The 66838-nt window shown below is 38.1% G+C and overlaps 1 protein-coding gene across 1 annotated transcript; it reads right to left on the minus strand.

Annotated features, from left to right (window-relative positions):
• Positions 1-28595: 28595 nt before the first annotated feature.
• On the minus strand, positions 28596-49582 carry RAB38 (RAB38, member RAS oncogene family; the record flags this gene model as incomplete). The annotated part of the gene is made up of 3 exons (XM_084296936.1): positions 49327-49582; positions 41082-41362; positions 28596-28748 (listed from the first exon to the last, which is right to left on the minus strand). The coding sequence occupies exons 1-3, from the start codon at positions 49529-49531 to the stop codon at positions 28596-28598; spliced, it is 639 nt and encodes a 212-aa protein (XP_084153062.1). The 5' UTR covers positions 49532-49582.
• Positions 49583-66838: the final 17256 nt, after the last annotated feature.

A 66838-nucleotide genomic window follows, 5' to 3' on the forward strand; every position in this document is an offset into this window, starting at 1 on the left:
GTTTATGCTGGCAGTAATATAACAGGGGCTGCAGCAAACATTCAAAGAGTAACTTTATTTTATAAATGTAAAAATGTAGTGGTGCCACTCAGTGTGACAGACTGAAGGATTTGAAAATGTCATAAGATTGAAAATATTTTCACTTTATCAGCAATGTTCACTCTAAATTTTTCTCTGGTATTTGGGGAATCACACTACAGTCATTTGCAATGAGATCAAGCATAGCCCTTACTGCTCAGAGACAGGGCAGAAGAGCGATTGGACTTGTTACACTGAATCATGTAGATTGAGCAGAACAAATCTTCCAGAGGAAAATGGAATCTCAAATTGAGACCACTTCCAAAGGCTCAAAGGAAAATATTTTTTGACCACAGAATTTTTTGTAGGAAGTAAGGAAGTATCATTGCTATTCAGGCTTCAATTGCTTTGGCTTTTCAGGAATCATATTAGAATTTATTAAAATTGTTTTTTATTTAGCATACAAAAAGGTTTACATTTCACAGTTTTTTCTCATGTACGGCATGTGGAGAGACTCATATCTACCAATTTATCTTTATCGATGATCTGGATGAGGGTATCAAGTGCATCCTCAGTAGGTTTGCAGATGACACCAAGTTAGGTGCGTGTGTTGATTAGCTTGAGGGTAGGAAGGCTCTGCAGGAGGATCTGGATAGGCTGCACCGATGGGCTGAGGTCAACTGTATGAAGTTCAACAAGGCCAAGTGCTAGGTCCTGCACCTGGGATGCAACAACCCCAAGCAGAGCTACAGGCTGGGAGATGAGTGGTTGGAAAGCTTCCAGGTGGAGAAGGACCTGGGAGTATTGGTTGATAGTCGGCTGAATATGAGCCAGCAGTGTGCTCAGGTGGCCAAGAAGGCCAACAGCATCCTGGCTTGTAAAAGAAACAGTGTGGCCAGCAGGTCTAGGGAAGTGATTGTCCCCCTGTACTCTGCTCTGGTGAGGCTGCACCTCGAGTACTGTGTTCAGTTTTGGGCCCCTCGCTACAAGAAAGACATTGAGGTGCTCGAGCGAGTCCAGAGAAGGGCAACAAAGCTGGTGAGGGGTCTGGAGAACAAGTCTTATGAGGAGCTGGGCTGGGAGAGCTGGGTTTGTTCAGCCTGGAGAAAAGGAGGCTCAGGGGTGACCTTATCGCTCTCTACAGGTACATAAAAGGAGGCTGTAGCGAGGTGGGGGTTAGTCTATTCTTCCATGTGCCGGGGGAGTTTTAGGTTGGATATTAGGAAGAACTTCTTTACTGAAAGGGGTGTTAGGCATTGAAATGGGCTGCCCAGGGAGGTGGTGGAGTCACCATCCCTGGAGGTCTTTAAAAGACATTTAGATGTTGAACTTAGTGATATGGTTTAGTGCGGGACTTGTTAGTGTTAGGTCAGGACTCTTCAGGATGATCTTGAGGTCTCTTCCAACTTAGACAATTCTGTGATTCTGTGATATTGTCTAACATTCTTTTTCTCCTTTCATTTCCACCAAGCCCTATTCTCATTGTCCTTAAACATGTTTACTTTGAAATCCTTGCTCAAAACAGTGATATTAAGAAGATCCAGAGCAGACATTTTTTTCGGAGTTGTCCCCAGACATGGTATGCCCAACCATTCTGTTGAATCATGTCTATCAGACTGGGGCTAAGTTAATCTTTAAAGGTACTGTGCACTCACAGTTCCTGATGAGGCATTTCTTTCTGAGTGCGTGCACAGACATTTTTAACATCTGGCTGATTTTGCCCGTACTGCATAGCTGAATGCATGACAGCCTCTCAGAGCTAGAAACTTACCATTTCTGCATTACCATACTGTATTTTTGCTGTGCTGTGAGAAAGAATTTTACTTATCACATTAAAAATGCAAGAAACAATTAAACAATTAAACAACAAGTAGTTCTCCCATCAATTTTAATCAATGAATACTGCAAAGTCCTTTTCAAGCATGTTAGATTGGTATTCATCACTCTGTTTTCAAGGACAGAGGCTCCTGCTGTTATGTGCTAGCTCCTGACACTTGCAGAATCTGCACTGAGCCTGAGTGTTGGGTGGCTGTCAGGTGTAATTAATGTCAGTCTCAGTCAGGAATTCTACCTTTAAGTCACAGTCCTCAGCCAGACACACCTATGTGCTTTTCTAGGTTTAATGTAGAGTATATTCATGGAATATACTTAATATAGGATATGTCAGCTTACAAAACAAAATAAAATTGAGAATTTTCTATTTTAAAATGTGAAACAAATGAAATCATATAAGGATTGGAGACTTTCGGGAAAAAAAGTCTTCATCTGTAGAAGATAATGAAAATGAGATAAAATCCAAACGGGCATTGGAGAAAATACAACACTCATTGCTGAAGTTGTGCAAATCAGTTGGCAATATGCCACAATTCATTATTGTGAACTCTCTAAATGGAGCTAGTACAAGTGTTTAAGTGACAGAAATAAAGCATGTTTCAATTTTTTTAAGCAAGAGGAGAAATGTGAAACCAGGATCTTTAGCAAAGAGTTAATAGCTGGCTAATGCATGTTCATGAAGAACTAAACTAGAGAAAGAGTTTCAGTAGCACTTCAAAGTAACGAACCTCATACCTTGTGGGAATGGGTGTCTGCAGTTGCTATTAAACAGAATTTCATTCCTACTAACTGCAACCCTGTTTAATTCCTATTCTAATCAAACCATACATTTAAATTTGTGACTGCATACTATATGTTTAAAACCTTCCACAGTATTTCAGTTTGGACAGTATTGCAGGAAAGGAACAGAATATTGTAACAATTAAATCTACTTAACTTTATGACATCAAATGAGCAGAACAGAGGTTTTGGCAATCTTCTGTACAGTAGTTGTGTGCTAATGCTGAGAGCATGCACAGAGGCCTCTCAGACTGGAAGGTATCTGCAGGCCTATGAAATCAACAAGAAAACTGGGCCAATATGGAGAGGCTTTGGATGCTTCATTCCTGTAGGTGTTCTACAGCAGGTTAGATGAGTCTCTGAGCAGCCTGATCTAGTGGGTGGCATCCTTATCTATGGCAGGGGAGTTGGAACTAGATGATCTTTAAAGTCCCCTCCAACCCAAGCCATTCCATGATCTATGATCCATTTTCTATGACCAAAGCAAACATTTTCATTGCATCAGGCTTCAGGTTCCCACTTAGCTGCATAGAAACATGGCATAATATAGGTGGGAAGTGACTTCTGCATCTCATTTAGTCCTGCTGCCTCCCCAAATCAGGTTTAATTTCAAAACTGGAGGAGCATGCTCATGGTCTTATCTAGAAAAATTTTGAAAATCTTTAAGATTGATAATTCCACTGTCTCACTGAAATTTTCCTTGTTGGAAGTGGTGTCTGTTGCTCCTTGTCTTTCATTGTGCACTTGGGAGAAAATTCTAGTTCCATCTTCTTTATTACGTACCTTAAGTCCATTTAGGATACATTCAGGAATCATCTCCTGAATTATTCCACAGAGTAATGCTCTCTCTAGTTATGCAAAAAAAATGTATCTCATCTTGAATCAAACATGGAGTGAAAATAATTAAGGGTGGTTCTCACTTCCAGATCCAATGAAAACTACTTTAGGTTTAGGAAATGTCACATAAGATGATAATTGTTAAAGTAGTTAAATATGCTTTTATTGCTGGGGCTCTCTTGCTCAAATGGGAATACATCCAAAACCCAAAGTTGTGGTGTGCTTCTGTTTTACAGGAAACTCCTCCAGCTGGAGGATATGTATAACTAGAGTGATTGTTTTCTACAAATTCACCATAATAAACCATTTATTTGTCACATATATTAAACCTCCATACTATGAGGACAACCAGAATGTTTCCTAAGTTCAGGCCAAATTTACTAGATGGTTACAGCTAAAATACAATATACAGAGTATTAGTCAGAATGCATTGCCTCGATTTTCCAGCAGAGCTTGTGTATGTGTGTGACACTTGTAATAAAATTCAAGAAAATATGGGGACAGATTGGTGCATTGCTCACTTTTATTTTTATCCAGATATCAGTACAGAAAAAGTACAAGAAACTCATGCTCAAATCTCCAATCATGCTAAGGAAAACTGAACACTTCTCTCCCATTTACCAGAAGACAACTCCAAATGGAAATATCGGAAAACCAGACACCTACGTTACTCCCCACTTGACAAATTTTTGTCATTAATATGTCTAATTATTTTTTTATTATTATTTATTTATTTATTTTCCCTAGGAGAATATCTATGGACCTGGATGCCCATGGATTTTCCAGGATTACTATCATTTGTACCAGAGCTCAAGTCTGAGCTTGAATTGAGAATATTGCACCTCATCCCAGTGAGCCATCCTGAACTCCTTATTGGTAAAGATGCTCATTAATGATATGGCTTGCAGGGAAATGAAACATGCAGGGGACAAAAAACTTTCTACCGTAGCACCGTAGGAAAAAAACATGAAGAGATAAGCCTCGCCAATCTCAAAGAGTTTTAAAACTCTTTTAAGAAACCCAGACAACTTCATTTGCAGGTATTGTCTAGTAACATCTCAGTCATTGTTAATCCCTTCAGGTTTAGTGACTTATTGGGGCTTCAGACAGATTACATGGATTTTATTAACTGTTCAGTCCAAACTACAACAGAAATAACAAGGTGGAATGTTATATTCAAAAAAATTCACCCAGTTATTCACAAAGCTGCTGTTAAACAGATGTAATTAACAGTCATGGCATCATATTCAGAAAGTATTTAGAACTCGTATATGATATGTATGTGCGCAGGCACATCTATATATAATTGCTTTATACTTTAAAATAATATTACAAGTAATGCATTTTCTTACCTTGTGAATAGCATCAGAACCTTTTTCCAACCTTGACTGTAAGTTTTTCCTGTACTTTTTCTCTAATGATTTTCCACAGGTCTCCATGCCTGCAGAAGACTAATGTGAGTCTCCCACTAAGCTGCATCATGACTGTGGGGTTTACTGAACTCCTGATTATTGGTGCCCTTCTCTCAGGCAATAATGTCTCCAATATTTTGTGTCATTCCCAGAATTACAGAATGGACGAGGTTGGAAGGAACCTCTGAAGATCACCTACTCCAATCCCCATACCAAGCAGGATCACCTAGAGCACATTGTGCAGGATGGCATCCAGGAGGGTTTTGAATATCTTCAGAGGAGAAGACTCCACAACATCTCTGGGCAGCTCTATCATCCTTATAGTAAAGTAGTCCCTCATATTGAGCCAGAACCTCCTGTGCTTCAGTTTGTGCCAGTTGCCTCTGGTCCTCTTGCTGGGCACAACTGAAAAGAGATCAGCTCCATCGTCTTGACATCCTCCCCTCAGATATTTATACACATTGATGAGGTCTCCCTTCAGCCTTCTCTTTTCCAGGCTAAACAGGCCTAGGATACCGTTGGCCTTCTTGGCCACCGGGGCACATTGCTTGCTCATGGTAATCCTGCTGTCCACCAGGATTCCCAGGTCTCTCTCTACAGAGCTGCTCTCCAGCAGGTCAGCCCCAACTCCGCAGATTTCTATAAAATATGCTCATAAAGCATGAGCAACAATCTCAAAGATCTATATTTCCCACTCCTATTAAAGGTTACCTAGAAACATCTGCAGCACAATAGCAGTAAACTTTCATATATCCAAGAACACTAGCCATAAAGCGCTCCATTGTGCCAATTAAATGCAGTAAGAATTCTGCACAGGGGAACACTTTATTGCTTCATTATTGGTTTTATATCATGTTAAATCCTGCTCACTGCAGAAACAAACATCCAAACAAATATTTAAAAAGCTACATGGGGAAGTGTAGCAGCAGTCAATCTGCTGCTGGAACCTTTAATGTGTGTGACACCACATATGGCATATCTGTGTTCAGGGTACAATAAAATATTTTCAAAATCACAAAGAAAACAGTATATATGCCTTTTTAATAAATGCTGTTATACATAACAGGAAGTGATTTGACTGATAGAGTGGGCTAACTGAAGGAGTAGTAACGTGCTGGTGATACACATATTGCAGTGATAATTTAGGAGCATAATAAACATAGAAAAACACAATTCATTGTTATAAAAACAAAACAAAATAAAAACAGTTATGTGGGGGGATTAAAGATTATCTAATCTCTAGTTAGATAAAGATGATCTATAGTTGAATAAGTAATTTTGCCAGCATTGTCTTTCTTCACCATCCCTTCAGACTGAAAAATCTAGGTAGCAGTTTCTTTTGGTATTAAGAAGATCTGGTATTTGAGAAAAAGTGTAAATGTTTCAAATCTTAATCTTCCTTTACCAGTCTACCATGAAAGCAACCATAAGAGACATAGTTTTAATTCAAACTCATAAAGTGCTACAAAGAACTTTTAGTGTTTCTAGAGTAATTTATACCTAAGAGTTATGTGCTCTTAAGCTATTTTTTACTTTTTTGATGACACTACTTTCAGTCTCAGGAAAGATATATCATTTTGCTCCCCTCTATCTTTTCTACCTTTCAGGTCTCTTTTTGCAATAGACTGTAATGTATTCAAATTACTCAACTGAGACATGAATAACAATAAGAGATGGTGAAGAATACAGAGGTGGATAGAACAGGTAACCTTCCTTTATAAGAGCTTCTCTTCATTAACTGTTACAAGAGAAAAGACACTAACAGGAAAGAAACCTATGTCAGATGTTCCAACATGTTATTCATCCTGAACTGTTCTTTTCTAGGTAAGTTTAGCCCACAAGTGGGACAAGCTACAGCTCAAAAGAGCAGCTTCCTATTCTTGGCAGCAAGGATGTGACAATACCCCATCTTTCCTAATTATCCCTATCAACTTTGTTGAATGGATGAAATTCAGTTCAAGAGGGAAAAGCAGGTGGAAAAATGCAATTAAGATATTAACAATGCGTGGTGGAAAGCAACCAAATTGTCTGTCTCTGTATAACATCTCTATGCTTTCTGCTTCGTAATAAAAGTAATTTATTCAGAAATACGTAAAGGCACTTCATTAAAAGAATATCTATTTTAGAATTATATCACTGATTTCTGGAGGTATTCAAAAGACATGTAGAAGTGGTATTTAGGGACACGGTTTAGTGGTACCTCTGGCAATGCTAGGTTAACAGTTGTTTTTATGATCTTGGGGGCCTTTTCCAACCTAAACGATTCAGTGATTTCAGAATACGGTGGCCACTTGAAGGCTATTGCCAACTAGCTGTGGTATAATATCTAGCAAACCTAGACAAATTCTTGATGATGATAAGCTCATAATAACATGTGATACCATGAAGTAGTGCATAATCTTATTGAGCTATGTTTCATCATGCTTATTTTACTATTTCTTTCCCACAGCTAAATCTAAACTAGCAAAGTTTTATGAGTCCATTTATTACTAGTTGCAACAGCCACTTTTTAGAGACATGCTTAAAAAGAATTGGAATCATAGAATCATAGTATTATAGAATGGTTTAGGTTGGAAGAGACCTTAAAGATCATTTAATTACAACCTCCCTGCCATGGGCAGGGACACCTCCCACCAGACCAGGTTGCCCAAAGCCCCATCCAGCCTTGAACACCAAGGATACAGCATCCACAGCTTCTGTGGGCAGCCTGTGCCAGTGCCTCACCTCTTTCACAATAAAGAGTATCCTCCTAATATCTAATCTAAACTTTTTAAACTCTTTTAGTTTAAAGCCAATCCCTCTTGTCCTATCACTGTACCCCCTGACAAAGAGTCCGTCCCCAGCTTTCCTGTAGCCCCCTTTAGGTACTGGAAGGCCACTGTGAGGTCTCCCCCTGAGCCTTCTCTTCTCCAGGCTGAACATCCCCAGGTCCCTCAGCCTGCCTTTGTAGGAGAGGTTCAATGACTTTGATCATTCTCATCGCCCTCCTCTAGACTTGTTCTAATACTTCCATGTCCTCCTTGTGCTGGGGTCCCAAAGCTGAATACAGGGCTCCATGTGGGGTCTCATGAGAACAAAGAAGAGGGAAACAGTCCCCTCCCTCATCCTGCTGGCCACACTGCTTTTGATATAACTCAGGATACATCTGACTTTCTGGGCTGCAAGCGGACACTGCCGGCTCATTGAGCTTCTCGTCAGCCAACAAAACCAAGTCCTTCTCCTCTTGTCAAAAACTTATAGTGTTAAAAGATCCCAAAGGATTATAAGAGAGAACAAGAAATGGAACAAACACCAGAAGTATACACTGAGAAATGAAGAGTCTCAAAGTAGAAATCCAAAAGAGTATTCCATTTCAGGTCAGGATAGGGGGCAGAAGGATGAGCAGCATCAGCAAACATCCTGTATAGCAGTCCTGATCTAGAAACACAGATTCAACCATGTATTTCCATTTACTAAACAAGCAGAATACGTATCATACCACTAGAGCATTTGGAGGTGATCCATTGCAGAATTAGAAGAGAAGGGGCAAGAAGGAAAAATATGTTATAACAAAGCAATAAGACAGCAAGCAGTTCTTGCTCCTGATCATTTAGCATTTAATCCTTGCTTAATCCTTCCACTCACAACTGTAAGATAAAAACAGATCTCCTCTTCTGGATTTGTAACCTTAACTTAGTGGACAGGTTTCAGTATTCCCTTCCTCTTGGAAGGGTTTCAGTGTTCCTTTTCCTCTTGGAGGAAAATTTCTGTACGGCCTCTGAATCCCAGTTATCTCTTGATAATTACAGAATCATAGAATTGTCTAAGTTGGAAGAGACCTCAAGATCATCCTGAAGAGTCCTGACCTAACACTAACAAGTCCCGCACTAAACCATATCACTAAGTTCAACATCTAAATGTCTTTTAAAGACCTCCAGGGATGGTGACTCCACCACCTCCCTGGGCAGCCCATTTCAATGCCTAACACCCCTTTCAGTAAAGAAGTTCTTCCTAATATCCAACCTAAAACTCCCCCGGCACATGGAAGAATAGACTAACCCCCACCTCGCTACAGCCTCCTTTTATGTACCTGTAGAGAGCGATAAGGTCACCCCTGAGCCTCCTTTTCTCCAGGCTGAACAAACCCAGCTCTCCCAGCCCAGCTCCTCATAAGACTTGTTCTCCAGACCCCTCACCAGCTTTGTTGCCCTTCTCTGGACTCGCTCGAGCACCTCAATGTCTTTCTTGTAGCGAGGGGCCCAAAACTGAACACAGTACTCGAGGTGCAGCCTCACCAGAGCAGAGTACAGGGGGACAATCACTTCCCTAGACCTGCTGGCCACACTGTTTCTTTTACAAGCCAGGATGCTGTTGGCCTTCTTGGCCACCTGAGCACACTGCTGGCTCATATTCAGCCGACTATCAACCAATACTCCCAGGTCCTTCTCCACCTGGAAGCTTTCCAACCACTCATCTCCCAGCCTGTAGCTCTGCTTGGGGTTGTTGCATCCCAGGTGCAGGACCTAGCACTTGGCCTTGTTGAACTTCATACAGTTGACCTCAGCCCATCGGTGCAGCCTATCCAGATCCTCCTGCAGAGCTAATCAACACACGCACCTAACTTGGTGTCATCTGCAAACCTACTGAGGATGCACTTGATACCCTCATCCAGATCATCGATAAAGATAAATTGGTAGATATGAGTCTCTCCACATGCCGTACATGAGAAAAAACTGTGAAATGTAAACCTTTTTGTATGCTAAATAAAAAACAATTTTAATAAATGGTAATATGATTGTTGCCTACAACAATCACCCTTCTTTCTTTCTTGTTGGAGGCAGTTCTGAGGCATGGAGTTGACTTCCTCGCCCTAGGCATCCTCCTGGGTAGACTTTCTATCTAATCCTCACCTACCGGTCTCTCAAGCTCCAGGGCCTCAAATCTGTTGTGAACTGAATGTTACTACAACATTTCACTCAAGACTGCTGTGAGAAATCTTTTTGCTTATTTGTGGAGGTAAGTACCTGATTTAAAGTGTGGTGTGTTGTTACATTCTAGAGATGAAGCCCCTTGCCAAGTCTCTACTACCTGTTATGGTAGGAATGACCATATAATTATCCTCCAGTCTAGGCAGTTATTTTTTTCCTCACAAAGCTCATCTCCAACCATTTATTTTTTTTTGTCCTGAAAGCTTATTTTCCCCAGTATCCACCCAAACTCAAATATAATATGCCCACAAGAAGGTTCTTGGAACAGTGTCAGAACCCAGAGATAGATCTCAAAACAATTGTGTTTCTTGCAATCCTTTCTCTTGCAACTCTGAGGAAAATACAGTAAAGGAGCAAAGCATATTCATTTAATATTGTCTGGGTAAAACTTGCAGTGAGCATAGGTGTGAGCCAAACTCAATGAAGTTGTGTGTCCTAGAAAAAAAAAAAGTTGTGTGTTCTTGGATGCCAAAATATCCCTTCCTTGGAGAAAAAGGTGTGAAAACAGAAAGAGATTCCTCTAAGACCTTATCCTAAACAGACATGGACATTATTATGTCATATAAAGAGATTTCTCTTCTAGCTCAGTTGTCTGCTATTCATGACCTGGTGGGAGCTGGACACAGAAAGATGTAGGTGGGTGGATCTAGCCCCAGAGGCAGACAATGAGACAGCCACACATTTTCCAGTTTAACAAGGACAGAAAAAAAAATGTTATGAAAAAAATCTTATGAAATAATCAATGTGATGGATGTAATGAAAAAGCCTTAAAAAAAAAAAAAAAAAAAATCCACAATATTTCTTGCTGCTATGACACAATGGGAGTTAAAAATCAGCATCTTTATTTAGCTTGGTAGATTGTTTATAGTGTCAGCATTTCAAGATGCTTCTGCCACCACGACTTTTACTTTACTAAGAAAACCATTACTTTTTACATCAGTAAGTTAGATTGTTCACTTACCTAGGTGCAGATTTTCTTCTAGAAAGATATTTCATAATCTTTCTGCTTCACTGCAAGCAAGAAACATGCATAAAAAAGATACTTTATTATCAGAAAATGCATGGAACTAACATTTAATGCCATTCTTAGGATTTTGTAGGAAGAATAATAAAGCTAGATAATTTTAGAGTATAATTAATCACCTGCAAAACCAGTCAGAAGTCTCAAAGACCATTTTAGTTAATGTGCTGCATTATTCCTTTTCTTTCAGATTCATCTGTGAGAATAGCTCCAATACTTTTTGAAACCTTCACTACACCAAGCAAGAAGAATTCTTTATCTTAAAAGACACATATAATTGAGATAAGGACCAAGAATAAAGTAATGTGTAAGATTACTTCAGTCACACTTGTGTGGCCTCATACTTCATGTACAGTCTGTAATTATATTGAAAACCCTTTGATGCAAAATGTGTAACTTTTAATTAACAACTTTTAGCATTACTTCCATTACATGTAGTAAAATAATAAGGCTGATTTTATCCCAATATAGCAGGCTGTTGGTCCACCTACAGAATAATTCTGTTGTGTTAGTGTAAAAGGAAGTCTGGGGGCACTGAAATATTAACAGATCCATGAGCTTTGAAGTTATGCTGAGAGAGAAATTCTTGAAATTATTCTAAAGAAAACAGTACTTTTGCTATATCTTTCTAATTCAGTTACACAACACATTGTCTAAAAAGTCTATACACTGTGTTTCAATACAAAACAAACATTTTCATGATGCAGTGTGGTGAAAGAGGGGTGATTTTCACTAGTTATAACACAACACTTTATAAATCCCCTCTTAAAGAGAGTTTTTGTTTGTTCATTTGTTTGTTTGTTTGTTTGTTTGTTTGTTTTTGTGGACATCTTGGTAGGCAGAATGCTTAATATTGGAGAAGCCACAAAGCAGGAAAATGCTAAGTATGAGTCAAGAAGTGGTATTGAAAAAGTGGGATAAACTGTGTGAAGTTCAATATTATGCTAACTTGACTTCATTTCTATCAAGTACATGAAATATTAGGAAGATCACACCTATTCAGACCATAACTCATGCACCTAATCTGATATTTATTCATGTAGTGACATGACAACATATGGACAATATAAGGACAACATATGACTTTTAAGTCAATTATGAGATTAAATGTTGCTGAGATTTTGTGTTGCTCCCAAGGAAAAGGGTGCTTCCCAACTCAGATTTCCAAATTCACTTATCTTTTTTGTCCATGTAAGTCTGGCAACCATAATGCAGATATATGTATCTGCCATCTACCTATGTAAATAAACATTTATTATATCAAATTGTGGCATCACTATGTAGAAACTATCACAAAGTTAAGACATAAAAATAGTAATGTTATCTACAGAACGTTCCATTAACAAAAAGTTCAACCCAAAACAGTATGAATTGCTTCATATGTCCTCAATGAAGACATTCCTTTCTTGTTTCTTCTATATAGAATGAGATAATGAGGCAAAAAGATTTCCCAGGGCAAGGTGAAAATTGAGCATGCTTCATTCATCTTGGTAAATATTCCAAGTCATTTTCAGAAGACAGGAAAGAGGAAAAACAAAAAAGCTCTTCAAACCTTCAGTTTGTTGCTATATACTTAAAAACTGGAAAATTTACAATTCACATCTTTTGCTGTCTATGATATTCATTCTATTTGCCTGTGCTAAAATTAATATTCTTTGGACATTTAATATACACAAAATTTGGTTTTAATGTTGTGGAAAAAAAAAAAAAAAAAAGAAGAATATTAAATCACTAGAAATTATGAGACTGATTTCTAAACAAAATAAATGGATTTTTTTGTGGCTAAAACTTTAGTTTGAACTGATTGTTCAAAAGAGCTTAATAGCTTAATGTGTGGACATAATATTCTGAAGGATTTCCCAGCAGGCTAATATGGTAAAACAAGTCAGATGTGCTACAAGATTAATACAGCTGCTTTGTAATTGTAATTCAAACAGTCATCAATTAGAACAGTGTAATGGGGTCAACTGTAAACTGTCAAAACTGTACAGAGTACAAAGGGGACAACCACAGAGATAAAGAGGGGAAAAATAAAATGCAACAAATGGAAAACATACATCATTTTGTGGGCTGATAGGATATATCTTACTATAGGTTGACTATCCAAAACCTCACAAATGGGTTTTGACAAGTTTAATAAACTTACAGTCATTTGGAAGTGGTAGTACACCTTATATAAATGACCTGGAGGGGAAAATTTACTGCAGCATAAATATTGGTTAGAATTGGCTAAAATCTTGGGTTGGAAAATATGTATATATTCTTCACCTATTACTGTTTTTGACAAAAGATAAAAGACTGCCAGGCAAGGTGCAACCATGAAAGAGCCAATTTACAAGAAAGGAAGAAATGAAGAAAGGAATAAAGGGGGAAAAAAAAAAAAAAGAAAAAAAAAAAAGGAAGAAAGGAAAAGGCAGGCAGGCAGAAAGAAAAAAAGAAAGGAAGGAAGGAAGGAAGGAAGGAAGGAAGGAAGGAAGGAAGGAAGGAAGGAAGGAAGGAAGGAAGGAAGGAAGGAAGGAAGGAAGGAAGGAAGGAAGGAAAGGGAAAATGCACCAGTAACCTGACATCTTCACAGAATCACAGAATCACAGAATTTTCTAGGTTGGAAGAGACCTCAAGGTCATCGAGTCCAACCTCCAACCCAACGCTAACAGTCCCCACTAAACCATATCCCTAAGCTCCACATCTAAACGTCCCTTGAAGACTTCCAGGGATGGTGACTCCACCACTTCCCTGGGCAGCCTGTTCCAGTGCCTCACAACCCTTTCAGTGAAGAAGTTCTTCCTAACATCTAACCTAAAACTCCCCTGGCTCAACTTAAGCCCATTCCCCCTCGTCCTGTCACCAGGCACGTGGGAGAACAGGCCAACCCCCACCTCGCTACAGCCTCCCTTGAGGTACCTAAAAAGAGCGATAAGGTCACCCCTGAGCCTCCTCTTCTCCAGGCTGAACAAGCCCAGCTCCCTCAGCCGCTCCTCGTAGGACTTGTTCTCAAGTCCTACGAGGACTTGTTTTTGTAAACAGGCTCAAAAGCAGATTCAGATATGACAAGCAATTTCAAATACCAAAGAAAACTACAAACAAATGGATAAGAAAATAGAAATCTGAAGTCATTTGCCTTGTAGAAGATCTGTAGTTCTTTGGAAAAAAAAAAACAAAAGCATTCTCAATATATTAAAAAAATTTAAAAAAGGCCTATACAGGATGTTAATCTAAGATTATTAGAAGGGACAGGATTTTTTATATGTTATCTACTTTTCCACATTTATGCTGTACTTCTTACATTTTAGTACATTTGGAGATTATTATTTTTTTAGGCCTCATTTTCCATAATTGTAGTCAGTACATCATGTGATAATGCACCTCCCTTAAAATTCAACTAGTTATTCTGGTAATGTATGCTTCTGTGACAGCCAATGTCAAATCATACTTAAGGATCCTATCAAAATAGAAACCTCAACAAGTGTGATCCCTTGATGTTTTTTTTTCCTCTCCAGAGCCAAATGGGAGAAAAGGAAATGACCTTAGGTTAGACGTTGACTTCTTAGGAACCAGAAGCCTGTTGTGATAAGTCCAACCACTGACTATATGAGTAAAAGAAAATCTAGGATAAGCCATTTGTCATTATGCAAGGTGACATTTTATGTGCTGTTAAGAATATGAATATAATTACTTAGGATATCAAATAGCTTGGCTTCCAGCCGCTATTGCAGAACTGTTATCTTATTATATATATAATTCTGCTTTTTGAGAATACAGGCCAGAAAATTTTTACCCAAATACCCTGACTTTCTACTGGAAGAAGGCTTTTAGTAGTCCCCAGATAAGACTTCAACTGACTTCGTTCCCTGTCCTGTATAAAAAGAATCATTCTGGGTTAGAGCAAAGGGGCAGTGCCTCGTTTCCACTAGTCACCAAAAGCAGTGAAGGGAGAATAAGCAGAGCATAACTACCTGATATTGTCTCAGATACCTTCTGTTCTCAGCTCATGAACTTCGTAAGCTATATGTCATTCCTCAGTAGACTCCTCATCCACTAATTTGTTTAGTCTTTGAGTACATTTAAAGTCCTCCCTGGCTCTGCAATAGTTCTGCTACCCTGAGATTCCTGCTGTGTTAGGGAAATGATCTGAGAAAAAGCTAGAACAATTATCTGAGAAACGCTTATCTTGTTGTCATAGTTATAAACAAATTAAAAGATTTCTTATTAATGGCTGCAATCTTGAGAGCTTAATGACCCAATTGATTGTGCTGATTTCTGTGGCTGAGGCTAGCCCTGGTTTTAGTGAAGATTTCTCTGAGCCCAGTAATTCACTCGTGGCAAAACAAAAATGGACACAAGAAAAAGACAAAAAGGAATCTAGATGTTCCAGTGAGGTGGGGGATCATAAAGGAGATCTCACAGGGAATTGGTCCATGTGCTGAATGAAAGGTATGGTTCAGTGGCTCAGCTACTGAATCTTTCTCCTTTCTGTTTCTAACTTTCTAACTTGTAAAAGAAAGATGCACAAAAGTCTTAATCTAAGAGGGTGATTTCCCTTGTTATTCACCCTGTTAGAGGTATGGCTTTTGCATAGCAGTCATCAAGAGACAGGAGGGTAAATTTTACATCAGCCTTTCAACCTGTACATCAATGTGCTGAGACTGATAAATCCCAAGAGACTACAATGAATTGTCCTTTTGTGAAGGTACTTTAATCAGCATTCTGTAATGTAAAATATTCTACCTTCCATTTACCTGTCGTAATATCTGCTTTTAATTTTCTAGGTTGCTCTTAGTTATCTGCCTTTAGAGGTTGGTCTGATTGACTTCAGTATGTGCAAGGTCTTGCTAGGGATTTTTAAAACTGTCACAGCAATTGTGCTGCTAGGGGAAGCAAAGGAAGGGCAAAGCTTGGCTGCCTTCTGCAGCTAGTGAAAATGATGGTCTGCAGCAAGAGTGAAGAACTGGAGGCCAGGTCCGTGGATGTGGATCCAGGTCTGTGGATGAGAGGAGACTTGATGGCTCTGGATTGTAAGGGAGAGGAGGATATTGATACTGGTGTGAAGAAACAGTCACGTGAATTTCAGCAGCACTGGGCTATCGATAACGTGAAAGGTCCTAGGGCAGGAAGAGTGTTGTGTGCATGGCGTATCTATCAAAGATCCTTATTTAGGTGAGAGGACACCTACACAGGACTGCACCTCACCTCTGTCACAACTCTTACCCATTCCTTTCACTGGACATTATTTTTCCCTTTGGAAATTTAGCAGCCCTACACAACTACACACATCTCTAACATCAGTTATATAGTATTGATATATATATATAATATTACATATGCATATCCATATACATATGCACATACATTATACTTACTATGCTTATGTATAGTACTCTTTCTATATATAGCACTATACATATACCAGGCTATGTATACTGTACCAAAGCCAATATTTTCAGCAACTGACTATGAATTTGGACCGCTTCTTAACACAAGTTAGTGGTGATCCCAGATTCTGGAATCCCATAGGTCTGTAGGAATTTTGTCTTTCATTATCTTTTCTAGAAAAAAACGGTGATTCCAAATCTTGTCTGATGAGAAAAAATGGGAGAAAAAATGCTCAGAAATCAGAACATAAGGTTTTATTTTTAAAGGAATCTTATATCTCTGAAACCAACATGTCATTATTTGGGAATGGTTTTCCTTGTGACTTTTGAATACTTCAAAAGCGATGTTGTTAGCGTCATATTTCCTGTGTCTCTCATACAACAGTAACATGTCCACCTACAGCTCAGCAGGAACTGCAGGGCTCACTTAGTTCCAGTATTCAGACTATTTTTATTGAATTCTTTTTTCTAGATACTTCACTGAGGCTATTCAGTGGACAATAAATATATAAAAATCTGAGACCTGATGTAAATCTATGTGATTTTTGGTGCCATTTGCAATCCTGATTTCCCCTTTTGTAAGTACCATATTCCTGCAGTAATTTGATATGCTTTCTGTTGCTGATACAGCTTTACTCAATGTGCTACAAGAACTACAATACCTTATTGTTTCTTTTGTGATTTTGAAATGTTGTCTTTATTTCCTGTTTAAATTGAAATAATGTTATCATGTTATTTCCTACTTCCTTGTTCTTTTCTTTAATCATTTCAACACATTGCTCCGCCATATTCGTAGTGGCAATCCCATCTATTTGACAAATGCATTTATTCTGATTTGCAATTGTTTACTTAACGAGAATACCCTTTTATGAATCTCCATTGTAAGATTATCTCTTATTTCTTCCTCAACACTTAAAAGACATTTTGCAACGAATTTCTCCCTGTTTGCATTTTTTAATTTGTATTTTTTATTTTACCCCTTAATTTCTTTATTAGGTGGTAAATCACATCATAAATGCACTTATTGTTATCAGAGCAGAAGACCAAATTACATCCAGATCTATTTATAGCTTTTGTAGCTCTTAAATCAAACATGGCTTTGCATGAATACAAAGCTGTTTCTAGCAGCCATTTCATTCATATGCACAAAGTTTACCATAAACACATAGAGGCTATATATAAAAATGAGAAGAGACAGCTGTTATAGAGCTGGATATTTTATAGATTTTATAGAAGTTGCACCTGTAAATATTAGACTTGGTTCTCATCTGTACTTCTACAGCAGTCCCCAGATCACCAGGATATGAGGTGTGTGAGTACAGGTGTAAGGCTTCTAAACAGTGTGATGAAGATCATTCAACCTCCATCAAGCAATTCAGAATTTCCTGAGGAAAATTAAGCCCATGACCATGTGGCTTTTTACCATGTTGGTTATTGCATCCAGCCATGGAGGAGAGAGGTAAGAGTTCTGCTTTCTTTCCTATAATAAGTAATAAAATAAAATAAAATAAAATAAAATAAAATAAAATAAAATAAAATAAAATAAAATAAAATAAAAACGAGTTATTTTGCCACCAGGTTAGATAATCTTTTGACTAATTCAAGTCTAAACCCTGCTCCCAATATGGTTATTCTAGAAAGGCAATATTTCCATTGATTGCTCCACCTCAGGGCAGCATGAGGTAGGACTTTGAAGCCCACCAGGAAGGAAAAGTTGAACACTTTAACTAGTGGGCAATTACATAGATAAGAAGGTGGCAGTAAGACTTTGAAATCGTTATTTAAAAATTAATTAATGAAGGCTGTGTGGTAGAGGAATACTGAAAATTAATTGGATACAGAACTACTCAGAATAATCACCAGAGAAGCATCCATCAGCATGCCAGAAGGCAAAGCAGAGGCACCTGGAGAACTGCTGCTGCCAGGAACTGAGGCAATGCAGAGCTGGGTGTCGTGGGGCTTGCAGCTGCCCTGGTGTTTTGAGGACTGCAGTTTTGGATTTCAAGCAACCCCACTCAGCAATGTCCCTGCAATTTCCTTGATGGTTGGATTAATTTCTAGCTGAACTACCTGAATTGAAGAGCTCTTGTAATCCATTTGAGCTAACAGTCTCTGGAAACTGGTCCCCTTCCTCCTTGCATCTTGGTTTCTTTTTGAACTTCAACAGCAAGATCACAGAATCACAGAATTGAAGGATTTGGAAGGGACCTTGAAAGATCATCGGAACCAATGCTCCTGCCAAAACAGGTTCCTTAGAGCAGACTGCTCAGGTAGGTGTCCAGACAGGCCCTGAATGTCTCCAGAGAAGGAGACTCCACAACCTCCCTGGGCAGCCTGTTCCAGTGCTCTGTCACCCTTACCATGAAGAAGTTCTTTTGCATGTTGGTGCGGAACTTCCTATGCTCTATCTTGTGACCATTACCCCTTGTCCTGTCCCCGAAAACCACTGAAAAGAGGTTGACCAAATCTCTCTGTCTCCCACACTTCAGGTATTTATAGACATTGATGAGATCCCCTCTTAGTCTTCTGTTCTCCAGGCTGAACAGACCCAGGTCTCTCAGCCTTTCTTCATAGGGAAGATGCTCCAGGCCCTGTATCATCTTTGTGGCCCTCCACTGGACTCTTTCCAGGAGATCCCTGTCTTTTTTGTACTGGGGAGCCCAGAACTGGACACAGTACTCCAGGCGAGGCCTGACCAGGGCAGAGTAGAGGGGGAGAATCACCTCCCTTGACCTGCTGGCCACGCTCCTTTTTATGGATGCCAGGATCCCGTTGGCCTTCTTAGCCAAGAGGGCACATTGTTGGCTCATGGTCAACCTGTCGTCCACCAGGACCCCCACGTCCTCCTCACAGTTCCTCTCCAGCAGGTCATCCCCCATCCTGTACTGATACATCCGGTTGTTCCTTCCCAGGTGCAGGACTCTATACTTGCTCTTATTAAACCCCATTTGGTTTCTTCCTGCCCATCTTTCCAGCCTGTCCAGGTCTTGCTGAATGGCAGTACAGCCTTCTGGCGTGTCAACCATTCCTCCCAGCTTTGTGTCATCAGCGTACTTGTTGAGGGCAGACACTATTCCCTCAACAAGGTCGTTGATGAAGATGTTGAACAAGACCAGACCCAGCACTGACCCCTGGGGAACACCACTAGTCACAGATCTCCAGCTGGACCCTGCGCCACCAATCACCACCCTCTGAGCTCAGCCAGTCAGCCAGTTCTCCACCCACCTTTGAAGTCATTATTTAAAAATTAATAGATAGCTAGGGAAACTTCCTCCTGTTTCCCTTCCTGAGGGTATCCTGATTTTATCACTTCTCCCAGACAGTGGTTTTCCAGAGTGAATTTGTTCTGATTGATTGAAATAGAAACAAGAAGCAGAGGCATAATCACAGGTCACTGTTAGCACTGAGAAGTTACCCAGACCCATTGGTTCAAACTCAAAAATTTGATAAGACACTGAATTTATCTATTAGTGCATGCACACAAAGAAATGCAAATGTAAAAAATTCTCTTTGTGTGAATAAGTATTCAGCAAAAAGTCTGAGGTTACTGTTATGTAAATGTTTTTGTTGTTGTTGTTGTTTGTTTGTTTTTAAGTATGTTACATATTCTTTCTTTTATTGACCTTTTTTTTTTTTTTTTTTTTTTTCCTCCCTAACTGATTTGTGCCTTCAGATTGTCCCTATCTCTCCTTTCTTTCTATGTGTTGGTTCTCTCTTATAGAATTGTAGAATAATTCGAGTCAAAAAGGACCTCAAGAAGTCAGCTAGTCTAGCATATTTTACCTATTCTCATTAAGTGTCTGCTCAGGTAGTCTCATTTCTGTTGTCCCTGGGGGTCCATATCACCCCTGAGCTCCCACCTCCTGCTCCTGTAATGCCATCTCCTCTCCAACTGCCTGCATCCCACCTTCAGCAGTGTTCATACAGAAGAAAGGAGCTGAATGGCCTGAAGAATCCCGACTCACATGCTGTTTAAAGTATCAGTGTCAGCATGTCATTTTCTAGCCCTGAAAAAGATGCTTAAGAAATGCATCATCACTGGGCTTTTTGAGGTCTGTTAACTCAATATTGGTCCAGTAAAGCAGAAGTTATGGAGGAGATGAGATTTCATGAGACACATCTGTTGTTGGTGTTTTTTTGTTTTGTTTTGTTTTGTTTTGTTTGTTTGTTTGTTTTTATCTGGGCAATACATCTTTTGAGTTGCTAGTGGCCCCCCAAGTTAAAATAAAACCAGACTTGGAACTTAGAGTAGAAAAAAACTGGGGTTTCATTCCTGGAAGGGGGAGAAAACATCAACCAGAAGAGCTGTGCTCTGTAAATCCCTGTGCCCCTTTGCCCTGGGATTAGTTGATTCCAAAGAAGAGTTTCTGCCGGTGCTGGTGCATCCAGACACCAAGGGTTTCCCTGTATCATCTCCTCTGCTTAAAAACAACCCAGCCAGTACCAGGATGCTCATCCACTCCAGTCTGGAGGAACAATGAACCTCAATATCAAGGCACTGTGAGGAATATAGCCTAGTACAAACGATTGCTTTTGCCTATCAGAATGCTGCTGGACAAGGACAGTCCTGCTACACCTTGACAGAACTGCTGCACTCCTGGGAGATGCTCAGACCAATAAAGTGACCTGGGATACAGCTGGAGGTGCCATCCTTTACCATCCCTCACCCTGGCAGATGGCTGACCTGACAGTCTGTCCCCAGATTTGAATCAAAACTCTTTCTATGCAGCCTGTGCAGGATGTCTGTGCAGCATGTGCCTTGCACACACGTTTCCTATCTGCCTAGTAGTAACGGCCAGCCAAGCAGAGTTACAAAACTTCTTTTGACCTGTTAATTTCTCTTCCTTTCATCATTCACTTTCATTTGTTTTTCATTTAAATCCCCCCTTCATTCCAATCAGAGTTAATTCTGTTAACTTCTTACTTCTAAATATGTGATGTACTGTCATATCCTCCAAAAGCACCTTGATAAGTTATCTTATTTTAAAATCATGTAGAGCTTAACAATGCCTGCCTAGTCTACAGGTGGTCTTTACATGGATGGAAACCACACTATACTAATTTCACATTTTCAAGATGGTTAAAAAATTATAGATCTTTGATGTTTTTATGATGGGAGATTCATATTCTCGCATATTACTGGAACAGGTTCATTACCTTAAAAGTCTATTTTTGATGTTGACTACATGTACACTCCAGGTCTTAGGATTTCATCTGCCTATGATGCCTGGATCTACCCCACTTGGCTTATAGAATATAAACATCCTATTTATAACAAGTCCAAATGGTGTGGGAAGATCTTGTTATTAATTAACCCCTCTTCCCATTGCAATACTTGACAGTTGGAAGATACCTTTTCTCCTGGCCCATTTCACCAATTCTGACTACTCTTTAGGAAGAGAAATACATTGATCTTAGCTAAAGGAATGAGAATTTTATGCTTTATAAAAAGCTGTGCTTAAAAAGTGAATTAACCAAACTTTTATTATGTTTACTTAATGGGAAAGGTAATAAGTTTGTAACACCTTTTTTCTTGTAGCAGATCCGGTTAAAGTAAAGACATTTGGGCTTCACAATTTGAAGACACAACCCAGCTAAATAGCTGCAGAGGTGTCATGTGCAGAGCCTCCGACTGCATAGCAAATATAATCATCAGCAAACAGGGAAATAAGGCTCTCTTTAGCAATCAGATAGTAGTCCAACAGGCCTTTCCAGATTTCATAACACATTATAGCTGTCCTCTCAGAGATTTACTTCCATCTGGAAATAAAAGTTTTGTGCACACATGTCCCAGTGGAGATACAGAGTCCTGTCACATAGTCCACTTTGTCAATATATTGCTTCTGTCAGGGAAAATCAAAGAAATTCATAAAGTAATGCAGAATATTTAATACTGTTGCTTCTTCCCACGTGCTATCTGTGTGCTATTTTCCAGCCTCTGTCTCACTCACAGGTTCCTCTTCATAAAACCAGAGGAAACAAGATTTTCCTCTGGAATTTACACCCCTAGGATGGGTTTGACCTGCTAGCAGGAACAGATGAAGCCTAAGATATCCATTACCTGTAAATTGCCCAACAGTATACATAGATTTCAAGAGGCAGATGCCTTTGGTAACCTTTTTTTTTTTATTATTATTATTTTATTTTTTTTTCTTCTTTTAGGTTTCTAACTCTCTTAGCCTATTTAAACATCAGCTACACTCAGACAAGGCACTGACATTAGCACACTGCCTGAAGATGGGTTAAAGGACAGTTTAAAGATTTTTTCTTGTTTTATCATACATATGTTGCAGCAATATTGACTGTCAGTGGTGATCAGAAATGCTAATGCAGGATGACAAGAGGCTCTTGAAGGTACAATCTGGATGCAAGAAGCATAGACACTGCAGCATGATCCTCAATGCTAATGACTGATAAAAGCTCCTCACTGAAGCATCAAGACAAGGAGATGAGATGGCACCAAAGACCAAAGAGAGAAATCCTGAAAGAAACCAGGAAGCTTCACCAAGGTAGCCAATGAAGAAGTGAATTTCGAGGCACACAAGACAGAACCATAGCTCTTTGTGCCCTGGAAAATTCACAGACCTCTAAGTGATAAAAGCTAAACAGAGTCAGATTATCACTAAGTAATTTCTGCAGTTCTAAGGAACTTCTTAAGCATCTTTTCTACCTTTTCTTCTTTTCTAACTTTTCTGCATCTTTTCTTCTTTTTTTAAGCAACATCTCTACCCTGACTCTGGGGTATCCAAACCGTTCTATGATTCTACGATATTCCCTTCACTATGTTCATCTCCCTTGTAGGACTTTGTTGTGGTTGAAATGTCTCTGCTAAAGGAGCATCTTATAGTTGCCCTTTCCTTGCATGTTTTGTGAAAGCCAAAGGCATGAATTCAAAAAACAGGAGATGTGGATAGATTAGTTTAGGAAACTGGATACCCAAATGATCTTTTTTGTGCCTGATAAAACATTTAGGCACCACTGACATTTAAACTTTTAACAATGATGCCATTTCTGAATGAAATAGTGGCTGGTCTTTTAAAACTACATAAACTCCAGATGCCAGGTGCGAATACTGCCAGCAACACTTTTTTTTTGCTTCTGTAGAATTCAGATACTAAAGTTTAAATGAAAGCTCATTTCCTGGAATCTGATATTTCCAGGCAAATATCAGACTGGAGAAACTTTCTCCTGTTTCTAACATGCAGAGAAGTCTGCCAGGACATGTTCATTAGCTTAGCTTCCACTCCAGGGAGTTGCATGCTGTGCCTTTGCTCAGTTTAATATCTTATCTTTGTAAACTATTATTACTGCATTTGAAACATAAAACATGCAGATTTCAGTCTTAATTAGGCAGCTGATGCACTGCAACTGTAAAGGGAGATGATTTTCAGGAAATGAATATTCCCAAATTGTTCAGTTAAAGACATTTCTTCATTATAAGGTGATTGTTCAGTGTAGCGGAAGCAGTATCACTAAATTCCAGGGATTTTATTATGGGTCTTGAAGCATCTCCAGCCACAGGGTGAGAGAATGTCAGTTTTCATTACCAAAAAATCTGCCAAACAACCAAACAAAAATTGATTATTTTTTTTTTTGGTAGTTGCAGAAAAACTAAAAACTGTAAAATAAACACTAGACTCACATTGTAAGGAAGCTGTTTTTTTATTATTATTTTTAAAACTTTACTTATTAAAACAATATAATAGTTGTAGGGACAAGAAAGGAATCATGAAAGGTCAAGTGTGTAACACTGTTGCAGGTACAAGTCTGCCCTGACAGCTGAAGACGAATACAGTTTCTACATCCTAGATATACAACTGCCTGAATTACAGATGTAGCCCATTTATTACCCAGCCAGATTTCCAAGAATGGAGCTTGTGGTTAATAATGAGCCCCTAAACTGATGATGCCTCTATTTGTGAGCCAAAAATTCTGCCTGTAAAATCAGACTTTGAACTGTGGTTCTTTCAAGAGCTGGAGCCATAAAAGCTGCATCTGGAATTGCATATTAAATAGGATGATAAAGGGAGAAAGGGTGGAAAGTTTCTGTCTCTTATAAGTAAGCCTTTAATCAATGTCCAACACTAACCTGGATAGTTTACGAGAGAGGGTGTACAGAAAGTAAACAGTCCAAATGAAACTGTTCTGGGGAAAATGACAAATATATATATCATGGATTGACTATGGATGAGAACAGTTGACTTAGCTTGTGATACTTATATCTGCTTACTTTTTTTTTTTTTTTTTTTTTTTTTAACGAATTAATTTTACAAAACGCACATATTCCACGTTTTGTCAGAAATACCTTTTATTACAATGAAACCTGCAGTCACATGCATAAATACTAGTGAAGTAAATATTTTTTCATTGACCGTTTGCTGGCAATTGACATTAAATTGCATTTCCTGCATATATTTAACAAGTTCACTTCATTCAGCTAGACAAACTGTTTTATGAAGTAAAACAAAACTGCTATTTAAATATGCCCCTTCTCCTTCCATCCCTCCTTTATTCCCTACTTCTCTTCCTCCTTCCCTCCCTCACCCTTTAATATGGTCAGGCATACTAAAATAGAATAAAATAGAAGAAGAAAAAAAAAAAAAGAAAAAAGAAAAAAAAAAGTCTGAAGACAAAATATTGACATACAACAATCCAGGCTGCATACCTAGGGTACTGTCCGAAACAACTATTTCTAAATAGAAAAGTTCAATGAAAATACATAATCTTGAAAATAGTGTATAAGAAGAACAAAGTCTGGTTTTCAGAGTCCAAATGGCTCTTTATTGAAAACCCAACCTGGTCAAATAAATTATGGTCTTTCTGGAATAACAGAGCATAATTTACATTTCACTCTATCAGTTTTCCTATCTGAGTAATACGTATGTGCTCCAAGGTATATAGGATCACCATTGTATTTAGGATTGTCAGATACTGATTTTATGGAGCTTCAGAAATGGAAAATGGAAGACAACCCATCATTGCTGGTGGTGTGGTGGTGTTGGAAAATGAAGCTTTGAGTGGAGATGCTCAACCACCATTTTTCATGGGTGTGTGGAGCTAAGTCTTCATGCCTGGCAATTCACTTGTGCATCAGCCCGTAGTCCTAGGAGCTGGGATACGCAGAGGTGGTTTTATGGAGAACTAGAATGAAAATGAATTTTAAATCCATTTTGTAGTATCTTTACCCACTTGGAAGGCAATAGAGACTCATGCATTTTATTATTTATTGCAAAATGGGAAATTGTTTCATTTTGAAATGGTCATCTAATTAAGACAACTCATCTCTAATGACCAGCAAAGAGGACAATATAGAACATATAATTTTATTTATTTTTTTTTTTTTAAAAAAAAGGAAAGAAAGAAATGTTAGGGATTGAATCAATATAATTAAATTTTACATTTGCTTCTGAAAGGGTATCAGAACAAAGTGAGCTCATTAATTCCAAACTAAATCTTTCATTCTGGCCTGCCTATGACAACCCCTTCAGAAAAGGCTCTGTTCACTTGATATCCAGGTGACATTCACACATTTATTGCATTATAGAAAGAGACTTGACAGTTTCTTATCACTTCAGTACAAATAAAACATTTTGAATTATGTAACCACCTAAACAGGTGGTCTATGCCTTATTCTTCATGATATTGTTTTAATTCTTACATTATAAATATGTTCTGTCCTCCTGCTATCAAAAGCAAAATATAAGGTCCAAAACTGTGACTGCATTGAAACTTGATGCAACAGAAGCAGGGGGAACAGATGGTAAGATCAGAGTTTAAAGCAGGTTTGTAAAATATATTAAAAATTAAAAAAAAAAAAAAAAAAAAAAAAGAAAGGAAGGAAGGAAGGAAGGAAGGAAGGAAGGAAGGAAGGAAGGAAAAGAAAGAAAGAACAAACGAACACCAAATGAGCAAATAACTATATATCCTCTAAGTGTTTGTTGTTGTTGTTGTTATTTTTAATTATTATTGTTAATTGCTATTATCCCAGATTTTAAGTCATAGCTCTCATAAATATTTGTGAGAGGAAGTTGTCATTATGCTTTCTGAATGTTGACTGTAAGCCACCAAAGACAAGCAATCAGTAGAGACCTAAAACACATCAGCAACTGCTAAGTTGGTTGCAAGTTGAGTACATAATTATTTTTGGAAGAAGCAAGAACTTCCTTTGCTTCACCTGAGGCACCTAGATTGTTAAGTAAATCATGGGATTCAGCTCATGAAGCTTAGCCTTTTAGAAGCCATCTAAATGTTTAGGTGCTTGCGTTCACCTGAGTGCTGATTGAAGGTATGAATTAAGTGTTATCCTTAATAAGGCATCCATACAACTTGACTTAAATAATGCTTTAAATTTGAAATAGCTGACCTGGCACTGGGTCTAAATTACAGCCTAGCTGCTGAGATTATTAAACCAGTAGCATGACATCCGTGTAGCCAGTTTCCATTTGCAACACATCTGCAGCTAATCAAATCATCCCATGCAGTCGCATGCTGCTTTATAACCTCAACTGGGTTAACTGAGGTGGAATAATTGAAGCTAATTGTTGCAGCTCAGGCAAGCCCTGGATAGATTTAAAACATTAAGGCATTACAGCACCATGTATTTATGCTAGAGGGCACTCATAATTCATATAATTGAGGCACTGTGCCAACAGTAACTTTCAAGGAGTGCTGTGAGGTAGGTGTGTACATCAATCCCTATTTTACAGATGAGGAAACTGAGGCAGAAAGATATTTGACCCAGATCACAGCAGGAATCTGTGCTGAAGGAGTCTTGATCTGTGCTGAGATCAAGACAACTGGAAGTTATTCTCCTAGATAAAAAAAGCCAGCTTATTCATATATGTATATACATATATATATGTTTGAGTCCTTATGTCTATGTGTGTGCACAGGTTAATTCTGGATATGTATTTTTATTTTTAAAATTATAGACCTTATTTTCTTGTATGAAAATTCTGTGACAAAATGTATCAGTCCTCCCATCCATGGCGCTACACACCTCTAAGGACAGAAACCCATCTCAGAAGACAGCACTTGCCACTGAAAGTTCACAGCTTAGGAAGGAAAGAACTGAGTGGGAGCAAGAAAATGGAAGAAGTATGTCTGTGGCAGGAGACAGGTAAAACTTGTCTTGCAGGCTTGCAGCCAAGTGTCAAGATTTCTTGTCTAGACACACTTGTCTGAATGACTCCACCAACCTGCATATTTTGTGATATTCTGAAAATCAGCCACTTCATTTCCACAGTATAGCTCAACAATTTCTGCAAATAAATATTCCAGGAGTGTTTACTCTCAAGACTGTTTCATTTTGCTTCCTATGGTCATTCACACAATTTTTTATTTTTATTTTTTATAAGAATGCTCTTCGAAAACAAATACCCTGCTGTTCAACAAAGATGTATTCCTGAAAGGTTTATGTGTTATGTTATTGTATATTTTCCCATGAGAATCAACATAATGGGGAGGTTGCATTCAGGGGCTCTTGGAGTACATACAGTTTAAACACATGGGGACAACATACATGGATGGAGGGGCAAGAACAAAATCATGGAGTTCTTTTTTTAAGGAGATGCTGGCTTTCTGAAATAGATAACCTTTCTGAAAACTGTCAGTCACTTCACTTGTGAGACTATACCCCTGATTCCCTATTTGGTCACCTCTCACCCTTGACTTGTTTCATTTTGCTTCATCTGAAGATAATGATAACAACTATGAGAATGTAACTCCTCTGGAAGGGACAGCAAAAACTACCTCATGTTCAGTTTCATAAGCTGAGACCTTCTGGGGAACTGACTGACATGGAAGGTTGTTTTATGTTCAACCTTACCACTTCATCCAGGAGACTGATCTTGGCAATATTTCACTGTGAGAGTTGTTGCCCCTTCCTGAACAGCTATATTGTCATCATCACCTTCCTTATATGAAACAAGATTATTCAACTGTAATGTGGGAACAAAACAGTGTAATGATGATGGTTGTCTGGTCAGAGAATTCAGAAGATGGGCTGGAGGACCAAGGGATAAGTAGGGTGTTGCTGCAGTCACATAACAAATATGAGATTTCAGAAACCACACTGCAAGGAAATAGATTTTGATATCAGTGGTGGTGCTACCCAACCAGGAAAACACAGCCATAGCTATGAGACTTATTTGACTAGTAGTCAGATAGTTTTGAGTAGTTGCTATCAATGAACAGTTCACAACAAATTTTAGCTGTTAAAAATTTCTGGAAAATTTTAAGTATACTTTTGAGATAACTGAAATTTGCTTATGGACAATCTGTGCAGGCTGGATACATTTGGATACAGTATACATTGCGAGTCATAGTTGCTCAGATCTTGTAATAGTCTGGAAGTCTCTTAGGATTTAAAGCAAGCTGAACAACTGACAATCTTGCTGGAACTCAAGTGTGGTTTTATAATATCTGGTTCAATAGGCTGAACTGGATCACTCTCACTAGCAATTATGTGTTTCACCAGGCATCTGGAAGCTTCATTGATGTTTATATTTTCCTGCAAGTGAAAGAGAGAGGTTGATTAGTCAATATTAATTACATTATGCTGCATATTGCCTGTGTAGAGTTAAACTTTTCCCTGGGTTACATCAAAAGTTTACTTTCCTTAATAAACAGCTTTTAAAAATTGATTTTGACATTTTAAAAATGTTTACTTTCATTTTTTTAATTAGTTACATTTTATGTATATTAAGATTCACATCTCCTTTAAATTATACATAGAACTCACTTTAAATTACCTCAGTCTTGGTGATATGATTACTTCATTAAACTATACAAACACTAAAGAGATATTAAAGACAAATGGCTGAAGTAAAGCTCCAGAATCCACATTTCACTGCTTGATTAATGGTTACTCTGATTTTTAAATTATTAATTATCTGTCAGCAACTACAGGCATAAATAGCTCTTGTTTTTTAAGAACTTTTTCCATGGTTTCAGGAGGGTTTCTTTATACCATGCTCACAATGAAACTTGTGATGAACAGATTCATTGAAAAAATAATACAATCTCAAATTATTCACAAAACAGAAAAAAAAAAAAAAAGTCCTATATCATTAAGGTTCCTTATTTATTATTTATTTATTTTTTATTTTTTATTGAGACAGTATCTCTAATGTACTGCTTCAGAAGATGTATATCACCATTGTTTTCATTTTCAAGACAGAAATCCTCACTCTAGATGCTTAGAACGAAATGAACAGCTCATCTTTTTCTACATGGATCTTTCTTCCATAGCATGATTAACTTGCTACAACTCTTACTTAGAATAAACAAAACAGCCTGTTCAGTGAGACACAGCTCAGCACAGCATATAAAATAAGCAGGAATACTGAGCAAGGATTTTTTTAATGACAGCAACCGGTATGGCTGGAATGAGAAGCCAGGCTTTCTAGCATAAAATACACTCTCCTACTCTAACTACTGGCACTGATCACTTATTTCATATGACAAGAGATAGAAACTCACTGCACTTTCAGTCTTACAGGAAATTATATCACACCTACACGCACACACACACACACATATATATATAAAAATATAAGTATGTATTTATGTGTATGCACATACTTCTCTTGCTCCATCAAAATTATGTATTACTTGCATCTTAAGACTGACCCAGGTTTCCAAGCCGAATCTGAGGCCTACTGTACTGAGACCACACCCACCCACCCACCCACCCAATGCAAGTCTACCTTCAGCAAATGCTCAGCATCAGTGCAGCATCACAAACAACCTGTAAAATTCAATGTAAAACCCTTTTTTATGCATGTTCAAAATTGTCAGATGAGATGTTTAAGAATGTAGTTCAGTTATAAAAAAGAAAACAAAGCACATGTGTGTGTTTCAGTAGAAATGGTACAATTATATGAAAGATCAAAAGCCAAAGCAATGGATTCTGTGAGGCTGATTTCTAATCCTCTTGCAGTCAATTGCAAACTCCACAAACTCCACTGGCCATAACTTTGCACCACAACAAAGAGTTGAAATCTGGAGATTTAACTGGAAATGTTAATTCGTGCCAACATCACAGGATTCTTCAACTACACAAGTGAATTGAAATATTTCAACTTTGACCTGTAAAGAATATAGTCTGGTTTTAACAAATCAGAACTTTAGACAAGCCATTTACATACTAACCCCTGGAAAGAAATAAAGATCTTGGAATCAGGTCTGTAATGAGCTGTCAAAATGCAACTTTATCACATGATTTTCCTGAACCAGACAAGCAAATTCCTCAACTGTGTATGAAATTTTTTTTTCAGGACACTGTGAAATTTTCTTAGAAAAAATAGACATTGAAAAATATTTCAGTTCTGCTGACAATAAAAGAAGGTTACCAAACAGAGAATAAAAAAAAAAAGAGAGAGAGAGAAAAAAAAATCCATCCCTCTGCCCCCCCAAAAAAAGTCTTTTCCATTATGTATTCTGTTGTTAATGGACAGATAATCATTTCATTTACCCGTGTGCCACTTCTCTTCTGAGATGGGAGCATTTAGTTTTTTTTCAAGAATGTCTTAATGACTATCTCAGTTTGTGCCTAAATACATTAATATTCACATGCATTAACATGCAAAGGCACTTCATCAGAGACTTAAGATCATCATCTTATAGGAGTGGGAAAGAGGGAATGAACCCAAGCCCACAAAAGCATAAAATGGGTATAGGTGAATGGTCCTTATCCGCACTGGTGCTAGATTCCAGGTGGCTGAGACTAAAAATTCAGACAAAAAAATACCACCACCATCACCACCAACAAAACAAAATGTTGTTCTATTTCATCTTGAACTGAAGCTGAAGCAAAACTAGGTTATTAAATCCTCTATAGATTTTTTGGGGAAGTAAGCCAAACTTGAACAGGCGAATACTGTTTTGACATAAAAAAAATCAAAATATTTAGTTCTGGAAATATCAAAATGAAATGTTTTTCTTTTTCTGTATTGCTCTTTCTCCTTTTTAATTTTTTTTTTTTTTTTCCAAATTTGACCCATATTGCTGATTTCTTTGATAGTTGCATCTTGGATTGAGTCCACTGTTTCACTGGGAGGTGTCTGCCCACATCCAGTGATTCTCTGTAAAGCAGGATTAAATAAATCTAAGTTTTATGCTCAGGCCTGGCCATTCCACCTGAATAAGCTTCTGCTTTCAGTCCATGCCCACCTTCCTCTCTGCCAGAGCACCATCCCTTCAGATGTGCCTACAGAAGTTTACGTGACTGAGCTCTTGCTTCTTCAGGCAAAATGTGCTGGTTTGCAAGGTTTCACTATTTAAAGTATTTGCAGCCAAGCAGTTAAAATTCTTCTATTTGTTCTGTATAAGAGGTAAGGAATAAAAATAAGAGGTATGTAAGAGGTAAGGAATAAAAAGTCCTGTCCGTAGTGTGTGCTGGATCAGACATATTCTCATCCTGCTTGTGTTCCAGTCATTCCAGAACATTTATGTGTATGGTCTAGATGTGGCGATTAAAATTTCTGCCAGGGGACAAGGGAGCAAGAGTTGGCCTTTACAGCCAGCACAGCTGTTTTTAAGCTTTTGTCCAACTCCACCCTTCTCCCATGGTTCAAGTGACAACAGGTACATGGTACAAATAAGAAGCAGTGCCTTAAGTCTCTCACTACAAGGAGGTTCTTCTGCCACCAAAGCAACTCCAGCAGTCCCAGCTCCATGCCTGGACCACCTCTGATGCTGTTGTTGCCTTTTATTCTAAACCTAATCCTTGTCCCAGATCTGTTGATCAGACATTGCTATGTTCTGGTCTGCCTAATGAAATATTGATTTCTGCACCTCTCATCCTAGAGTGTGTTTTGGAAAAAAAAAAAAAAAAAAAAGAAAAGAAAAGAAAAAAAAGATCAATATTCTTTTAGGCAGCATAGCAGCAGCTGCAAACAGTAGAAGGTGATCTGCTATCCAAACAGACACCCAGAGACCTGGCAATTTTAGAGAATAGGAGGTGTTGAAAAGCAGTCTAGGCAATGACAGAGAAAAAGAAGCAGGTGAAAAGCCATCCAACAAATACAAAGAAACTAACAATCAGGATGTAAGACTGGATAGAGAGGACTAATCACAGACAACTTACTAATTGTACTGAAACAAGGAAACTGACCCCATTATGCCTAAGAATAAAATTAACCATTTGAAAAATAGGAAAGAAAATAAAAGTGAAAGAACAGAGTGAAATGGTGTCTGTCTATCTGTCTCTAGGTAGAAATCCTTTAACTGTCATCTCTCTTATGACTATTGTTCTACACAAAACACCTCAGAAATTGTGATAGTACTTCAGATCACCTTTCTTTTCCTTTCTTTTTCATTTTCACTCGGTTTCTTTCATGTTCAGAGCAAATTCTTTAGGCCATCCTGAAGAATGTACCCTGCCTTAATGGTGGAGGAAATTCTGAATATCAGGATGGGAATACAGGTTCATTTAGTCTTTGACATGTTACTAGATGCACTACTGTTTCTGCAGCTTATTTTCTGCAGCTTATTTAAATTATATTCTATTTCCTAACTTTGGATAGTTATCTAAATACTAGGGAAGGACTGTTTACTTACACTATTTTAAGGCTGTTAATACTCAACATGGCATCTTTTATTTGTTTTTCTCCACAGCATCTTTCTGAGTTAGGGAAGTGCTGCTAGAACCATTTACCAAATGAAGAAAATTAAGAGCCCCAGACAAAGCAAACTGCAAGAATCCTGGTCCAGTTCATGGTGGCTAGCTGGGAAGTTGGTGAAGGCACAGTTTGAAGTGTTTAAGTGTTGTTTGTTTGCTTGTTTATTTCCTCCAAGGCTTGTGGAAGGTTTATACTACAAGACCAAAAATGAAGGATCTTGCCACTAACATGGTGCCTTTATTGCTTTGGGTCCTCTCCCCTCGCTTTTCCACTACCTCTCACATACACTTCCTGCATGATAGCTCTTATAAAAACTTTTCCTGGACATCTTGAACAGGAGTTGTCTAACCTATTTCTGTGACTCTTGTGCCTTAATAAGCCCCAGCACATGAAAGATGCTGTCACAGTCAGTGCTGCAAAAACTGAGTATTGAATCCAATCCTAAGTGAAAATCAAAACTTGCTACTGTTAATTCTATTACCAAAGTAAAGCAAAGAAAATAAATGTAAGCAATCTTTGAAACCAGAAAGGAACACTGAAAGACACAAATGAAATTACAGTTTGCTCTGTAGATAAATGTCCTTCAAAAGTATCTCAAAGGACATTTTTGCGGAAAGAATAGCAACTCAAGGGGGGAGGGCTACATGACTTAAAACATTTGATCCCATTGCTATGGGAAATTTTATAGTCTTGTAATGCAACAATCAACCGAAGGGAAAATAAATACTCTGTTGAATGTCTCACAGTAGTATACAAGCCCAGCAAGCTTCTTTGTATTCTGGATTGTTTTCTTCCTTACTGACTCTTAGCTCTTTACTGAAGAAAAAAGACATTTAATAGTTTTATGGGCCTGTCTCACTTCCAAATCAAACACTTTTTATTCATTTTTTCTTTGCCATATAGATATCTTAGGTTTGTCTTTCTGGTTGTTTTCAGGTATAAAATTGCTCCCTTTCTATATTCAGGTATTTTGTATTTTCTCTGACTGAATCTGATGCTTCTGAATCTTGTCTTGAAAGTCAGGGAGAAGGGCTGGAAGCTAGCCAGTGTTATACCCATGTACAAAAAGGGCATGAGAGAAGACCCAGGAAACTACAGACCTATTAGTCTGACCTCAGTCCCTGAAAAAGTAATGGAGAAGATGGTCCTGGGGGTTATTGAAAGGCAGTTATTGAACAAAGCTATTATCAGGCATAGTCAACATGGGTTCCTGAAGGGAAAGTCCTGCCTTGGTAATTTGATATCCTTCCAGGATAAGGTAACCCATTTGGTGGATGAAGGGAGGGTGATGGATGTGATCTTTCTGGATTTTAGTAAGGCCTTTGATACTGTCCCTCACAGCACCCTTCTGGACAGATGGTCAAACTGTGAGATGAGCCAGCAGCGTGCCCCGGCAGCCAAGAGGACAAACAGCATTTTTGGGTGCATTGAAGACAGCATGGCCAGCTGGTCAAACATGGTGATTCTCCCACTATTCTACCACTCACATCACCTTCAATATTGTGTGCAGCTCTGGGCTCCATGAGAGAAAAAAAAAGGATGTTAATATCCTTGTAAGAGTCCAAAGGAGGCCAACAAAGATGGCAAAAGGGCAGGAAGGCATTTGTTATGAGAAGAGGCTGAGGAGCGTTGGGGTGTCCAGTCTGAAGAACAGGAGGCTGCAGGATGACTTCATCATTTTCCAATTTTATTTCTATTATGCACTAAAATCCAGGAGAAGGCATATGATTTAAAATTCATTGTAATGTGCACTCTCCCAGTGCAACCAATCTGAGGAAATGGCTACACATACTCGCTTACCAGAGTAGATAATCTTGTAAATCATGGGCAGCAGAGACTTATTAAGATGTTGTGTTGTATTGCTGTGGTCGGGTTTCTAGGAAAATGTAACAGCGTGAGTTAAAAGGCATCCAGGTGCATGAACATGAAACTCTCAGATGTGAAATTCTGTGACTGCACCCCTGAGAACCAGATAATTTCTGGGACTGAATTCTTAGAGCTGTTTAGAAATCCTGTAACAAAATCCTTTCCATCAGAAGAAGCTGATTGTGTGGTTTCAGGGCAGTCTGCCTAAGGAAACATTGGCTCCACACAGAGGCATTGCCAGGCCTCATGGCTGAGAAACCAGAGCAGCATGTCCTTCTAACCTCAGAGCTCAGCCAAGGGCTCTCTTAGATTTTAGATTTTCCTAAACTGAACAATTTAATTATTTTGAATAAAAAATTTTGAATTTTCATTTTGGAAGGAAACATTAAAATTTCCAGGTTATTGTGAGCAGCAGATGTACTGGAACTGAAGTAAAACACATGAAATTGAATCTAAACACAAGAACACTTTATTACAGTGGGGATGACTGAGAACTATCACAGGCTGCCCGGAGAGACTGAGGAGTGTCCAATCTTGGAGATCTTCTTACTGGACTCCATTGGGCTAAACTAGATAACCTCAAGAAGCACCTTCCTCAATAATTCTGTAATTCTGTGAATTTTCAGCTTTTGGCCGGTACTAAATAATGTATTTAAGAACAGTGATCCATGGAGCTATAGGACAGTTCTGATGCCTCTAGTATGCTCTGAAGCAACTCTTCTTTTAGTTTCAGGAAACAAAATCTGCAGAGGATTCCACATAGAGTGACTGTATATCTGAACTGTAAGCTTCTGCCTTAGGTGTCAGCTTCGTTTCACTAGTTTTATGGCAGAAACAGAAGTATATTTCTAAGTCTCTGTGCAGTAAAATGGATTAGATGGATTAGACTTTTTTTAGACTTTTTTTTTCCACAAATTTGAAAGAAAATGTAAGAAGCCATACATTCCTAACCGTGTCTGGCAGCCTCAAATGGATTGCTTTGGTTTCGGTTACCAGATCAGTAGATTAGCTGTTGTGTGTCAGCATAATTTATACATATGTCCAAATGACACACACATGACCCTATTTTGTCTTTATGGAAATCAAAACCATGTCCTCTCTTTGATTTTTTTTTTGTTGTTGTTGTTTTGTTTTATTTTTGTTTGTTTGTTTTTTAACTTTCATGATTGTACAGTCAGAAGAATTTATACTTTAAACAAGGGACAGTAGAGCTTGCTTCATTCACACAGCTCATTGATAAGACAAACAGAACTGCTGTCCTTGCTTAGAAGTGGCCGGGTCAGAGGAGAGAGTGACTTTCTGAAAGGTCACCCAGCAGATTAATGGCAAAGACGACTCCTGATTCCTGTTGCAGAATTTGAGCACTATGACACATTCTGTATAGCTTGTCAGACAAAAATAGAAAAATGATACATTATTACCTACCTTTTCTATAGAAGGAAAGATTATATAACTTTTTCTAGGTCCAAATAGGATGTGTCCAAATAGCCCAAAGACTTGGTGTTCAGTCTCCTGGTCACAGTGCTCAGCACAGAGGGAGCTCTGTGCTCAGCCTAGGTTGGTAAGGATCTGGAAAGCATGGCTACCAGACCTTCTGGGCAATATGGACAAAATGTGACTGTCTTTTTACCTAATTCTCCATTGTTGACAGTGGAATTATAGCATGGAATGAGAAACTCAAACATGATCATATTACAGCGATGGTAAGTGGTAAGGTATTTCAATTCATTTCTGAAGTAGGTATTTTCAAGCACAATAGTTTTGTCTGACTTGTCTGTTTTGATGCATGAGTTCCATTTTCATTATGAAGTGATAATAAGCTTCAAATTGCTGCTCTTCTAATCCAAGTGAAAAGCTAGTCTCTTTGAACTGGGAATGGTGGTGATAACAGTTTAAAGTCTTGGAAAAATGAGTGGACTTCTCAGCTGCTCTAGCCACATGCTGGATGATTGAAGGTGTGACAAGAATGAAAAATTTTCTCTCTTTAAATAAACGTACCTTTCACAATAATTGTAATGAAATTGATTAAATAATTTACTATTAAGGATTATTTTGTGAATATCCGGGGATGTGTTTTTAAGACTGCAATCAATATGAGCAAACCAAAGATATGTGTAAAAGAGACAAGGCTCCCCACTGGAAATATGGTGTTAAATATAACATGACTATACTACATTGTGCTGTTGCCCAATGAGGTCCTTCTTACATGAGAAACTATCAGAAGAATTTTCTATGTTTGTAGGGAACAGAAGATTGGAATAGGCTGAATATTTCCTTTATATTAATGTAAGAATCAAAACTAATACAAGAGAATACATTACATTGCTCAAATACTTTACATTAAAGTTGTTAACTTAAGAAAAAACAGCACCAGGGAATAATACAGTGATGTATTTTGCTGTTCTGCCAATTCCACAGACAAAAATTTCAAACCATTGACAGCCTGAAACATGGTAGGTACATATATAGCATGCTACTTTAGGCATGGCGACTAGAACTTAAAAAAAAAAAAAAGTTTTTATAAATAATCACCTTTGTTTTTCCAAAACACATAAATCATATTCAGTTTGTTCTGAAGGCTATAACATTTCCAGACACGTTGGCAGAAAACCTCTGGAGATCTAATTATTCTAGGATACCACAAAAAAAGAGTTATTACTTATTTGAACTACTAAAACTGCTAGCTGCAATACGATGACTTCTCTGTCAGTGTTTTTCTACTTCAGAAAAGAGTTTCTATTCTCTATAGCAAATATAGCTAGATTTTTATTTTCCCTAGAGCTGAGTTCAACTATTTAATATGCCTCAGGCTGAAAGAATACCAGATACATGTAACATCCAATATTTTAAAATAACAGCAATAACAACACCTGTTTAGGAAAAAAATAAAAAAAAAAATAAAAAAAAAAAATAAAAGAAAGAAAATAAAAAGTGCACAGGCTTAGTTCAGATCTTAGACCAAATGGGGAAATTATTTTTATATAACTTAGCCTAAATGTGACTTTTACAGTCGTTAGTGGGATTACTTTGTTTTGAATCATTTTAAATAACTGGATTTCTTTCTGTTCAATCATGTCTGGACTGGTAAACAGAGGACTGCTTGGCTAGCAGTTATTTCTGAGATAAATAAAGTAAGGAAAATCTAAATAAAGTAAGCTAAAAAAAAAAAAAAGTAAGGAAAAGAAGTAGGTTGTTTTTGTTTTGTATTTGTTTTTGTTTTGTATTTGCTTTTTTTTTTTTTTTTAAGTCAAAATCTTATACTTGTTTGTCTCAGAAAAACCCAGACTGATTTTTCCTCTGTTGTCACTTCTTTTAGATTTAATTGTCCTTTACATTTCCACGATTCTCCACAAGAGTGCCTATCTTCTACCATTATGGTAAAAACTCTGCCACCTTTGAAATTCTTTGTACATTCATTCCCTGCCTTGACCTTAAGTAGTCCATAGTCCAACAACATAAATGCTTTGTTCTTATTGTTTTTAAAAGAGGAGGACAGATGCTTGCTGGGGACTAATTCATAGAACTCACAGTATGGATTCCTTCCTCATATGCTTTCTCATACGTCAAAGAGCAGTGAGCAGCTGCTGATCCAAACCACCTAGAACAATGAAACCTGCATCCTTTAAACAATGGTCCATCTTGTTCCCCTGTTCCATCTCCTTCTCTTCGTAAATCTTTTAGATCCAGGCATTTTAAAACAATCAAGTCATTTTTCTGCAGATGATTTTTGTGGTGATTTTGCCCTCAGGCCTCAGTTTTCAGTGAATTGGTTCTTGTCCCCAGGAAATGTAGAGTCATGTAAATGTCAGAAATGAAGAAAAAGTAGTTCTGAAGAAAACAGCCACATACAATGTTATACATCACTGGTGAGCTGGATCCCAAATACTCACAACCAGATATTTCATGTTATTTGTGGCCTGAAATGCAGCTAGACACCTAAGAAAATATTGAAAAGTCCAGAACATGTAATTCTTACACAAACAATAATTTGTCCTCATCCTGTTTCTTAAACAGAAATAGATACCATCCTTACTGGATTCTGGTGGCTTCATCCAGCAAAAATCATTAGATAACCACACTGAATTCAAACCATGCCCTGCAAATGTTGCAATGAAAATAACCTTATACATAGAGAAAGATAATTTACACATGAACCTAGACCACAATGTCTCCCTAGAAAAGCCATTTTGAAGAGACGGTGGCTAGTTTTGAAGCCCATTCAGTGGGAAAGTAAAGACACTAATCACAATGACCTCTCAGCCAACAACTCATACAATGCTTGAGGCAATTACCTGCAGCTACCCCTGCTGATTGCAAATGAAATTTCTTTTAAATATTAATATTTTAGAAGATATCAAGACCAGAAGAGTAAAATACAGGTATACATTTCAAAGATTCTTAAGTAACTTTCACAAAGTGTTTAAAAGAAATTAACTAAATATAACATTTTGGTTTTCAGTCTACTAACAACTTTAGCCAAACCAGTGCCAAACGGTTTACATTTCAAACACTCAAGCATTCCTCTGTTCTGTTAATGATGAGAGCAGCTTTCACAATCAAAGAATATAATAAACATAATATCCACCAAGATGTTATGTTTAAATCATTATTTCATGTACAATCAAGCTTCTACTAAAAGTCATTGTCATAATAGGAATGAAATAATTTGAATAGCAGAAATTCAAGTTCAAGCAACACTGATTAGATACCTTTGTTGCTGATGGGAATCAAGACATGAAATTTCCTATGTTTTAATTTCATGTGCTAGAAAAAATCAAAGTCACATTGTGGTAGAAAGTATACAAACATAATAAGGGTATAAATTTTAGACACCTATTGAGAGGATATAGAGAGTTAATATACCTTGGTAGTAAATGGAGAGCTAATGTTCCTTTTGGGAGAAAATTTTCTACGTGTCCAGTTCAGGATAGTATAGAAGGGTATGTTTTTCTCCACTGAATCCAAGAGGAGTCTGGACAACCACATCACAGGCTCCTCACTCAGTGAGTCCATCTCTGCTCCAAAGCAGTTAGAAACAGAAGCAAAAATGGATTCAGGCACTGAGATGACAGTGTAGGTGGAATTTAGGTACTTGGGGTCAATAAAACTATCCAAAAAGTCCCATTTAACATCAGGAGAAGCCAAATGCTGCTTTCTTAAATTCTGTAGTCATGAGCCAAAGGCAGACAATAGACTGGAGATACAAGAGTATCCATGTTTTATAGATGAAGTATAGAGGACAAAGGCTATATTTAGAAGACTAAAAATACTGAAAGCATTTGAAAATGTGTCTGTGGGTATTGGTGTTACTGTTATTGGTATTCCTGGTCATATCTTCTCTCCATAAATAGAAATCTTGTTTCAGAAGCAGAAGTTTTCCATTAGTCCTGTATGGTAACCTTATTCTTCATTAAAAGTTCACTGCATATTTGAATATAGTCTTTATGTATTAATAAAATTAGTTGGGACCTTTTGTCAAAGTCAACCATGCATCTGAAAATCCTCAAGGCTATGACTATCTTCCACAAGCCATAGCAATATCCAGGTGATATGTAGTCATACAGTCTGTGAGATAGTTCCCTTTCAGAAAACCTTAGGCTTACTATGCCAGCTCTGCAAATTTTGCATGTACTGATATTGTCTGAGAAATCTCAAATTGGTATACAGGAGCACTGTATGTTTAAGCTTTGTGCTCTAAACATCCCAGTGCCTTTTTAATCTTGAATGTCTTACCCAGGAAATCTGTACAAAGGCAAAGAATTTAACCCAAGAGAAGCTCATTCAGCAGTTTGACCACTGATCTCTTCCTCTCTGGACATGTGATTTTTCTGAAAACGTTTTTGAGGATGAGAACTTACAACAGTCAGAATAGTACAACCAGAGTAGTGCTACCATGGACTGGCTTTCTGGAATCTAACACAATGAAGCTCTTGTCTCAAATCAGGAGATCTTACAGACAGTGGTTATATAAAAATTTAGAGACAATGTTCATTGTTAAGAATTATGAAAAATATCCTCATATTCTCATAAGAGGTAGTCTTTGGGTCTTGCCAAAGGTCATCTTCTTTCTTAAGATATTACGCAGTAAATTGTTGACTGTTTACATACTTTACTGCTGGCCTATAATCTTAGAGCTGTAGCATTTCATAACATTGCATATAACTTGTTTTGAAAGAAAAGGCTTAAAACAAATATAAATTGCCATAGAAGGCTGTATTACTTTACAAATTCACCTTTAATTAAATCCACCAATATAAGACCTTTGCAAAATACATATTTCAACTGAGTGACCTACTTTGGAAAACAATTTCTCTGTTCTTGGAAAAACACTTAAAAAGAAATGGAAACGTTACCTTGGCTGACGTTTCAAACCAGCCCACGAACCCATTTTCTTTGCAGAACTGATCCATCTTGATGCCGTTGTTCATAAGAACATCTATTCCCTGGTCACATTTGTTTGCTAAGAGGACTGTCGGCACAGGTTTGCCATTTGGAAGAACCAGCTTAGAGTCCAAATCCTCTTTCCATTTTGTCACTGCTTCAAATGTTGCGGGTCTTGTAACATCAAAGACAATGAATGCCCCCATGGCCTCTCTGTAATAGACCCTGGTCATGTTTCCAAATCTTTCCTGACCTGTGATCATGAATGTGGGGAGAAAAAATAATAATTGTAAAAATCATTGTTTCCAGTCTAAGTCAATATTTCACATACCAGGTGTTCTAATAGAATATTACTGAAGGTAGGGCTTGGTTTTGTAAGTAAGTCTGACACCTCTGGAAGGCTACTATTTATCTAAAGAATGATAAGTAGAGTACTAAACTCATGTATGAAAATGTGAGTACAGAGAGAAAAAGCAGTTTTAAAGCAAACATACAAGGAAATGTAATAAATTTATGACAAGCTTGTCATAATACTTATTAAGCTGTCAGATTTCTGTGGACGGTACCCAGATTCTTGGTGTACATCACAGGAATTTAAACGACTCACAAAACATCTAGGTATAAGATTTGAAGCTCCATGATACTACAGTATTATGTGGGAAACATCTAATGCAGTTGGTCTCATGCATGACAGGAAGTCCCACACAGTTTTATGCAAGTGATTCTAGTAAACAGTAGCTTAATTAAGCTCTGGAACTATACCAGGCAGTAGAGTCATTATGACCCTACTGTCACTGACAAAGTAAAACACAGAGGTGCAAAAGGTGTGTTTAAAGCTTTACAAAAGTGGAAAACATTATCAGAAAACAGAAAACTGCAGTAGCAATACAAGGAGCTGTACAGCTCCAGTAAGAGGAACTGGGAGGAAAAGTTTTACACTAGATGTGTTCTTAAGTTTTATAGCTTTATTTGCTGAATTAAAAGGATTTTAAGGAAAGATAGTTAAGGTTCTTCTCCCCCCACATTTTTTTTATTTTTATTTTTTCTAGGTAACAGTACATTATTATATTACAACATAGACAATTGGAAATGTCTATTATTTTACATGGTTAGTGATGAAAAATATCAGGATATATTTTTTTTTTTTAATGTGTGTACTGTTTTCATGGGAAATTTGGCAAAAGAAAAAAAAGTAATAAATATAAATAAATAAAGCATACAGAATTTTCCTCAAAGTGAAAAAATAAAAACATTTAAAAAAAAATAATTGATCTCACTGCTGAGCTGTGATCCCATAATTACCAATGCTTGAAACACCTCAAAGTAACAGCAGATTTAAGTAAGACAGCCATTGTATTTAGCTGTATGTTTCCATAGCTGAGAAAAAGTGCTATGAAAATAGACAATACTCCATGGAAACCTGTTTTAGACTGATTTTCCTAATGTGCATAGTTTTGAGTGGGTTATAAAGACAAGAAGATTGTCTGTCTCACCCCAAGAAGTTTACCTGTAGAGGTTTTATGAATGGAATTTGTGCTGTCAAATGTAAAGTTGGAATGAGACCTGATGCATCCTGATTGCTGGGCTTCTAAGCCATGCAGTTTCATTTAATGGAAATGACACTGGCCAGACATACTTAGGGCCAGACCCTGGAATTTACTGAATGCATGTTATGGAGCCAACACCATCTATTTGTGTCATTCATCTTTGGTTTTATGCAATAGTTCTAGCAAACACAAAGTCATTCACATGATACAGAAATTCAAAGCAGTTGTCATCTGTCATCCCCAAATTTATTCTAGATTCTTTTTTTATCTTAAACAAACATTGTTTTCCATTGATAAAGCAAGACAGAAATATAAAAAAAATCTGAAAAATATAAGGTCTGATTGAAAATTTCTTATGGTCATGCTTTATTAAAATGTCTTATGATTCCTATTAGTGGGCTGATCAGATGAATGGCTAAGTCATGTGTTATTCAACAACCTCCTTGTTGAGCAAACTTTTTTTCATCTGCAAGAAGGTACCTTCAAACAGAAGTCAAGGACTGATTAGAATCTTATCAGTGAGGTCAACAGCAACATATACAATTAATTTTGATGTATATTGCATTACAGTGATACCTTACACTTCTCATGCAAAGTTCTTGAGTTGCTTGCACAGCAGATGAGATGTGGATATGTAAGAATAACTAAACTTGGGTCTTACACATATTCAGCACTACAGTTTTCTAAGATAGGTGTGATGTAGAATATATAATAAATAAATAATTTGCAGCAAAAAAAATCCTTCATCACAAACAATGAAGGTTAAAGGAATAAAAGGCTCAGAAGAAGTGTTCTTCTGGCTAGTGGTGATAAAGTACTGACAAATGGTGTGACTGATTTCTTGTCCTGCTTCCAACTGCATTTGCAGATACCTAGGTTTTCCCTCCACTGAAAAGTCCCTGTACTAGTAAAAGCAACTTTATGCAGACAGACAGAGCTCACCAACTTCCATTACAAATCATCTCAAAGAAAGAGAAGGAATGGAGCTGATGACTGAATATTAATTTACATTCAGATGACTGAATATTAATATATGAACATATTTAGCATAATGATATTATGAAACTTTGAAAAGAGGTAGTTCATAGCCACAGACTTTTAGCTTTATGTCATTTGCATAATGGATTCACTCTTATTTAAATTGCATTGTGAAAAGGGGATCTCTGTGTTTTTGTTGTGCTTCAAGTACAAAAGATTGTATCAAAGCACCTGGGAAGACACTTCTTCCAAAGATTCCAAATTAGTTGAACAAATATTTATCTTAATAGACAAGGTTCCTAAAACCTTTTCACTTAGCAGAATTACTCATGAAAATAGGCATTACTTGATGGTGTCAGAATGTGGACTTGTTTTTTCAGAAACACAATGGCTTAGGCGGTTATTATGTTGCAAACTAGGTCAACCATTAGGTATTCAGTGGTATCTCACAAGCAGCCTTGAACATTAGAACCTGCTTTATTTCATGAGTGACTGAGGCAGGTGGTTTTTGCCTTTTTTAGAAAGGATCAGAAATTTGTGAAACGTTTGTTTGATCTGGCCCATTGGGCTTTGCAAGGCCACTGGCATCTGGTATCAAGTCCAATGAGTCTGATGGCTTTTGCCCACTGAGATGCTGCTCTATGGTGGGATTCATCAGCCCTAACTTAGGTTCTAAAAAATTAATTTTCTGTCTAAGTTTAGGGTCCCTTTGTAGTCAGGGACTGAGAAGAGATGTCTAGAGGACATTCTCGGCAAGGACAGACTTTTAAGAGAGGTCACATAAGCTTCCTTATGGAGGTATTTACTCTCTGCCCTTGACTCCTTGGTGAGCCCAATGTGACTAGCTTACACTCAGTTCAGGAAAAGATGTCTAATTGTTAAGCCAGATGAATTTTATTCTACTTTGAAGTCATCCCAAAGAGATGAACGTTCCAAAGCAACAAGATTTCCATTAAAGGGAAGGACTTCCTTTGTGAATGGTACCTGTCCACGCTTTTATATTGATCTCAGAGACTTCTGTAGCAGGGTAAGGTATCATTTAACAAGCTTAAAGCAATCAACATCTGAACAATTATAGTTTATAAAAATGCACACTACATAAGCATGACTTCTACAGAACTTCAATCTCCAATAACCACTATTATCTTTGATAAAGTTATAAAAACTGATGAGAAAGTGCTAAAACTCAGATAATTTCCACCATAATATCTGAAAAATAGTGTAGATAAAAATTGTCTAATGCCCACTTTTACTGTGGGTTTTACTTCTTACTACTATCCCTCATCCTCGGAGGGAAAAGTTTGTGGAAACCACACGGCTTTACACAGAGGGCCTTTAGCCAACACTGAAAAGCTGGAAAATGTGCAAAAGGATTAAGCATTTTTTATCTTCTACTTCAAAACAACTTTCAGAATTTTGACTCTTCAAGTCTAGTCATTGACTTTGTGGAAGCAAGACTGAAACATAAACCAGACTAAAAAACTCCACATACTGAGCACATGAGAATGTGGAGAAGCAGGCTCTGAGCTGGATCAGGCTACAGATCCCATCAAATCCCCACCAAAATAAAACTGTCACAGTCAGGGAGTTATTTATGATTGCATACAATAATTTCAAGGTAACTTAGCCTAGAAATCACCATGACTATCTTAATTATGCATATGTACTGAAATGCTTAGCAGCCACTAAAACCTTAAACCACTGAGGATGTACAGTGCCTCGCATCTGTGAATGGCCCGTTTAGTCCTTGTGGAGTATACTGGTCCCACAGTATACTCCACAAGTATACTTGTGGAGTATACTTCGTAATATACATATATTACAGTATAATGTAACTTTACAACTATTCAGACATTTGCCTATATCTAAGCAAACACTATTGTTTTTGAATGTTAAAATGGCAGGGAAAGGAAATCAAACTGGTCTTTTGTCACCAGTATTGTGTGAATGTCTCCAATGCAGTGGACCGACCATTTATGAGATAAGATCCAGCCTTGTGAAAGTAAACCAAGCTATTTTTGGTAGCAATGAATAATCCAGCCCACATATACATGTATGCAGTGATGTCTGTTCTGAAGTGTTCTGTGGGAGGCTCTGAATGCTGCCCTCTGCCCCTCATGTCTCTCCCAGAGAGCTGCTGCCTTAGACCTCCTGTCTGCAACAGCTGGCTTCATCAAAAATGGTTCCAGTCTGCAACTACAGGACCACCCCACCGCAGGAGGGAAGCCTACAGTAATCCTATCTTGTAAGAACCTTGTTCCAAATATAAATAAGTATTTCTTTTAAATGTTCCCTTCCAACAGTCTGTCCACAAATCCAAAGGATGATAGTATAGAGGTAACAGAACAGCTAAAGAAACAGAACAAAAGACAGAGGAGCAAGATTGAAAGATATTTGACACAATAGCAGAGGTGGTAGAACACTTCAGGAGGGACAACAACACCTTAACAGAGAGTTTAGGACATTCAGTGAAATAAAATGGATGAAATTAAACACAATGAGAATCATACCATGTGTATCTTCTCCCACACAAAATAGCAAACATTCAGTCACCCGAATCATTAGACACTTCACTGGATCAGACATAAACTAGTACATTTTAATGACACTATGTTGTCATTAGAGACATCAAAACATGAGAAACCATGAATTTTTATCCAATTATTCCTATCTTACAGCCAGAGCTTTAGGAACAGATATACTATTTTTCAAAAAAAAAAACAAACAACAAAAACAAAGAAACAAAGAAACCAATGTAATAATAGGTGAAGAACAACCACTTTTATCTGTGAATTATTATTTTCTAATGATTAGTTATTATTGTTCAGCATTTATCTCTCATGTAAAAAAAAAAAAAGCATGCTGAACATTTAGCTATTAGATCTTATTTTAGTTTTGTTTACCAAATTAAGGAATACACAATAATATATTACAGAAAAATATATGGTATTTCACTATGAAATGAGATGGCACCAAACAAATTTACTTTCTTCCTGTTATATCTGTTATAGGAAGTATGTAATGGGTAAAATTGGTCCTTCTATGGATGGAGTGCACCACTCCTCCCATGAAATCACCAGGTATTTAAATCTTACTAATAACATAGATAAGTTTGATGCTAATTTTACTCAAAACATTTTTGAGAAAATTATTTATATATTGTTAAAAAATGTACTACCTACTGATGCACACAGTGAAGTGCAAGGAAGAATACACATTATGCTTAGTAGTAGCGTTCACTGACTGTATAATGAAGGGGGAGGCTAGGATGTGAGACATGCAAAAATACCTGAAATATATATATATTTATATGTTTATATTTATATATAAGTATCAATATGAAATGTTATTAATACATTGCAGCATTTGTTTCAATTAAAAATGTCCTAAATACTAAGCCAACATCCTTAATCTTGGTTAAAGAGAGAAAATTTTACCTGGGGGCTTTACCCCCCCCCCAAGCTAAGCATGACCTAATAACAAGGATTCAAGCAAAAAACAGGGATTGCTCTGAAACCAGGTATTTTTTTTATCTCCTCCTACTCCTACATATCTGTGTTTTGCACATGTTGACACATGAAAGCCACAGCCAGGGGAAAACGCTTCCATTCCCTCCATATGCCGAATCAGTTTCATTTCGTTTTCATTTTGAAACAACTTTTTTCACATCAGCCAGATGCCATATTTGTTGTAACTTCTATGCCAGCACCACACTGATCTGAATTCAGAAGGTTGCTTGCAGAACTTAATTTCTATGTATAGCCATTAACAGCTAAAGCTCCTCACACAGAAGTCATTAAAACTGAGACAGCAACTCTGTTTATTACTGGCTGCTGTCTTGACCTTCACAGAGATGCTTTGAATTGAGCAATTCGTATGAAATTTAGTACTATGCTGTAATTCTCTCTGTCATGTGTGATAACTCAGAAAGCATGCTAGTCATTCAGTACTACAACTCGGTGTAATTGCTTCTGCAGCCTGACTGAAAGCTACATCATATGATCTGCCAGCACATGATTAGTAGTGTAATAAATCTCTGAAATTTCAGAGCATGCAAAATGCATTCTTTAAGTCCCCAATGTACTTGGAATTTACTATTAAAGACTTTTTTTTTTCTCTCATGAAGAAAAGTTTTGCTGTGTACATATTTATCATTATAATCAGTCACTGGTGAGCAATAAAAGCAATGCTTTCCCCATTATTCAAACTTCTAACAAAAAAAAAAAAAAACAAACAAAACAAAACAACACCCAGGTTTCTCTAATATCATAATCCCCCCCAATTACATTATTGTGTAAAAAAAAAAAAAAAAAAAAAAAAAGTTGAGGATATGCACATTTTGTATAACGCAGTGTTGTTGCATAAGTTTTAGTGCCTCGGTGCTAAATTCAGAGCTCAGACATGAACTAGCTAAGCGTAGAAGAAAGGCACTCCCTCAGTTGATAAGAATGTTAAGAATTTTCCTATTCCACTAGTTTTACTAGGTACAACTGCAGACTAGATCTCACATATGAACCCACAGGCTGGCACAGCTGCCTAACAGCTGATGCAATTTTCACCTTAATTCCCTACTTAATGAACATAACTTCTTATTTTAATTGAGTTTCAAAAATGCCATCATTTTTGTTGTAATATATTGTGTTATTGCTGAACTTGGGTTCTCATATACACTACATGAAAAATGAATACTTATATCATGTAAAATATGCCATGCACAGCTTCTGTTTTGTGCACTGTATCGAGTGGTTCATTCCTAGGAAGGCATGTGGCAAGAAGGAGTAGCTGTGGTTTTAGTTGGAAGCTAGGTATAAAAAAACTGAAACACTGATTGCAACAATGTCAATTCTGTATTTTTTAAATAATGCAGGCATGCAAGGATAGATGGAGTTCTTTAACCTGTTTTCTCCCCCTGAGCATAAAGTTCCTTTTTTGCTTGATGTTAGAAAAAAAAGAACAAGTAAACCTGGGTAAATAAATTCTAACAAAGAATTGCCAAATACAAACACTAATCTTTTTAAAGTGTGTCAGAAGTTTTTACATTTCATCAGACACAAGGAATTGGGCACAAGGAATGTAGGATGGAGAGGATGAGAAAGGAAGGAAGGAAAGGAAGGAGGGAAGGAAGGAAAGGAAGGAAGCAAGGAAGGAAGGAAGGAAGGAAGGAAGGAAGGAAGGAAAAAAGGAAGGAAGGAAAAAAGGAAGGAAAAAAAAGAAGGAAAGAAAGGAAGGAAAAAAAGGAAGGAAGGAAGGAAAGTAGGCATTGTGATCAGGTAACCCTGATATATTTTTTCCTCATTTTTTAACTATAAAAATCATATTAACTGTCTTACTTAATCCCTCATCTCTTCCACCAAATTAAATAGACACAACAAGAAATTCTTGTCAGCCTCCCTCCCATCACAGAGATCTGGCAGCTGCAGGGGAAGAATCAGGCCATTCAGAGAGAGGAGACTGTGTCTGAGGGCTTGGGAGAAAAATCAGACAGGATAGGTTTTGCTCTGACATCCCTTGTCTATGGGTCTGCTGGCTTTATGAAAACTCCAAAATTTCAAGCTGCCCTGAAGTTCTCTCTCCTCAGTCTCCTCTCCCTCACTGCACAGGTAACTTAAAGACCAGAACAAATGAATTTGGGTCTATATTTTGTACTGTCTCTAGATGGGTTACAGGGCACAGGGTTCCCTTCTGTACTCACCTGCAATATCCCAGAGCTGCAGCCGTACCACAGTCTCAGCATCCCAGCTGAGGACCTTCAAGGCAAAGTCCACGCCGATGGTGGCCCGGTAGTGGGGAGAGAAGTTCTGGTGGACATAGCGTTTGATGATGCTGGTTTTGCCCACTCCCAGGTCCCCGATCACCAGCAGCTTGTAGAGGTGCTCCTTCTGATTGTGCTTCTGCATCTTTCCTGTTGCTGTGGCTGCTCCCTGCAAACTGATTGCATACTCTGCCCCAGGAATCCTGCCAGCCTGAGAGGAAGAGAGGGAGTGAGGAGCCGGGGAGGGAAGCGAAGATGGTAGGTGGAGGCTCCTTCCCTTTGTACGGAAGCAGGATCACCAAGTCCAGCAGGCAGCCCTGCTGGGAAATGAAGTAAGCAAGGGACCCGGGGAAGAAAAGTCTCCCAGAAAGTTTAGTGCGTACATGTGTAAAGGTCAGCACGAGGTGTGTCTGGGATTAGTCTGACTGCTAAAGACTTTGCAGGAAAATTAGTGCCACAGTTCTGTTCCCTGTTTCACTCCTCACTGGAAGGACAGTGTGTCTATTGTATACTAGCTTTGAAAACTTCTTTTTGATCACTATCTTCTTGGTGATAATTTATTACCCCCTGCTCATTTCCAGACATGTTTAAAATGGCAGTCACCACAAAAAAAGGCAGAAATCTCCTTTAAGGATGTCACCCCTCCATTAAAGTATAAAAATTAAGCCAATGTGACTAACTTCAGATGTGATTTTTTTCTTTTTTTTTAATCAATGTAAGTCAGTGTGAATTCACTTATATCTCTAGAAGTGGCAGTTAATAACAATATAAAACATCTTTACACATTTCCATGTTAGGAAAGATGTGTGAATTTAATTATAACAGATACATATTTTTGTTTTGTTTTAACATCATAATTTGTTATCATCTGTCCCAATAAGGTACATGTTCACATCTGCTGAATGCTCATGTCTTGTGTTTTCATACAACAGGAATCTAAAATGCAAAAAATTGGGATTTATCCCATGACTCTGATAATTAGAAGTTATGAAAGCATCAAAGCATTACAGCATGTGAATGTCAGTGTCTCAACGGTTCTCTGTTTTCCAATATGAGTGATACCAAACTTACAAACAATTAAAAATATTTGAGTAAATCATTCCATTGACATGATTGACCCTACCTTTTAAATGAAAATGACAGTGACAGTTTCAATTAGGCAGCTTTGCTGGCAACCTTTATGTGCTGCCTTGAGACATTTGAACCGTTTAACAGTTTTGAAAGCAAACTCCCATAATTTTGATATTGCGTGAAACTCATCCGTGAATTATTTTAACTTTTATCAATGACAGTGATAAAATGAAAATATATTATACACTTACTGAAATACCATTTAATGGAGTTCTTATCCAAATGTGCACTGAAATGGCATTAGGAATTTGTAATCTATCCAAAAGCGGGATTTTAGAAGACAAAGATCTCAGAGTACCATTAGGAACATTTATGTTATGTACTGTTTTATAATCACTTTTTAAACTCAAAAGTTTCTTTACATACACATATATAGAAAAGTGTAATTTGAGGATTAAAAAAAAAATCTTTTTTTTTCCTTGAAGCTTTTTTTTTAATAAAATTTATTATTATTATTTTTTTTTCAATAAGACACTTTCCAAAAATAAGATGTCATTTCTATACTTCTGTTTGGAGAGAAAATTATGAAGGGATTAGCTTTGTTAGCTTACAGCATCATTAAAGATTGCAATTTGAGAAGCAGATCATTTCACTCCTCTCAGCTACTACCTTTGTGTGATTCAAGCTTATTATCTTTGCTATCTGGCAGTGTGCAAGCTGTGACTCTTGCCTTCCTAGCACTGCCATTTTCAGAGAGTATCCACTAGCCAAGCAATTCAAAATGCTTACAGTTCCTCTCTAAAGTTGAAGATTCTGGTTTTACAGGTTAGAAAAGAACAGGCTAAGATAGTTCAGATACTCTTTGATATGCCAGTGCTCAGTGCACAAAACCTAGTTGTGAACAGATATTAATTAGGTAACAGTCTTATTCTGTTAGTAAGTTTAGTTAAAGATTGGCCTACAACCAGAAGCATGAGGCTTTACCTCCCTTCCAAAGTTTTTGTTAGCATTAGCAACAATAACTGAATAATCACATTATTTAGGTTTCCAATTCTTCTTTGAACCTAGTTAAATTCTTGGCCCCAGCGACACCCTGGTACAATGAGCTACTCACAAGCTAAATCTAGGTCACCCCAGGATGGCAGTAGGACCATAAGTGAGGTGTTCAGATGTGGGGTGAGAATGTAGGAAGCTCCATTGCCTTTAGAGGAATGATTTTCTGAGTTAATGTGAAGCACATAACCACAGAGTCTTTCTGATGGAAAGCTATATCCAGATCTCTTAATTTCTCTCCATGGTGAATCAGGTTTTATAAATGTCTTCTACAGAAGGCAGCTGAGCTGGGATAAAGCTTTCATCCCTGCTTTAATCCATGTTCTTGCAGGACTGTTCCCACCTCCTGAACTATGTGTCAGTACTTGTTTGGCCTCATTGGCATCCGAAGGCACTGGGACAGGGAGGCGTGGATGTACTGCTCATTTGCACAGCTCTGCTGCAGGAACAACAAGCACTGCCACAGAGCAAGGCAGACAGTTTGGGCTGGTTGTGTCTTAAATGATAACTGCAAGACTTGTTTGACAACACTGGCTGATCCCTTAAGGCATAGAACCAGGTTACCATGTCTCAATGATTTGCTGTCTATGGAAGCGTGCGCAACCTGGAGCAGATGCAAAGCAATCTGTCTTTGCTGAGACCACAGTTGAGGGCAGTTGATATAAACCATATTAGTTTTCATTAACCACCCACAAGTAGGTAGTTACCATGGCTCAGATGACACTTGTTAAACCGGGAGAGCCTGATGGTGTCTCTGGGTCCTTACTTCAAGTAAGGATCAAGTAAGGACTTCAAGTCCTGCTTCAAGTTGTTCAACAACATCTATGCAATAAGTACATGTAAACATATTAAAATTTATGTAATGTTTAAGTGTTTATACGTTGGCTGCCTCTGTTTTCTCTGGTAAAGACAAGCATTTTAAACATTATTAAATCAAAGTAAACAGTAATTTGAAAATATTCCACATGATACTAATACTAATGTGTATCTATGTTGTTTTATTTTTATGTTCCCTGTCTAATCACTATTATATTTGCCACAATAGAGTCGTTCCATGCTCTGCTACCTCTATTTTATGAGTATACTAATACTCTATTTTAATTTGCAGGAATTGATGCAAACTCTACAACTACATTGTAAATAATATTCAAGGAAGCTCCATCAGATTAAGGCATTATGGACTGTGTTGGTCACAGCAGAGAAGCTATGCTCATTTTACAGTGATAATTTGCAGGGATTTCTCACTATTTCTCTGACATTAGTAGAGATCTTTTCCTCTAGAAGAAGTGATAAAATTGAGGGTGCAATTGCATCGGCAGAAGTCAAGGACAATGTAACTGTATTCTGCATTTTATCAGTCGTTATCTTTGTGTGGCATTAAAAAAACACAGAAACCACAGAAAAAGATTGCAGTCTTAACTGAGCACTGTGGTTGTTACCAACACACCTTCAAAAGAACACAATGTTGTCTGAAATATTAAAACCATGAGGTGAAAGTTTTTGACCAAGGAAATAGATTTAAATTATTGGAAATAAATGTACTGTAAGGATTGCCGTCTAATTAGATACAGCATTTAAACCACAGCTATCATGGGTATACCTAGTAACTTTAAATGCCTTGAAGGGATTGAGTTATGACATACGTAAGCAAGTTTATACATATACATATATATATATATATACATTTACATCTATCTATATACATACAAATTCGTATGACAGAAAATTATCTTATGAAATGCTTTAAAAACACACACACAACATTAAAATTCTATACACATTTCTGCCAGATTTCCATATCCCAATTAATCCTGAGGTACGGATCAAATTTTAAGTTGTTAGCTACACAGAAGATAGTTCATCTTTTATTAATATATTGTCTTCTTCAATTCAGTTACAACGTATTCACTGACTTCATTAGAGGAATGGTTAATCATGGCAAGAATAACCTCTTACAGAGAAATAGATTGTTTTAACAAAACGGTGCATTCCTCCCTGTTATATTCTTAGACAAGAAAGATTTAATTAGTTTGGATTTTCCCCTCTTCCATTCCAACTGCTCCTGTGATTAAGACATTTGGTTAAAAATTACTATTGACTCATCAAACATACCCGTAGTGGGATGGTTATTGACTTGTCAAACATAGCCAGAGCTCTCCTTTGATTAAATTATGATCTTTCTAACTTATAATTAACTTAGTAGAAAATACACTTTATCAGCAAAGATCCCTCAGGGAATAGCTAAACAAATATTTATGCAACCAGTTGAGATACCGTTTAGCTTGCTTTTATGGTCAGATGCCAAGTTATTGTTGTATCTCTGACACTCAGTTATTCTTACTCATTTTAAGTCCAGTCTGCACCATGGCTGAAAGCACTCAATCAATAGCATAGCAATATGGGCTTAATGGGCATGCCCAAGTGTTACTTCCTGAGAAGAAACTTTTCCTAACACCCAGCCTAAACCTCCCTTGTTGTTCCATGTTGTTCATGATACAACATGTATCCATGTTGTTCCCTCGGGTCCTGTCACTGTCCCCAGAGAGCAGAGCTCAGCGCCTGCCCCTCCACTCCCCTCATGATGGAGCTGCAGGCCACCATGAGGCCTCCCCTCTGCTCTGGGCTGAACAAACCAAGGGATCTCAGCTGCTCCCCATATGTTTTCCCCTCTAGACCCTTCACCATCTTCATAGCTCTCCTTTGGACACCCTGATAGTTTTATGTCCTTTTTATACTGTGGTGCCCCAAATTGCATTTAGTACTTGAGGTGAGGCTGCACCAGTGCAGAGCAGAGCAGGACAATCCCTCCCTTGACCAGCTAGCAATGCTGTGCCTGATGCACCCCAGGGTATGATTGGTCCTTTTGGCTGTCAGGACACACTTCTGACTCAGATTCAACTTGTTAACCAAAATCCTCAGATCCTGCTCTGCAGGGTTGTTGTCCAGCCACATGCCCCAGTCTGTACATACAGCCAGGGTTGCCCCGTCACAGATGCAGAATGCAGCATTTGTTAAACTTTGTTAGTGATTGCCCAGCATCATAATTTGTAAAGATTTCTCTGTAAGGCCTTTCCACCCTTGAGGGTGTCAACAGCTCCTCGCAATTTAGTGTCATATGTAAAATTACTCAGTATACCTTCAAGTGCTACACCCAAGTCACTTATGAAAAACATTAAAGAGTCCAAAAATGGAGCCCTAGGGAACCACACTAGTGACTAGGATCACTAGAGGTGATTAAAACCATCTAGGATGTGTGTGTGAGCACAATCAGGGCTCAAATGCAGACACAAACTTCTTTTCCAACAGATTCAAAAATAATTAGATACAATTACCTTTTCTCAAGGGTGAATTCTGGTAGGTGTTGCCCTTTATTCACATGATCAAATTCTAACAGAGAGCCAAAGATGATTACCTGAATACCTTTGAAAAAGGATTTGTAATATGTTATGGTTTTTGTTTTGTTTTGTTTTGTTTCCATTCTTGTATAGATCCACTCAACCTAATAAAATATAAGTTAAGGTCTATCCTTTGAAGCCTGCAGCAAAATCTTTTATGGGTTGCAGTGCATTTTACACCCTGTACATTTGAACAATCACCTGGGAATACGTGAACACGGTGCAACTTGAAAAGCAATAAGGGGTAGGAGAAGAATGTCTGCCATGGATAAAATCTAATAACAGGGGGGTCAGTAATACTCTGGGAGAAGAAAAACTGATTTCTCCTCAAGGCTAAATGGCAGTGGAAACATCATACAGCACAAAATTAGTCTGAAATGTGGCAGTTCCAAATAAATATTGCTGTATCTCAGAATCAATAAGCAAAGTGTAAAAGCACTTCAATGAGGTTGTAGACTAAACCATTACATTCATTGTAGAGTTGCTACTATGCAGCTACCAACAAAAGCCTGGATCAAACTGACAGTACAGCAGTTTTCACTCTCCAGTTACTGTGATTTGTGTGGTGAAGACAGAACAGTTGCAATGGTAGAAGTACATATGCACAATGAAGAAAGTTTTTGATAGTTATCTGTATTATGACCTCCCACAAGGGTTTGTATGCAATCATCACAGCAGGAGCTTGATGACTAGGCAATAGTGTCCTCAACAACAGAACATCATCTTTAAGAACAGAGCTGAATCACATCAGCAAAACTTCTGTCTGATTCATGTACATGTAAGCCTGATTCTTGGAGAGTATTATTCTGTAATGGTGCTCACCTAGCATGGGCTTTATGCGCAGGAACATTTATAAGGATAGATCCAAAATTAATGATTAGTTTAAATCATTTTCTTTGAGGTCTGGGTCCCCGAACTGCACATTTACACCTTGGAACAAAACAACAAAAGTTACTTCCTTTACCTGATCAGGGTTCAACAGGAATATAGTTTGCAAGTCATATCTGCTAAAATTTAAAACATCACAGGATCACAGAGTTGATGAGGTGGGAAGGTGTTTTGGAAACTGATGAGTCCAACCCCCATGCTCAAAGCAAGGTCAGTGAAAGCAAGTTGCTCAGGGCCACGTATAGTTGAGATTTGAGTATCTTTCGGGATGGAACCTTTTTTCTTCTGTTTAAACAGAATCTCCATCTTTGTCTGCCTTCTTTACTCCCCCTTTCAGACTTTCACACTAACAAGTATCCCCTGAGTCTTCTCTTCCTCAGGTTCAAGTCCCAAATCTCTTGGTCTTTTCTCAGTGCTCCAAACACTTAAACTTTGTAGTTCTTTTCCAAACTGAGTCCTCCTTGTTTCTCTTGTACTAGAGAGACCAGCACTGGACAGCACGCCAGGTGTATCTCATCAATGTTAATTACAGGGGAAATATCACCTACACGATGCAGCCCAGGATACTGTTGGCTTCCTTTGCTGCAAGAGACCATCACTGGCTTGGCTTAGGTTCAACTCAGTAGCTGCCAAGACCACTAGGTCTTACTCTTCAAAGCTCCTTTCCAACTGGTAATCTGCCAGCGTGCTTGTGGTTATTCCTCTCCAGGCACAGAATATGGCATTTCCCCTTGAACTTCATGAGATTCATCTCTGCTCAGTTCTCCAGCCCACTGAAGTCCCTCTGAATGGCACCCAACACATCTGGTGTATCAATCACTTTGTACCATCTTCAAAGTTGCAGAGGGTGCAACCTGTCCCATCACCACTTTTCCCCCTCTCTGAGTATCCTGAGCTCCACCCTCTCATGGTCACTGCAGCCAAAGCTACCCCCAAGTTTCATATCTACATATAGGTATTCCTTCTTTGTAAGTATGAGGTACAGAAGTGAACCTTTGGTTATCAGCTCCTTCCTGTGTCAGGAAGTTACCATCAATGCATTCCAGAAACCTTCTGCTCAGCTTGTGCCCTGCTGGTCTGTCCCTGCAGCAGATACTGGGGTGACTAAAAGGCTCCATGAGGATCAGAGCCTGCAAACCTAAGGCTTCTTCCAGGTGTCTGAGGAAGGGCAAAATACGTAAGAAAATTTCTAATACCAAGAAAAATGAAAGATAGTCAGAAATAAATTCAGTTTAAGGAACTGGTCCATCAAAATTATTTAGGTCATTATGGATTAGGAGCCTTACAGTAGTTAAGGATCATAAAAGAAATCGTGCAATTTATTCATGCAGCACTGTCAGCTGCAATCTTCTTTGCTTTATTTGTCTCCTGCTGTAACTGTCTCAGAAGGGATGGTGCACAGCAAAGCCCCCAGGAGAGCTTTACTGTACTAGAATAGACAGTACAATGGTATTTGGTAAGAAATTTCAGATGTCCAGAGGGCCTGATTCTGTGTGGTCCACAGTATCTCATCAAAGACATTAAACATCCACAGTGTCTTGCAGTCAGAGAAATTTGAGACCTGTGGGTATCTCAAAAGAAGAACTCAGAGGCTTTTAATAGCTGACTATGTTGAATTAATCCGATTATTGGTTTTGTAGAATAGTTCATAGTGCAGTCAAGTAAGATTCATGCTCCAGTGTTAGTACATTTTATGTCTGGAGAGGCTGAAATGCAGGCAGGCACAAGGAGTTGCTTAATTAGGAGACTGCTGTTCATGAAGGTGAGCAGTAGTGTGGGGGCTCTAAAACCCTACAGTGTTTTGGACAGTTTATATGTGCAAGATGTCATTATAGTAATGGACGCATTCAAAAATGGTAAGGAATCACCTGCAGTTAGGTCTTCAACAGTTCCCTTTCTCTGATATTTCTGCCCTGTCTTTCTCTTTCTAGTGGCTCTCTGTGGCAGGCTACAAACAGGATTGCTAAGCCCTTTAACAGCCAAAAGATCACTTCCTTAAGCACTCTCATATCAAGGCACAGTTCAAGTGAGTCTTTCTTCTCATGGAAAATTAAACACCCACTATGGACTCTCGTGATGAAGAGTGAGAAAACTGATATCCTCAGGTCCAACCTCAGCTGCAGATACTGCTACGTCCAGCACACAAGAACTATGGGGAAGTGAGCAGTGACTTCAGATAGCTTGTTTTACAATCTAGCACAAGATGCATTGCATAGAAACTAGTGACTAAAATGACATCACAGTTGCCTCACTGGTGACAGGAACAATGTACCATTGACTGCCAAAACAAGTTGGCAAGAACAGAAGTGCTAGTGGGAATATGTGGAGACTTACAAATCCCAAAGTGATCCATTTGTCTTTTGTGGAGTTATGGGCAGCTTTTCTGGTCACTTCTGTGTTGTCTTGAGTGTGCCTGTTCACGATCACTTTGGGATGCCTGTGCTATTAGTTTCCTCTTCCTGAGGCCACATTGATGTTTATTTATTTATTTATTTTAAACAAAATATTGATTCAAACATATTAAAATTGTTATAAACACCAGTCTTGAAAAAAAACTGTAAAAGGCGCAGTTGTGCAAAACAGCCAGCACTGAGGGCAATTTTCAGCATTTTTTTGTTATGATTAATAAGTTCTGCTGAACCACAGGCATCTGTCTACCTGAACAGGGAGGGCAGATCCTGACCTCTTACTCATTCAGACTGATGCTTGTTGGCCTGAGTCTCCATGTCATTCATGACATCATGTCACATGGCTCACTGTAAGGAACATTTATCTGCCTAAGAATAAAGTGCCTAAAAATTACAGACAGTTCATGAACTACCATCCTGGTTTCTTTCTTCCAGTGACAACTTAATATTTGCAAAAATTCACTCCAGCTTATTGAAGAGTTTTCCATGGTTACTCAAGATTCACAATCACAGATGGACACTGGTACCCCGTTATTACTGATGCTTACTGTGTCTTATCAGAGACTAACCCCCAATGTTCAGATGTAAGAGCATGACATGCAAATGAAATGCAACATGAGTAATGACCCAGTTCTGAGAATTTCCAAATAAGCAGCAACCTCTTCTCCGTTTCTGATTGCAGAGCTGCATATTGAACTGCGCACCTATTACCTTTTGGGGACACATCACACTGCCATTCACAGGCAAGACTGAAATGTTATTATTGCTACTTTCAAGAGAAAGGTCAAGAAAGAAGGAATTGCTCTATACTTGCAGAGATGAGGGTTGTTTTTTCCTAAGAAAAGAAAAAAAGGGAGGGGGGGGGAATTTGTTCCCCATTTTCTTCTTAAGAAAGTATGATGATTCTGGACATTTTAGACAGAAATGTTAGTCCCTATTGTTGATTAAAAAACAAATAAATCTTGAAGCACATTATAAATGTATTACCACAGCATTTCACTTGCATGAGGAGCTAAACCTCAGATCTGATTATATGTCCACACTGTCCTCAGTTAGAATGGCCAGAAACCTTTCCCATTGGTTCTTCACCAGAATCAAGATCCCATTCTTCATTAATACAACCAAAAAGCATATTGTTTCTCCAAGCCTAATGTCTCCTTGCTTCATACAGGCATGGGAATGATCTGTTCTGACTGAAGACTTCTGCTTACTTCATGTGGTTATGATGTTACTCTAACGGCCAAATACTGCCCTCATGCAGCCCACACATACCAACTGCAAAATATTGCCACAAATGTCAAACATCAAGAAAAGCCACATGCTGCTTAAAGCAAGCAATTCTTATAAAAGCAATGGGCATTTTTACCTAACGAGAGATTTAATAGAGTGGTTTCTTCACAAGAGAGACATATCTTCACCTGATATATTCCAGCCAGGCTACATCAAAGTTTCTGCTCCAAAAACCTCCCTTTGCTTTCAGACATGCAATGGCCTCAGTAGAACATGAAGGTCTGCATGATCCTCCAAGAGCAGAACCAGACACTGAGCTGACCATAAAGAGGGACAGAACTCCTGTCTTGGCCACATCAGACAATGTGGTTGCACCTTTCTCACTCTACCACAAGGAAATGGGATCTTAAAAGTAGTGCAATGGGATTTAGAACAAAACCATGGTTTGGGAAATTTAGAGATATCTTTTTGCAGCACAGGTACACCTTCCTTTAATCTTGCTCACCACTTGCTGCTTCTTCAAGAGGTCTTCCCTTCCCCACCAGCCTCACTCATGTTCCAGGGAAGAAGCGACTCATGTGTCCTTCTAGAAGGAGCCACCTAAACCCAAAATAGCAACTAGGAGTCCATTTTACTTAGTATTGCACAAAGGCAATACTTTTAAAAGAAAATAAGACACAATAAAAGTCTTTACAAAGACAGTACTGGGTTTTGCTCCTTCCACCTTCTATTATTCATTATTTAGCCCACTCTCCAGAACAGTGCTTCAGTGCCCAACAAGAAAGGTTCCTGTGTGGTGAACACCGCTTGGACTCAGGATGGTGGCCAGACCTGGTCCTGAAAACCTTATCTCAACAGGCAAGACAAGCGAATGTTAGAGATAAGGCGGATAAAGTAATATTTTGTGGATCTCAGTCCATCTGGTGAAGTTTCCAGATTGTGATGTTTGGCTGCATTCTAAACTGCAAAAAGGAGAGAAAAAAAAAATCTTTTATGTTTGTGTATAAAAGTAATGCCAGGACACGTTGCTGAGCAGATGAAACTTTATACATTTAGCAAATCTTCCCTTTTTTGTGGCTTTTTATGAATTTCACATTATGAAATAAGAAAATGTTATAAAGTAATTCAGAAATGAGAGCTTTTTACATTTTTGACCACTTTTATCCCATTTTTAGCACTCTTTTCAAACAAAAGAAACCATATCCATTTTGAAAGTAATTTTACTGATGAGAGACCTGTCCTTTCCACTGGTAAACAGGCTGACAGCTATGTTTCTTAGCTTAATCTATACATTATGTAAGAGGGCCACCACCTGACATGGCACATCCAACATTTCTTTTCTTTATGGAGCTGCAATTGCAGAGAAGGGTGTAGGCAAATTAGAAGGTAAACATGAGCTTTGCCATACAGTATCAAAACACGACACAAGTTAATGCTCAGGAACGGGGCTGTCCTGTAGCTGAACTCTTAAGCCAGAGATTTTGTAATAATTAACATTGTTTTACTGTAAGCAGCAGCATAGCAAAGCTCAATGCAAGACCTATAGGCGGGAAAGTGATTTTATTTTAAAACATACAGCAACACTCTCACACCCACCTTTCACAAGTGTCATGATGTATGTTCAAATAACTTATATACTTATTTCCATGTAAACCTGAGTGTTCTAGCCAGGTTTTCTTGAAGCGATGGGAAGGGAAAGGCATGCCAGCCACCCAGACTTCATCATCTCCTCATCCTTCTTAGGCTAGCTTTCAGCTGCTGGCTTTGGATGACTCCTTGTACTGCTTAGGATCTGACAATGGTTGTGTGTGATCCTTGGCCTCTCCATTCTGTCCCACCTCTGTGAAGCACTAGCACAGGTTGCCAGAGAAGCTGTGGATGCTCCATCCCTGGAGGTGTTCAACGCCAGGCTGGATGGGGCTTTGGGCAACCTGGTCTGATGGGAGGTGTCCCTGCCAATGGCAGGGGGTTGGAACTGAATGGGCTTTTAGGTCCCTTCCAACCCAAACCATTCTGTGATTCTATGATTTGCCTATTAAAGTATCAAGTCTTTTCCCAGATGCTACTACTGTAAAGGACTTGAACTTCTCACCACCACCTCTTAATGGTGTAGGTAGGTGATATCCTTTTTCTAAAAACAAAACCAAAAACCAGTCCCCTCTTTTAGGTTGCCCTTTGTTACCTGTCCCGAGTGTCCTGGTAGACTTCATGTAGTTGTGCTGGGAACTTAACGCACCGTCAACCCATGTGCCTGGCCTTCAGCACTTGCCTTCCTTACAGCTCATCCCCTGCTGTGCCTCCTGGTGTTTCCACACCCAGCCAGTTCCATTCATTTTCCATTTAGAGCAGTTTTAATGCTGCTATTACAAATCTCTGCAATTCAAATGGATAAAAGAAATAACATTAAGTTTTGCTTTGCCAGCATCTTTAATTAAAAAAGAAAAAAATGAACCTCTCAATGTCACAGCTGAAAAATCAGCCCCCAGCAGTCAGAAAGATGCAATCACTCTATTTCTACTTCTTTCCTCAGGGCAGCATATACAGAAAATAGATACACTCCATGCAAAACAAAAGCATTGCATTTGTTATATTTTATTATCCCCCTGTAGAATTTTATGTATTTGATTTGGCCTTTTAGTCAACTTCTTGTAATTGATTTCCCCCCCACACATACAACTGGATGCTGTTTCCTGCAGTTATTATCCTGCAGAAAATTTAAACCTGTGCATATAATCCCAAGGTTAATAGAGAGCTTCAGGAAAGGAGGGAGAAGCAAAACTGAGTGATAAAATTCACATCCTCGACAACCTTATTAATGTCAGATTTAGAAGGAAATCCTTGTGCACAGTGACAATACAGTACAGACTGCAGACTTAGTCCCCCTATCTACAAATGTTCAGCTTTTGAGTATACCTATTTATGCCTGAACAGTTACAGTCTGAGGAGAAATGTTCCCAGAATAGGACTGCAATTTTAAGTGGGCTCAAGAGATTTACCAAAACTGCAGTGCAGGAATGGGGATCACAAAGGGGCTGGGAGCAAGAAGAGCAGAGAAGTGAGCCAAAAGGCAGGAGAGTGGTATTTTGGGCATGCTGGTTTCCAGGTGAAGTAGAGGCCTCCCAGGGGTCATAGTGTGTCTACTTTCAGGAAAGTTTATCTGCTACAACTGAAAGACTCAGGTCTTTTAGTTGACTACACTGATGAGTTAAAACATCTTAGGGAATCCCATGTACACTCCAGACCAAACATCCTATTTATCTTGGCTAAACATTACCAGAACAGTAGAAGAGGTCACCATTTTATATTACATTACTGTCACAAGTGTTGAAGCAGCAGAGAGTATTGGAAAAGGTAATTAAATAAGTGGTGTTTTTTGTTTTTGTTTTTTTTTTTTGTCATTTGTGTTTTTAATATACAGATTTTATGTATTTTATTTCCTTTGTTAAATATAATCATAAAGATTCAGTACAGTTAGTTAACCTTCTGGGAAATTTTCCCTTACTGCACACAGAGCACCAAGGTTGGAATTGTTGGATATTTAAGAATGTACAATATTTTCCATACTGAAATCCTCCTAAGGCAAAGGTATCACTTTTAATAACTTTAGTGATCACTTTTAACAACTTTGGTACTTATGACTGTACTTAAAATTTATCACATGGTATTGCCAAAATGCTATCAGCCCTTCTACGCAACCCTTACAAATATTTTCTGAGTATTTAATGGGGTAACCCAGCGGTCCAAAGGATCACTTCAAATATAAATGTGTGTATACGCCTTGAAGTGCAAATAGCAAAATTTGCTGGGGGAAGAAAGAGCTAAGCTATCATCCTGGCAAGATGTTACCATGAGAAAGATTTATTTAGCTTGTGCACTTCGTGCTAACTGGCATCTGCAGGGTCAAATCAGTCAATCCAAATGAAGTGATTAAGAATAATTGGCAGAAATATATGTCAGAGTCTTTCCTCTTACAGATAGAAAATTATTGCATATATACATACCTGTTCCACTGAAGCCTTCAAAGAAAGCCTTCGACTTCCCCTCATTCTGCCCCACCTGATATTCAGACCTGACAAAAACTGATGTTCTGTTACTATTCTGCACCTGACCACCTGGGGTAGAAACTTTCAAACTGATTTTGTGGGTCATTAATAATTTTCCAGCTGCCATTAAATGTTTCTTATTTATTTTTGGAAACCTAAACATGCACACACACATGCTCACATGCTGCTTCAGCCTGCAGTCGCTTCTAGAAACCATAGCAACCAGCAAAGAAACCTCAGCTTGCTTGAACTGCATGCATTGACACTTTTTTTCTGATCACACAGTATGTCCTGGGTCTCAGCCAAGAAGGTGCAAGCCTTTTTGCTTAAAACTTACTGCTCAGAAAGGGTAGGCGAGTACATTTTGTGATTTCATACTGCAGTCAAAGACTGCCTCTTTTTTTTGGCTATCACATGATGCCCATAACATCCAGAATATGGAAAGGATTTATTAAATAAAACAAAACCACGAACAAACACTTGGACTCCCCTTGAGTCACTGGTTCAAACTGAGTTCAACTGTACTTTTAAAAGGCAGCTAAATATACATTTACATCCATAATGCATGTTGTGGAGGAAAGCAGAGTTAGTTGTGAACCTGTTTTGGTAGCACCCAAGGGCTTCCTGGCCTGTCTCATACCCTTCGTTCTACAACTCAAGTGCTGTTTTGCTCTCAAAAGCGTTGGTGAAAATGCCAGCATTAGTAAGTCTGTGCTGTGAGACTCACCAGGGACGGGCATCTCCACACCTGTGATCTGAGCACCCCTCCATTAACGCACGAACAGGCCAAGATGACTATTTGCCCAGCTTTGATGCTGCAAATACCATTAGCAAACCTTTGTCCTCTATCTCCGCATCCTGAAATTGGGTCTTCAATACGTTTACCCTACTCCTGCAACATGCTAGGGTTCCCACAAAATCACTGGTAGGCCTTACAATAGACACCCCAGAAAAACTTTTCTTCTCGCTCATTTGTGCAACCACTGTGCCTCAGCGCTGGGATGCTCCAGAAATTATTCTTCAGCAAGTTCTGGAAGCCACACAATTTCTGATGCAATTTCATCCCTATGTCAGTAGGCCCCAGCTAGATATTCTCTATCACTGCTGATGGTCTTGAGCAGAGCTAAATAAGCCCCATCCGTTGAGTAACAGTGAAATCAGTGATAGATTTCATGTTAAGGAAAACTTAGCATATCCTAGCAATGCTCTTTTGCTTGTTTGTTTTCCTGAAGATTTTGTTGTTGTAGTTGTTTTCTTCTGAAGAAACAAATGATTTGGTGGAAAAAGTCATGTTATGGCGTTTGGAAGGGAAGGGAATGACCATCAAGAATGAGAAAGTGAAAACTGGAAATCTTGGTAAAGGATACTGTTTTGCAGACTGAAACTACTAAAATTTTCTGGTTTGTTACTCTATCTTTTTTCTTCTCAAAAAAAAATTAAAAAAATCATTTATCCCTTGTTTCTACTATAAAAATTGAGAAAAAGACACTTGTTAAAATTCTCCAATTGGCATCCTTGTGTATATTCAATTAACAATACCTACAAACCCATTTTAATTACACCTTGAAAGACAAATAGTTGAGAAATATAAATTAATATTCTCAGAGGTCACAGGAAGTCTCACATTAGCAGAAGAACCAGTTAAAGCAGTCCAGTGGTTTTAACTCCTCCTTACAAACCAGTTCTTAAGCCCCCAGGAATGATGGAGAAAAAAGCAACAGATGAGAACATAGCTCACTTAAAAAAAAAAAAAAAAAAAAAAGCTGACAAAGTATAATAATCTCCCAGGCTTGCTTGCTATTTTAATTAAGTCCACTGGTGCACATTATGTTTTATCCTGTCTTCCCAATGGACCCTTGGACCAATAGAGCTAAAATTCTCACTCTCAATTTTAGCAGTTTGAATAAATCTAGGAAAAAGTCTCTTCAGTCATTTTACATGCAATTTATTGTATCAAGTTGGACTGACAACTTTGGAAGCTAGGTGTCACTGTGTATTTCAAGTCCTCAGATCCCAGCAAGAAGCAGTCATGATGGTCTGATCAGGTCTCCTTCAAAAACCCACTACCAGATTTCCCTGATCAGTTCTTGAGCCAGGGAAATGCTCAAATTAGAAAATCACCCAAATCCAGAGACGGAGACTCCACCACAGCCCTTGATAGATTTTCAGGATTTGCTATACTTGCTGTTTGTTAAACAACTATAGCTTATTTGTCCTCTGTATGTAACCAATTTTAAAACTAAATTTTTAATCTCTCTGCTGGGCTGATAATCAATTCTGTTTCGCCTCTATTTATCAATCATGGCATTATCTATTAACTTTCCTTTGATAAATTAAATAGATACTTGTTCACTGCAAGACCTATTTGTCAAATGTGTTCTTTCTTCCCCCATTTCGAGCTACTCCAGATAGCGCAGGTAGAGCTGTTACAAAGTACAGTCTCTTAAAAAATGTGGAGTTGCAAAGTCCTGTGCCTCTTCATTTGGTCTATTTTGTGGGTAGCAGTTTATTTGCAATCTTCTGTACCTAAGAGCCAAGCTTACTCAACACTTCTCTAGTTCTGAGGACCTAGAAGAATACTAGAAGGATTTGCTCCTTGCAACCCAGGATGGGAAACACTGCCATAGCCACCATTACAAAAAGGTTTATCAACTCTTGCAGTTGCATTTCATTTGGCCACTGGGAAGAAAAATCTGTTTTTCAGCATCTGGGTCCATAATGTACTTTCTGTGCTCAGCTTCATAATCCCAAATAAAAGTTGAGGATCCAATTAAGTCATGTTGGCCACATAGCCAGCTCCATCAGACTGATTGCTTGACATTTCTCTGTGCAACTTTGAAATACAGAAAACAGGGACATTCACATACTGCAGTCAGCCAGAGGCAAAGAAGTACATCTGACGACAGTTGTTGGGGGCAGCAATGGTGACAGACAGCTCTGAGAACTCTCCTATCCTCAAGTTTGCATCAGTGCTGCTGTCACACACAAGCAGTGACAGGTATATAGACACACACTGGAATTTCTAACAGAAGAAGATAAAATATTTTTTAAAACTCATGTAGCTAATATCAATAAAGGTATGGTGAACAGCAAGTCTCTATTAGTAATGCCACAGTCAGCAGTAGTTTGGTGATGAGTCAATTAAGATCCAATTTTCTAATGGCCAATGCACTGTAAAACTAATAAGGATGACCTAGCTTTTATATCTGTTCTCAAGCTAATCTCCTTAATAAATACTAGAGATATTAAAGAAATCCAAGATCCTAGCATATCCATGCAAAGCCAAAAAATCAGGAAAATACCTGTTTATTTTGACATTTAAAATGCATTGTACCTGTGTAGTGAAACTACAAGCAGGCAACAG

The sequence above is a fragment of the Netta rufina genome (assembly GCF_964035555.1).
Source record: "Netta rufina genome assembly, chromosome: 1".
In the NCBI taxonomy this organism is placed as follows: Eukaryota; Metazoa; Chordata; class Aves; order Anseriformes; family Anatidae; genus Netta; species Netta rufina.